General features: G+C 44.7%; 1 protein-coding gene across 1 annotated transcript; it reads right to left on the reverse strand.

Moving 5' to 3' along the window:
* Positions 1 to 1,175: 1,175 nt before the first annotated feature.
* Positions 1,176 to 33,693, reverse strand: edaradd (EDAR-associated death domain). Its single transcript, XM_070890952.1, has 8 exons — positions 33,300 to 33,693; positions 17,594 to 17,649; positions 11,681 to 11,729; positions 7,800 to 7,879; positions 4,664 to 4,705; positions 3,975 to 4,023; positions 3,067 to 3,069; positions 1,176 to 1,567 (listed from the first exon to the last, which is right to left on the reverse strand). Exons 1-8 carry the CDS (start codon positions 33,691 to 33,693, stop codon positions 1,176 to 1,178), a joined length of 1,065 nt encoding a protein of 354 aa, XP_070747053.1.
* Positions 33,694 to 72,089: the final 38,396 nt, after the last annotated feature.

Genomic DNA, 72,089 nt, shown 5'->3' on the forward strand with positions numbered 1-72,089 from the left:
TATTGTCCAGCCCAGCATTCTGTATAGCACAGGCATAGATGTACTCCAGCTTAATCCATTGTATGTGCAAATGAAAACAGAGGTAGCTCTTATTCCTGCTCTTAATCCTATGTGATGCTGTGGTCATAAATAGGTTTCACCCTTGCTAAGCAAGGTGTAAATCCAAATGGTGGTACTCCTTACTCTTACTCTTTTTAGTGGAGGTGAAGCCACCTAAAAGAAAATATGAAAGAATATATATATTCTAAGGCCATATAATCACTCGAGCCTGTCTGGCCATTCAAGAAGATCATGGCTGATCTTCGACCTCAACTCCACTTTCCTGCCCGATCTCCATATCCTTTGATTCCCCTAGAATCCAAAAATCTGTCTAATCTCTGCCTTGAATATACTCAATGATTCAGCACCCACACTCCTTTGAGATAGAGAATTCCAAAGATTCACAACTCTCTGATTGAAGAAATGTCTCCCAACTCAGTCTTAAATGACCAATCCCTGAAGGTTTTACTATGCAAGGTAGGCTTCAGGGGTGAATTATCTCCCCCCAAAAGGCACAGGATTCTCATGGAAAAAGAGCGGTCGATAATACAGCGCGGTGGAATCATTTATGGAGTATTTGGGAAATCTCCCAATATGACTCTCTGGTGGTCTCCTAGGTTATATATAACTTAGTGGTAGTATAAATATACTCTCAAACCTTGAGATTATGGTTAAAAAAAGCTACAAAACGGGGTACTGACGAGAAATGTAACATGAATCCAATAAGACCTAATTTTCTTTCCAAAGTCACATTCTCCCGAACAAAAAAAACATTCTCCCTATCAAATATTTTGTGTATGGATTGTCCTGTTGTTTCAACTTAACATGAGCTACACGTACAATGAAGTACCAGGAAACCGTCTGAGCCATAGAGAGACAGACACACACACAATCCTTTCAATCTTTCTAGTGCTCGCTTAATTCTTTCCATCACTCTGTATATATATTTCCTCCAAAACTTTAGCATGGAGCAGTAAAATGCAAGGGTCAAAACTTCAGAGCTTCCAGGAACCCTGTCCATCTATAGCACGCATTTGACATTAGTTGACAGAAAAAAAACTGAACTGTCCACAGTAAGTGAAATGATTCCAACTGGAAATTGTACTATTAATTCCGAATTTCTTTTAAGCTTTATTTTATTTTGTATGCCACTGTTTAGGCCACTCTTCCTCCACCCACATCTCCAGCACTTTCAGTACATCCACCCTCTTGTAAAACTTGCATAGGTCAATCAATTGTGCTACAGTTCGATCACTGTTCCTCAGCAAGAACTCTAAGGTGGGACTTTGCTGTTTCTGCTCTAAAAAGCACAGTTCATCATAGGTCATGCCCCATTTGCTGGCAAAGTTCCTCCAGTTTTTGATGGTTGGGTGGTATGGATCCAGCTTTAACCTCAGTGTGTACAGCAAATCTTCATCATTCATCAAGTCAGCGATAAAAGGAGGAGGAGAGATGCCCGTTGAAGACAACGATGAATTTTTGTATGTAGTTTCTGAACAATCTGTGCACGATTTACTGTCTTTCATATCTGCAAGCAAGAAGTGGGGATTAGCTTGGCATTTGCCTATTTCTGAAGTGAGATCCTGTCTGTTTTCCTCTTTATATTACTGTATTCAAGTTAATAGCAGCCCCAATGCCAGCAGCAGCCCTGTAAAGTAAATGCTCTGGAAGCACTCAGACCCATCGAAATAAATGTTTTCCACCAGTACCTCTAGAGATAGTCTTTATATTGATCACTAGATGCACTACAGAAGGAACAAAAATCAATGCATTTCTGCTCCTGATCAGTGTGTACATGTTGTCCTCAGATGAGAACAAAATCAAGGGATTGGTTGTAATGTTCCTCAAATTTGAATAACTAACAGGCACTCACTGTCTAGGTTCACACATGAAGAATAGTCACTTGGGGCACCTGCCTAACCTATGGGTGTGGGGTGGGAGGGAGGTATTTTGAAGCTTGCCATAGCATCAGCAACCCCAGTGTTCTGGTGCGGTGTTTCTAAAACTTCCTGGTGCCCTCTGCTGGTTTTAGTAAAACAATCAATCAATCACTCACTTAGCGATTGCATTCCGGTAATCAGCCTTTCAATGCAGACATTTTTCCTCATCCCTTCTACAACCATAGCAATGTTTGACACCAGGGTCTCACAGGTATCCCTGCCGTGCAGTGATGGCAAGGATGTAAATAAGGGAAATAATACGTATTTCCTCGTTTACAATGGATTATAATATGCCTGCAAATTCATAGCCGGGCATTTTATAGGCCTACTCCCAAAAGTGCTTGAGTTAGCAACAGGGCTAGAAAGAGGCCCTGCAGAATCTGGATTTTGCTCTAATTTCCACCTCCTTGCCCCCCTGCCTCAAACCCACTCTCCCCAGCCCCCTGAATTTCAGGCCAATAGTTCAAATGTTTCAATAATATTTAAAATTGTTATTCAGATTATATTCTTTGTAAAAACTCACCAAGAAAATCTATCCACTATGGGTGCCGGGCTGTTGGCCCGGTTGAGGGCGTCCCAGTGGTAGCCGCCAAAGGGACAGCAGAGCTCGCTGCGACTCTCCCCTTTAACTGAAATGGAGAGGTGTTCTGCCGCGTCACCGCTGCATGGATCATCCGCATTGCGCTGACATTGCCGGCGGGGTGCTGGGCTCCGGAGCACGGCACTGTACTCAGCAACACTTTACCGCTCCGGGAGTGCCCCTCCACGGACGTGGATCGCCTCCGATAGTGCTCCGCCTCGATTGAGGGGCAAAAGGGCCGAATTCCGCGCCGGATGCAGAACTTCCAGGCCAGGCGATAAATGTCCTGGCCCTGGAAGGTTACCGCCTCCAAATGGGACACGGGGCAATTTTGCCACCCTGAAATTTTCTTAAAACACCGACATCAAAAATGATAATTAGGCAATCACCATTCCACTCAATTTAGACTGAACACTCTGCTATTTCTGCTGAGGACACAGCTAGCAGCTGTGAGAAAAGCAAAGGAGGAAATTAATTACATTGAAATTAAAATAAATAAAATTCAACCTTCTCGATTATCAACCACCTTTTAGTAACTGGTTTAAGAATGAAACTGACAAGTGATTTACAGGTTTCTTGGTCTGTGAACACATGTGGCGGATTGGACAGGGAGGGGAGGAACAATAGCAACCAAATTAATCTGTAGAGTATAGGATCGATTTTTCCTAACCCCCACGCAACCCCCCAAACCCAAAGTGTGTCACACGTGCTCAGGCCCAGGAGCGTCAATATTTACTGTCCTTGACTATTACCATGGTTGGGGGCACCCCTGATGCAGCCTGCCTCTCTAGCTAGTGGTAGATGGAGGAAGTTACTACACAGCTGCATGCCTTTGAGTTCCTCGGTGCTAGCCTCAGGGCCTTCTGGGGAACAGCAGGTCCCCACGCCCATGGATCTGGATTTAATGAAGAAATATTTAAAATCCCACCTGGAAGCCTCGCTTCGTAATATTGCTGGGCTCTGAGATCCTCTGGTCTGAGGGGGATCTCAGTGCAGGTCCAATGCCAGCATTCTGGGGTGCTCCTGCATCTGGGCACCTCACAGCTGCAAGTCCGAGACAGTGGAGCGGCAGATTTATGATGCCCCCTCCCCACTGTTTTTTATGCCATCGCTGGGTCTCCACCCCAGAAATACCCAGAAATCATGAGGCAATATAAAAGAGGCAGAGACTTTGCATTTGGCTCTGTTCCATTTCTCCTGACCTTTGGATCCGGGGAATGGTTAGGAAAATCAGCACCCTGAATTAGCGCAAGAGAATACCCCAAATAAAAGATTAAGATGAAACTACAGCTTAAATAACCACAAAAGCTTTCTGGTTTGTCAAATTACATTTGATAAGGCTGACCTTTATTTCAGCCCAAGTAACAACGACATTTGTAGTTATGATAAGTAACCATAGAAATGGCTCATTTTACCTTCTGATAAACATTCTCCTTCAGTGTGCTGACTGTCATTCTCTTCAGGCTGCATGGCAATTACAATAAATTTCAGTGAGGTTAGTATTACAGTAAGAACACACAAACTTGGCTTGAAGTTTAGGGAAGAATACTTTTGAACAAAAATACAAAGCTGGGAGTTTTTAACAGAAGTCTTATTATCAACAGGCTTGCAACAAGATCAGAGTAACTGCATTTTTCTGACTTCAAGGATGTATAGCACTCAAGTCATTGCAAACAAACTTGAGTTGCAACTGTCACCCGTGATTAAATCACACCTTAAAAATGCAAGGCACCCTTCTCCATTAGCTCATTGGACTACTAGGGGAGACCTTCAAGGCAGCTCAGGTAAATAAAATGCATACAAGCAATTGCAGTTTAATGCAATGATTCCTTATGACTTGCTCTTTATGCCGACATCAACCTATTCCATAGGTGGTCTGCATTGAAATGGAGGAATTTCATGAATCTTCACTTCAGCCACAAGAAGTTATGATCTTTTCCTCTGTTGGCTTTCAAACATTGCCCTGTGCTAACAACTGATCTTATGTAATGTGTCACAAGACAGAAGTTCTGATTTACTTTCTGATTAAATGCTGTTCATCAAATCAATAAGCTCTAAAATGTACATCTGTCTGTATCATGATTCTATTAATTTTTTTCTTTACCTGGTCATGCTGTAGATGGTCCTGACATGTGTGGGTGGAAAACTAAAGGAAAATTTGAAATAATATCATAGAATGATACATGACAGAAACAGACCACCTGCGCCAGTGTCTTTCTCAGTGTGAGCCACCTAGTTTAATCCCGCTTTGTTAGAAATCAGGGGTGTCCAAAATGTATATGGTCATGCGAACAAAACTGACACAAATAATGCTGTGTTTATATGATTGTGTTAGAGCTGGAGACAAGAACTCTCCTCAGGCTAGTATGTTTTGGTTTCCTGCGAATGGTATGACATTCTGTACTATATACATCTTCTTGTTGCAGCGCGATTACATGTTTTTAAGTTAAGACATGAACCTTGTTTATGTTTCTTATGTGTAATGCTATGGTAGGAATTGAAGTTAGCTTAACAGAACTGCTTGCGAAGATAAGTAAAAGTTAATTCGAATGGAAGGAATTTGGGGAGGTTAAGGTAAACACAATCATAGAATGGAGCAGTTTGCTAGGTCGTAAAGGAGATAGCAGCCAGGTTGAAGTGAGACAGCTTTGTTTGGCCCTCATGATTGAGAAGGTACAGGGCTAGGCCTTGTACTAATTGTACCTGAGAGAGAGAATAGGAACCAGGGAGATAAGACACAAATTTTAAAGGAAGAACCTTCAGAAAGTAAAAACAGGAAAAGACATGTGAACAAGATCATGAGACATCTTTAGGGATGGCGTTGTTTCAAGAATTGAGACAAAGAACCTGACACCCCATTGGGTACTGAGTTTTAGGGGAACCTCTATAGACCAAAAGGTCTTGTCAATGTCCCATTTCAGGCCCACCCCTAAAAAGAGAATAAATATAACCTCCTGAAGGCTTGTCCCCACAGACTGTGGAGGGGAGAGCTGTACAGAAGTTGGGCTGGTCGAACAATCTTTTGAGAGTGATCCCATGCTGACCGAAAGAGGCCGTAAGCCAGAGAACTGCTCACGTGCGCCAGCCATTTGTCTGATCAGATAGGTACCAGCTACTTGTCACGGTCATCTGTTTTTGCTGTATAACTAGTGTTTTATATTCCATCTTAAACTCTGATTAAACACAACATATCCATCATATTGTTTTACAGCCGATGCTGATTATTTAAAGTGACCAGAGATAGCCATACATTTATTATTTCTAACAGCCTTCCTGCTCCCTCCCCATACTCATTACTATTCATCTTTTTCAAGCAATTGTATAAAATAATTCATGGACTCTGCTTCAACAATAGATTGTGGCAGAAAATTCCACATTCTAACCGCCCTCTGTATTAAGATACTTTTTTCTAGCCTCCTCTCTAATTCTTTTTGTTATTGGGCCATAACCTGCAGCCCCTATGATGCATATGAGGTGCGCATGCACTCATAGGGGCCGCACAAGTTCTGGGTTTAGGTATGCGAAGTGCATGCGTCTAAACACGGAACTTGCGATCTGTCAAGAATCCCCTGGCACACATCCGGGGGAAAAGGGCCTCCGCGGGCGGAGAGTTGGGCTATTTGCCCAACTTCTGCCCAGCGAATGCCCATGAAAATCTTATGCCTGGTAAGGCCTGCTTTTACCAATGTAACAGTTTTAAAGAATGGAAAAATAAATATTTTCAATAATTTATACATTTAATAACCCGTGAAATAAGATACGTTTATTTGTAGCACCTTTAAAATATGTAAAGTAATTAAAAAAAAAAAATTAAATTTGTTTTAAATATTTAATTAAATGTCATTTTGATGTTTTTAAATTTATTTGACGTGTACATGTATTTTTTTTATGTGATCTCCATTCATACTTATGGGAGTTCCACACATACAAAATCCTCATAAGTATGAATGGGGATCCCCTTCTTTCACTGGTTGTTCTGGCCCACGTGATCCCAGGGGCGCTTGCGAACTGCCTGTGCCCCTGGGATATATGGGCCTCTACGCAGGCCTATGCATAGAGGCCCAGGAGCGCAAGTGTCCAAATCTCCGGGACTATCAGGTAAGTGCATAGATTTTTTGCTGGTCGGAGGTATCCGCCCGCGGGAAGCCTCCAACTGCAAATTCAGGGTCATTATTTTAAAGCTGTGCTCTCTTGTCTTACCAACCAATAACCAGACTTGATTGGCCAAGTGGTGTGTTTCTGTGCTGTAACATTCTATTCATGTTTTCAAAACCATTCACAATCCTGAAGTCCTCTATCAGGTTATCCCTTAGTTCTAGTGGAAAAGTCTCTCTTAACTGTAACTCCTCACCCATGGCAACATCCTACAGAATGTAGATTATTTTCTTGCTTTTATATCCTTCCTGATCTGTTGGTGTCATGCTAGGCCAGCAGAACCCAGATGCACTCATAATGCCCTAAATGCTTGAGAGTTTTTTGTGCAATATCTGAAGTTCAGCTTGGCCCCAGGCCTGCAGTGGATGGTCTGCACTGAAAATAAATGGAAAATATGCCCAAAAAAAGGTGTTTTTAAATAAACGGCAGGTGGTACTGAAGAATTTTGAACATGGAGAAAAAGAATCAGAAAAGAAAATCGGAGAAACTGACAGGAATACCCATTTGGGGCAGCTGCATTTTGGGTGTGACTGTCATGTACATCACAACAGCAGGAAGGCCTCATGCCAATGCTCCAGCTTCAGGCAGGTACAAATTGCAAAGTGCCTCAAACAGGACATTTCCTTTATTCAATCCTCTTAAAGATCAGGTTCCATATCCTTATTTAAATTATTTCTCATCCAAGAGAGGGGACAGGATTCCCAAATCCCACTCAATCAAGAAATTAGGAGACTCACAAAAGCAACTCAAGGTGTTTACCATTCAATTTTACCTTCTCTCTTGCTATGTCACAGCACACCAAAGTGCGGAAAGAGCCTCTCTCGAGTGCTGAATAACCTATTTTAACATTCTCATCAGAAAGCTGTCATTATTTTAAAACCATCCCATTCTTAATACCTCACTTTAGAGGCTGAAAGGGGGTGGTATGGTCATGAGACCCTAGGGGAGATTACGGGAAGAGGGAGAGAAATTAAAACATCTTTTCAACATGCTTGCTAAACTAAGGACAGAATACTTTGAAACTTAATCTCTGTAAAAGCTCATAACCAAGGAAGGGAATAAAGGAGAGATAAACTTGTCCCTACCCGTCTTGTCGTTTGAGGCTTTACAGTTAAAGGTTCCAGGTTAACAGTTGCCGTATCCTGTACTGGGAGATCTGAAGCACCTGTCAGCAATATTAATTGCGCTTTAGTAGATACTGATAGATGACAGTGCTCAATAACTGAAAGAACTTCAGCAGAAAGCACCCCCCACTTCAGTTATACTACACAGTGAATGAACAATTCCTCAGAAGTGATAATGTTCTCCAGATTAAAATACAGAAGCATCAAAATCACACCACAAAGTGATAAATGATGTTTGTGAGCTACATTTTTGCATTGGGTCAATGCAGGCAGTACAGTGGCATAGCACTTTTCAGGCTCTAATGCACTGGACTACAGTGTGGCGGCGTGCAGGTTAATACGTGCAGTTCTGCTCAGTGAGAGATCCTGATCCCGGCAGTAGCATCATTGAGAGAGGATGAATGAGGTCAAGTATCTCCTCAAAGATAGGAAGTGAAATCAGAAGGTCAGCATTCTTTGACAGCTCTCACATGTCCCTTGTCCAAAGGCTCTATGTTCGTGTTAGTGGATATCGGGGAGAAAATCTACAGCCAGTCTTCTCAATTCGGGAAGGTGCACAGCTGGATGAAGGGGTGGGGTGATGGGGGGGGGGGGGGGGCGGGATGGGGGAGACCTAAAGGAAAGCAACAGGGCAGAAAATTAAAATAGTTCATTATGAGAACGATCCAGGGAATGGAACATTTCTACTTTTTGCACCCTGCTTCAGCATCAGCTACTCCAGATCAGCTTCTGCAAGGGCTAAACAATCCCAGCAATGTGCTTCTACCCTGTTAGAGGATCACTGTCACCCCACCCCCCACCCCCTCCACCCCCCCACCTACAATGCCAGCATGACATTTCTATTTCTTACATTAGCCACCATTCTGGCCTCTCTTTCTGAAAAGCTCAACACCATCCAGAACAAAGCAGCCCATGTGATCTGCAGCCCATTCATCACTTCAAATATCCACTTTCTCCACCAATGGTGCATCGTGGGTTCAGTGTGTCCTACCTATAGGATACACTGTAGCGACTCACCAAGGCTTCTTCGACAACACTTCCCAAACCCGTGACCTTTACCATCTAGAAAGACAAGGATAGCAAGTGCATTGGATAACCATCACCTCCAGGTTCCCTTCCAAGTCACATGCCATCCAGGCTTGGACAAGTATCGCGGTTTCTTCATCGTCATTGGGGCAAAATCCTGGAACTCGATACCCAACTGTATTATGGGAGTACCTTCACCACATGGACTGCAACTGTTCAAGAAGGTGGCTGACCACCACCTTCTCAAAGGCAATTCAGGATTGGCAATAAAGAAATGCTGGCCTTGCCAGTGACACCCACATCCCGAGAATGAATTTTAAAAAAAGAGCCATACCGATCGAAACTGTCACAATCACATTTCTCATGGGTCCCTTACAGCCAGCAAAGTGCATAAACATTCATGCCATTATCCTGGTCTGAGGTTCCAATCTTGGTCTCAGAGGTAAAAGGTTATGTATTTATACTTGGGGTCACCAGACACCAGGGGGCGCCACTGTCGGAGGTCATCGGGCTGCGTGCGCAGTCACTGGTATATAAGCGCGAGTACCATGTCACACGGGTTACTTTGGGCGCAAATAAAGTTGGATCAGGTTTACACCTGAGGCAGTTTACAGTAACAAGTCTTTTGAGTCATTACATTCATTACATACTAGAACCCGAATAACAAAATAACCTGTCATGGGTCCTGTGCTAGAACAAATGCCAGCCGTGGCTCAGGTGGTAGCACTCTCGCCTGAGTCAGAAGGTTGTCCGTTCAAGGCCCACTCCAGAGACTCGAGTACAAAAATCTAGGCTGACAGTCGCCTTGGATGTGACGTTAAACTGAGGTCCCATTTGCTCTCTCACATGTGCTCGATGTAAAAGAACCCATGGCACGATTTCAAAGAAGAGCAGGGGAGTTATCCATGGTGTCCTGGCCAATGTTTATCCCTCAATCAACATAACTAAAACAAATTATCTGGCCATTATCACTTTGCTGTTTGTGGGAGCTTGCTGTGTACAAATTGGCTGCCACGTTTCCTACATTACAACAGTGACTACACTTCAAAAGCACTTCATTGGCTATAAAGCGCTTTGGGACTTTCTTTCAAATGAGTCCTCTGGAACTTCTTTCGTTAAGCTCAAGGTATAGCTTTTACCTCCAACACCAAGGTGTTAATTTATTTAACAAAACAAAGCACAACAATGCATGCACTTCTAAGTCTGTGGGAAAAGTGTCCAGGCTGGCTCTTTTTTTTTTTTTAAATGAAATTAAAATCACGTTAAATTCTATTGATGCTCTAGCATGCTGTACATTTAGATCCTTTCCCTCAGTTCCTCACCTCTGCCCCATGTTATCAGGAGGAAGCAGGGAACAGAGATTGCAGATCTACTCACAGGAAGGGAGGGGAAAAAAAACTTTAGAAGAAGTCACCCTGGGCCATTCTTGTACTTTTATTATTAGTTGGCCCAATCATGAAAAAAGCTCACTCCATCAACTGCGCCATAATAATAGAAAGCCTGGAAACACTGAAGTTGCGATCTGCGCACTATTACTAATAAGCTCATTACTGCATTTGTATGAAATTCCTTTGTCCCCTATCTTAACAAAGGCACTGACCCATTTATTTTGAATATGAGATTGCCAATTTATGTTAAATAGGTTAATGCCCTTATTAAAACAACAACACCTTGTATTTATATAGCGTCTTTAACGTACTGAAACGTCCCAAGGCACTTCACAGGAGTATTATGAGATAAAAGATTTGACACCGAGCAGTATAAGGGGAAATTAGGGCAGGTGACCGAAAGCTTGGTCAAAGACGTAGGTTTTAAGGAGTGTCTTGAAGGAGGAAAAAGAGGTAGAGAGGTGGAGAGGTTTAGTCAGGGAGTTTCAGAGCTTGGGGCCTTGGCAACAGAAGACATGGCCATCAATGGTTGAGCGATTATAATCAGGGATGCTCAAGAGGGCAGAATTAGAGGAGCGCAGACATCTTGTGGTGAAGCGGGGGGGGGAGGGGGTTGTTGTGCGGCTGGAGAAGATTCCAGAGATAGGGAGGGGTGAGGCCATGGAGGTATTTGAAAACAAGGATGAGAATTTTGAAATCAAGGCGTTGCTTAACCGGGAGCCAATGTAGGTCAGCGAGCACACGGGTGATGGGTGAGCGGGACTAGGTGCGAGTTAGGACATAACCAGCTGAGTTTTGGATCACCTCGAGTTTACGTAGGGTAGAATGTGGGAGGCCAGCGAGGAGTGCATTGGAATAGTCAAGTCTCGAGGTAACAAAGGCATGGATGAGGGCTTCAGCAGCAGATGAGCTGAGGCAAGGGCGGAGACGGGCAATGTTACCGAGATGGAAATAGGTGGTCTTAGTTATGCTGCTTTGTGGTTTAAAGCTCTTTTCAGGGTAAAATATGGCACCAACGTTACGAACAGTCTGGTTCAGCCTCAGACGGAAGTTGGGGAGAGGGGTGGAGTCAGTGGCTAGAGAATGGAGTTTGTGGCAGGGATCGAAAACAATGGTTTCGGTCTTCCCAATATTCAATTGGGAAACAGTAGTTAACGGAATCTCATACCAACACATTAATGCGTTTATTACTCAAGATTAATGGTGTAAAAGTGCGTAATCTGCTTCATCCTTGGTACCCAATTTTCTACTGGCATCAAGTCCAACATGGCTGCTGATGCAAAATAACAGTATTGCACATGTTGACCATCATACAAAAAATGGCAGCTTTCATTCCAAGTAAAAACTCAATGCATGGTGCATTGCCGTTGTCTCAATTTTAAGTGAAAATTCTGTCCAGTATGTGCCTGAGGACAAAAAGATTGATACCTTTAGTGGAAACACTGTGATCTGTAGCTTGAATAGGGTATTTGTCAATCTGTGGAAACAGAAAGATAAAAGTATTCATTCACACATATAGACACATTTACAGTAATACTGAAAGTCTTATGTACAAAAATCTGGGAGGAAAAAGAAACAGTTGGGATTGTCAGATTTTATATGCAGCAGAAGCAATAAAAATTATGCAACGGTGGTTAAGTGTGCCACCATAAAAATGATAGCTGTACTCTTGCCATCACACTGCATTAAACAGTGTTGAAGTGGCAAGGCATAGAAACATACAAACATATAAATAGGTGCAGGAGTAGGCCCTTCTAACCTGCACCGCCATTCAATGAGTTCATGGCTGAACATGCAACTTCAGTACCCCATTCCTGCTTTCTCACCATACCCCTTGATTCCCCCTAGTAGTAAGGACTACATCTAACTCCTTTTTGAATATATTTAGTGAATTGGCCTCAACAACTTTCTGTGGTAGAGAATTCCACAGGTTCACCACTTTCTGGGTGAAGAAGTTTCTCCTCATCTCGATCCTAAATGGCTTACCCCTTATCCTTAGACTGTGACCCCTGGTTCTGGACTTCCCCAACATTGGGAACATTCTTCCTGCATCTAATCTGTCTAAACCCATCAGAATTTTAAACGTTTCTATGAGGTCCCCTCTCATTCTTCTGAACTCCAGTGAATACAAGCCCAGTTGATCCAGTCTTTCTTGATAGGTCAGTCCCGCCATCCCGGGAATCAGTCTGGTGAACCTTCGCTGCACTCCCTCAATAGCAAGAATGTCCTTCCTCAGGTTAGGAGACCAAAACTGTACACAATACTCCAGGTGTGGCCTCACCAAGGCCCTGTACAACTGTAGCAACACCTCCCTGCCCCTGTACTCAAATCCCCTCGCTATGAAGGCCAACATGCCATTTGCTTTCTTAACCGCCTGCTGTACCTGCATGCCAACCTTCAATGACTGATGTACCATGACACCCAGGTCTCGTTGCACCTCCCCTTTTCCTAATCTGTCACCATTCAATTAATAGTCTGTCTCTCTGTTTTTACCACCAAAGTGGATAACCTCACATTTATCCACATTATACTTCATCTGCCATGCATTTGCCCACTCACCTAACCTATCCAAGTCGCTCTGCAGCCTCATAGCATCCTCCTCGCAGCTCACACTGCCACCCGCAAATTTGGAGATACTACATTTAATCCCCTCATCTAAATCATTAATGTACAGTGTAACCAGCTGGGGCCCCAGCACAGAACCTTGCGGTACCCCACTAGTCACCGCCTGCCATTCTGAAAAGTACCCATTTACTCCTACTCTTTGCTTCCTGTCTGCCAACCAGTTCTCAATCCATGTCAGCACACTACCCCCAATCCCATGTGCTTTAACTTTGCACATTAATCTCTTGTGTGGGACCTTGTCGAAAGCCTTCTGAAAGTCCACATCAACTGGTTCTCCCTTGTCCACTCTACTGGAAACATCCTCAAAAAATTCCAGAAGATTTGTCAAGCATGATTTCCCTTTCACAAATCCATGCTGACTTGGACCTATCATGTCACCTCTTTCCAAATGCGCTGCTATGACATCCTTAATAATTGATTCCATCATCTTACCCACTACCGATGTCAGGCTGACCGGTCTATAATTCCCTGTTATCTCTCTCCCTCCTTTTTTAAAAAGTGGGGTTACATTGGCTACCCTCCACTCGATAGGAACTGATCCAGAGTCAATGGAACGTTGGAAAATGACTGTCAATGCATCCGCTATTTCCAAGACCACCTCCTTAAGTACTCTGGGATGCAGTCCATCAGGCCTTGGGGATTTATCGGCCTTCAATCCCATCAATTTCCCCAACACAATTTCCCGACTAATAAGGATTTCCCTCAGTTCCTCCTCCTTACTAGACACTCTGACCCCTTTTATATCCGGAAGGTTGTTTGTGTCCTCCTTAATGAATACCGAACCAAAGTACTTGTTCAATTGGTCTGCCATTTCTTTGTTCCCCGTTATGACTTCCCCTGATTCTGACTGCAGGGGACCTACGTTTGTCTTTACTAACCTTTTTCTCTTTACATATCTATCGAAACTTTTGCAATCTGTCTTAATGTTCCCTGCAAGCTTCTTCTCGTACTCCATTTTCCCTGCCCTAATCAAACCCTTTGACCTCCTCTGCTGAGTTCTAAATTTCTCCCAGTCCCCGGGTTCGCTGCTATTTCTGGCCAATTTGTATGCCACTTCCTTGGCTTTAATACTATCCCTGATTTCCCTTGATAGCCACGGTTGAGTTTAGGATACAGGGCAAAATTTCCTACGTTGAGGACAGTGGTGGCAGTGGATATGAGCAAAATGTAAATTTTCCCAATTTCATCTTCTCCCCAGCAGCAGTGTGATAAATCATTAGATGCTGCTGATAGATTGTTTTTTTATTTTGAGGGAGGAGAACTATGATTTAAAGTTAACTGAATTCTGACTCTATGCAATTTGCCATGTATATTTACCACACGATTGTATTCTATATGGAGAAAAAAGTTAGCAGCGATAGGTTTTAGCATTTCAATTTCAAAAGTACTCGCTTCTTGCATTGCCCATATTTGGAAAACTACAATCCTCTACTGCAACATGAGCTTGATACAGTGGTCCAAACAACAAGTCTGCAGTACCTGTATAGCCTTTTAAGAATATAGCCAATCTGGAAATTGCCTCAATATAGGGAGTAAGGAGTACTGATCTTAAATTGTTTGTGTAGTAATGAAGAACTTGCATTTATATAGCGTCTTTCACATCCTCAAGTTGTCCCAAAACATTCCACAATCAATAGATTACTTTTACATAAGAACATAAGAAATAGGAGCAGGAGTAGGCTATACAGCCCCTCAAGCCCGCTCTACCATTTAATACGATCATGGCTGATCCAATCATGGACTCAGGTCCACTTCCCTACCTGCTGCCCATAACCCCTTATTCACTTATCGGTTAAGAAACTGTCTATCTCTGTCTTAAATTTATTCAATGACCCAGCTTTCACAGCTCTGAGGCAGCAAATTCCACAGATTTACAATCCTCAGAGAAGAAATTCCTCCTCATCTCAGAATAAGGTGCCACCCACTTAAAACTAAGATTATGCCCCCTAGTTCTAGTTTCCCCTATCAGTGGAAACATCCTCTCTGCATCCACCTTGTCAAGCCCCCTCATAATCTTATACATTTCGATAAGATCACCTCTCATTCTTCTGAATTCTAATGAGTAGAGACCCAACCTACTCAACCTTTCCTCATAAGTCAACCCCCTCATCTCCAGAATCAATCTAGTGAACCTTCTCTGAACTGCCTCCAAAGCAAGTATATCCTTTCGTAAATATGGAAGCCAAAACTGTACGCAGTATTCCAGGTGTGGCCTCGCCAATACCCTGAAGAAACTGCAGTAAGACTTCCTTGCTTTTATACTCTATCCCCTTTGCAATAAAGGCCAAGATTCCATTGGCTTTCCTGATCACTTGCTGTACCTGCATACTAACCTTTTGTGTTTCATGCACCAAGACCCCCCAGGTCCCGCTGTACTGCAGCACTTCGCAATTTTTCTCCATTTAAATAATAACTCGCTCTTCAATTTTTTCTGCCAAAGTGCATAGCCTCACACTTTCCAACATTATACTCCATCTGCCAAATTTTTGCCCACTCACTTAGCCAGTCTATGTCCTTTTTCAGATTTTTTGTGTGCTCCTCACACATTACTTTTCCTCCCATCTTTGTATTGTCAGCAAACTTAGCTAGGTTACACTCAGTCCCTTCTTCCAAGTCGTTAATATAGATTGTAAATAGTTGGGGTCCCAGCACTGATTCCTGCGACACCCCACTAGTTACTGATTGCCAACCCGAGAATGAACCATTTATCCCGACTCTCTGTTTTCTGTTAGTTAGCCAATCCCCCTCAAAGCCGCCCTGACATCCCCATTGACACCTGGGAGTCCTTGGCCATAGACCGCCCTAAGTGGAGGAATTGCATTTGGGAGAGCGCTGAGCTCCTCGAGTATCATTGCCGAGAGCACGCAGAAATCAAGCGCAGGCAGCGGAAGGAGCATGCGGCAAACCAGGCTCCCTGCCCACCCTTTCCCTCAACGACTATCTGTCCCACCTGTGACAGAGACTGTGGTTCTCATATTGAACTGTACAGCCACCTATGAACTCATGCTAAGAGTGGAAAAAAGTCTTCCTCGATTCCACGGGACTGCCTATGATGATGATGATGGATGAACTTTTATCTTGTGCAGTAACCTTTTTTGTGGCACTTTGTCAAATGCCTTCTGGAAGTCCAAATACACCACATCCACTGGTTACCCTTTATCCACTCTGTTTGTTACATCCTCAAAGAATTCCAGCAAATTTGTCAAACATGACTTCCCCTTCATAAATCCATGTTGGCTCTGCCTGACTGAATTATGCTTTTCCAAATGTCCTGCTACTGCTTCTTTAATAATGGACTCCAACATTTTCCCAACCATAGAGGTTAGACTAACTGGTCTATAGTTTCCTGTTTTTTGTCTGCCTCCTTTTTTAAATAAGGACTTTATATTTGCCGTTTTCCAATCTGCTGGGACCGTCCCAGAATCCAGGGAATTTTGGTAAATTACAACCAATGCATCCACAATCCCTGCCGCTACTTCTCTCAAGACCCTAGGATGCAAGCCATCAGGTCCAGGGGATTTATCTGCCTTTAGTCCCATTCCTTAGTGATTATGATTGTGTTCAGTTCCTCCCCCATCCTATAGCCCCTTGACTATCCACTGTTGGGATATCTTTAGTGTCCTCTACCTTAAAGACTGATAATAAATATTTGTTCAGAGTTTCTGTCATTTTCATGTTCCCCATTACTAATTCCCCAGTCTCATCCTCTAAGGGACCAACATTTATTTTAGCCACTCTTTTCCTTTTTATATACCTCTTACTATCTGTTTTTATATTTTGTGCTAGTTTACTTTCATAGTCTATCTTCCCTTTCTTAATCATTTTTTTAGTCATTCTTTGCTGGCTTTTAAAAGCTTCCCAATCTTCTATGCTCCCACTATTTTTGACCACTTTGCATGCCCTTGTTTTTAAATTGGATACCATCCTATATTTCTTTAGTTAACCATGGATGGCTATATTTTCTTTTACACCCTTTCCTCCTCACTGGAATATATTTTTCTTGAGAGTTATGAAATATCTCCTTAAATGTACAAAATGTAAATTTTGAAGTGCAGTCACTGTTGTTTTGTAGCAAATGTGGCAGCCAAATTGCACACAGCAAAGTCGCATCCAACTCAGGTTCAACCCCTCCAATCACACTCCTTCATTCCTGTATTAATCTGTGTCGCTGTGAGACAGAAACTTGCCATACATGTCCCCAATGGGACTGGAGGAGATAAATTGTGGGCGATAGTAACATGGCTATTAATGCACAACTCCTCAGAGTCAGCTGAAAGTACTTTTGGCAAAAGCTAGGCCCAGTGATACCTGCATGAGGAAAAAGTAGGAGGGATTCCAAACTTTGTGAAATGGAAAAAAAATGTGTTTGTTATCACCTCATGGTTTGTAATACATCAAGCATTCAAGATGTATTTTAATAAACAGAATGTTGCATCATTGATGTTAGCTAATGAGCATTTTCACTGGTGCAAAAAGGTCATTGTTCATACTATTGCTTCACACTTGTAAAAGCACTTCTGAAAGAAGTTATCACTGCCACAATATCTTAGATGCAAATTTTATTCATATCAAAGTGGCATGTCATGTTTACAAAAATTAAGAAAGCTGAGGATTCAACAGCAGAGCAAGTAGATGAAATAAGCAGAACCATCATGGTTCATACATTATAGTCATGCAAGTCTTTGAAAAGGTTTACAAGGTGCATGTTAGCCATACCGTTTCTGAAGGAACACTAGGATCTGTATCCTCAACTGGGACTCTGGCAACTTCTTCTGTTAAAGACAAAAACAAAACAAATGGTACATAAAAAAAAAAGAATAATTTTCACAATTTTACACGAAAATGGGATACCATTACTGTAAAACGTGTAATGAAAAAAGCACATACTTCTTCACTGCAATGCATTGGAATTGAGCTTGAGTGCGTTACTAATCTCAGCCACACAGTCACAGGAGGGGGTGAGCGGAGCCAAGGATCTGCAACACAACTAGGCAAGGAAGGTCCAAGAGAAATGGTCCCCTCAAATTGTCTTGCACAAATTCCACTGACTACTGTTACAGGAACTTTGGTGGAGGTATGAAAGCAGGCCATCCAGCTGACCAGGGGCTGGCCCAGATGAAGGAAGAACTGGAAAAGGATAGAAATTAAAAATAAACAAAACTAAATTTTCATGGGGAAATGTGAAGTCATCCACTTTGGATCCAAGAAAGATAGATCAGAGTATTTTCTAAATGGTGAGAAGCTAGGAGCTATGGAGGAGGAGAGATATTTAGGGGTCCAACTACAGAAATTAGTAAAAGCGAGTGGACAATGGAATGTTGGTCTTTATCTTAAGGGGGCTGGAATACAAAGGAATGGAAGTTATGTTACAGCTGTACAGTGCTTTGGTTAGATCCCCATCTGGAGTACTGCATTCAGTTCTGGGCTCCTCACCTCAGGAAGGGTATAGTGGCCTTGGAAGATGGCAGATTAGATTCACCAGAATGATATTAGAGCTAAAAAGGTTAAATTATGATGTCAGGTTGCATTCCCTTGAGTTTAGATTAAGGATTGATCAAATTGAGATGTTTAAGATGATTAAAGGAGTTGACAGGGTACATACGAACAATGACAGACAGGTAAAGACCATCTGGTCCATCGAGCCTGTCCCAGAGATAGAGATAAACTATTTTCTCTGGTGGAGAGTCCACAGCAAGGGAGCATAACCCAAATTTAGAGCTAGGCCATTCAGGGGTGATGTCAGGAAGCACAACATAAGAACATAAGAAATAGGAGCAGGAGTAGGCCATTTGGCCCCTTGAGCCTGCTCCGCCATTCAATAAGATCATGGCTGATCTGACCATGGACTCAGCTCCACTTCCCTGCCTGCTCCCCATAACCCTTTACTCCCTTATCGCTCAAAAATCTATCTCTCTCCGCCTTAAATATATTCAATGACCCAGCCTCCACAGCTCTCTGGGGCAGAGAATTCCATAGATTCACAACCCTCAGAGAAAAAATTTCTCCTCATCTCAGTTTTAAATGGGAAGCCTCTTATTCTAAGACTTTGTCCCCTAGTTTTAGTTTCCCCTATGAGTGGAAATATCCTCTCTGCATCCACCTTGTCGAACCCCCTCATTATCTTATGTTTCAATAAGATCACCTCTCATTCTTCTCAACTCCCAACCTACTCAATCTATCTTCATAAGTCAACCCCCTCATCTCTGGAATCAATCGAGTGAACCTTCTCTGAATAGCATCCAATGCAAGTATATCCTTCCTTAAATACGGAGACTAAAACTGTCGCAGTACTCCAAGTGTGGCCTCACCAATACCTTGTACAGTTGCAGTAGGTCGTTCCTGCTTTTATACTCTAACCCCCTTGCAATTAAGGTCAACATTCCATTTGCCTTCCTAATTACTTGCTGTACCTGCATACTAACTTTTTGTGTTTCAGGCACAAGGATTCCAGGTATCTGTACTGCAGCACTTCGCAATTTTTCTCCATTTAACTTATAATTTGCTTTTCTATTATTTCTGCCAAAGTGGATAACTTCACATTTTCCTACATTATACTCCATCTGCCAAATCCTTGCCTACTCACCCAGTCCGTCCATATCCGCTTGCATATTTTTTCACACAAAGGGTAGTGGAAATCTGGAACTCTCTCTCCCCCAATAAGCTGCTGAGGCTAGGTCAATTGTGTCATGTATGCTACATGGCTACTGTTGGTACTATCGCAAGGTGTGCCACCAGAGGGCACAGCATTGGCAGACTCGTAGGTTACCTGTACAGATGTGCCTGGCCTCGTATAAAAGGCAGGCCACCAGGTGTGATCCTCACTCTGGAGTTAACTAATAAAGGATTAAGGTCACTAAAGTTCAAGCACAACACACTGCCTCGTGGAGTCATTACTAGAGCATGTAAGGACACTACAATTGGCAACAAGATTATGAACTTTCACGCAAAAATGGCTACCCTTGGTACGTTGCAGCAGTTCGCTGATGGTGATGATTGGGATGCCTTTGTGGAGAGGCTAGAACATTTCTTCACAGCAAACGACCTGGCAGGAGACGACCCGGCCACACTGGCTGATGAGCACCGAGCTATCTTGCTAATCAGTTGTGTGTCCACCATCTATGGTCTCGTCAGGGACTTGCTGGCACCAGCGAAGACAACGACCAAGTTGTACAGGAGCTCTTAATCCTGATCCAGGAGCAACTCAAGCCCAAGGAGAGCATCCTCACAGCCAGACACCGGTTCTACACCCACCGACGGCCCGAAGGCCAGGAAATCGCGAAGTACGCTGCAGACCTCAGGAGGCAGGAGGCGCTGTGTGAGTTCGGCGACCACCTCAACGAAGCGCTGCGGGACATTTTTGTCATTGGAATTGGCCATGAGGGCCTTCTTCACAAGCTACTGTCGGCAGTTGTTCATGACCTCGACCTGCGGCTCTAGGCAGATGACTCACCCTCAGGACTCAAACCCGGCAGGTACTGTGCACAGAGTGGCGCCGTTTAGAGGCTGGACTGTAGAGCGCGAACCCTCTCGGGGAAGAGAGAACAGGCCCCGAGTCCCTTAACTCAGAGTCTGCCGAGAGGGGCTAATCGAGTAATCGAGTAGCATCATGCTGGCGTTGCAGAGGGAATCACAGGGCTTACCAGTGCCGTTTTAAAGACCATGTATGCAAAGGCTGCAGCACAAATGGCCACCTCCAGCGAATGTGTAAGAGAAATATGACTCACTGTGTCGATGAAGAGTCTGCAGATGGCCAGGAATCCGGCACGGATTATGAATCGGTAGGCAGAGAGGCAGCCCAATCCCGCGGGGAGGTACATAGCATGTTTACCTGCACCACCAAGTGTTCCCCGCTGATGATGGAAGTTGAGATAGAGGGAGTTCCAGTCTTCGTGGAAGTGGACACGGGGGTGAGCCAGTCAGTGATGAATCAAGGAGCTTTTGAGAGGCTATGGGACAATCAGGCTGAACGACCTGAGTTGGTCCCGGTTCAGGCAAAGCTGCGCACCTACACCGATGAAATTATCCCAATCGTTGGTAGTGTGAATGTAAAGGTACTCCATGATGGGACGGTGCATAAGTTACCTCTGTGGATTGTTGCAGGTGATGGACCAACGCTGCTCGGCAGAAGGTGGATGGAGAAGATCCACTGGAAGTGGGAAGACTTCACCCCTCCAGCGATCGACGTCCCCCGCGCTCAGAGGCAAAGCAAGCCCTCACCTGAGGGTGGACCTGGCACCGGAGAGCAGATCAGTTTGGCACCCAAGGCACAGATCGCTCAGCACGACTGTGTGAAGATGATCCAGCTGAGACGACCCAAACGCTCCTTCCGGACTCCAGTGGCAGGACTCCGGAGGAAGAAAATTGGATCCAGAGGTGACTTCCCAGCTTCGAAGGCAGAACCCAGAGAGGAGAGGATCACCGCAGTCGACATCGTGGATGGAGGAAAGATGGCGCCCAAACCACAAGGTGAGGCGCTGAAGAAAAAGATGGCCGCGGCCAGACCACGAGGTGCAGCGCTGATGGAGCAACACGTGGCACCAAATGGAGAAGCGGATTGGGGCAAAGAAAGCAAGGCTCTCTTAAAGGAGGCTTGCAACCCACTACAATTAAAAGGGACAGTTCCACACACTCAAGCAATGTAATAGTAACTGTAAGTCAGAGACAAAACGTGTAATTGATCATGTAAAATGTGTAACTGATAATCTGAATTGTGTACATGCAACCAGCGAGGAAAAGTCACGCGATTATGTAAAACGTGTAAATGATGATCTGAACTGTGCACATGCAACCAGCGAGGAAAGGTCGCACGATCACGATCGGACCCACAGAGTGTCCATCATAAGTAAGGAAAAGTTGTGCGATGCAGAATTTCAACTGCACGCAGCCAATGCTGCGGGCAGACACCCATCGGGAGCACACAGGTGAAGCAAGCTGCCCAATGCTGTAGTCTGTGTCCCGGGGACCAGAGTCATGCACCATGGAGTGTGGCCACAAGCAGCCAACACACACGAGCTGCAAAGCAAGCGGCCTCAGCAGCGCAACGGCACCGGTATCGATACCATGCCCCTGGTCAGCTCCACCTCTCAGGCAGCTGATGGCACCAACTGCCACGAGCCTGAAGGAGCAGACTGTACTAAGGCGCAGTCCCCAGACCCCATCGCCACCAAAGCCATACCCGTAGATGTAGGGTCACCCGCCACTGTTCCCCAAACGGAAACAGGCACCAGCCAGGATCCCAAACCAAACGACGCTCAGGCCAGCGAGTCAGCAGTCCCCTGTGCACTGCTCGACAACAGCTCCTCAGGGAGCAGTAGCTACCCGGGGCGCAAAGAATGGACAGGGAGGTCACAGGCATCTGTGAACCGTCCCGATGCTTGGGACCACGGCAATGGCCCAGAGAGCAGGCTACGCGAGCCAACCGGGTTCCCACTGCCAGCACCGGGCACTGAGCCGCCATCAGACTGCAGGGACACAACCCAGCAGCTCCGGAACTAGCTTGTCCTCACGCACTGGTCACTGCATCGATAAGGCATCTAACGTACTTGTTGCAGCACGGAACCACAAAACAAAGTGCAAAACCCACTTTCCTGAACTTGAATGTACATGAATGCCAGGAGCCCCGGCCATAATCGATGTGCGGGGGCGGGGGGAGAATGGAGTGGTCAGGGACACACACACACAAACAGCAACCACCAGCACGCTACTGCACCAATTACTCACCCAAGGTTGAAGTGAACTGCCAAGGATCAACCAGACAGAGCCCACATAGAGCTAAGCCCAGAGCACAGTCAATGCAGAGGCGATTTGCACTGAAGGCTCAGGGGAGAGTGATGTCATGTATCCTACATGGCTACTGTTGATACTATTACAAGATGTGCCAGCAGAGGGCACAGCATTGGGAGACTCGTAGGTTACCTGTACAGGTGTGCCTGGCCTAGTATAAAAGGTAGGCCACCAGGTGTGATCCTCACTCTGGAGTTAACAATTAAAGGACTAAGGTCACTACAGTTCAAGTACAACACATTACCTCGTGGAGTCATTACTAGAGCATTTAAGGACACTACAAATTGAAAATTTCAAAATTGAGATTGACAGATTTTTGCTATTCAAAGGTTACAGAACCGAGGAGGGTAGAAGGAGTTAAGACACAGATCAGCCATGATCTAAATGAATGGTGGAACTGGCGTGAGGAGCTGAATGACCTACTTCTGTTCCTATGTTCCTTACCTAAACTTTACATTCACATGGCAAATTGCTTTGACCTCGGAGTGGGAAAGAGAAATCAATTCAGTTCCCAATCTTCAAAGCTACTTATGTCAAGCTTAAGCTTTGTGACTTGGCAAAATTCCAAGTTAATAACTTTTAAAGATGATCAGAGGTCAGAAACGAAACTGCTTCAGAACCCCATAAACACATTTTTTAAATTAAAAAAAAATTGTTCCTGGGAAGTGGTCGTCTGTAAGCAACAGTGTAAACATCGACACAGACTTCAGGATTTTGGATTTTAAGTTTTGGACATTGCTTTTCCATATTTCATTTATTACAGAAGAGCTGATGGCATGACTGCACAGACCCAGGCATGTTCCACAGGAATACAGATCAGGTGGACGGGGATAGTCTGGGATGGGTCAATGGCTGAAAGCAGGAACCTCATCGCAGGTAGATGGCTGATGGAAGACCCTTTTGTCATGTAATGGGAACCCATCAGTGAGAGATCAGGTAAACTGGTCAGTGCTCAAGCCATCATCCTGGAATGAGATAGCCCCGGAGCACGGGAATCTCAGGACAAAGGAAGCTATTGGCCACCCAGACTCGTTGGAGCCTTTATCCCCAGGAAGAGCCAGGAAACAAAGGCACAGGCCGGAGATGTGATTCATGCTCTTTAGTTGGACTGCCTCAGGCAAAGGACTGGTTTTTGGCGCTAGGATTCAGCAAGCATTTTTCAGTTATAAGAGAAGGAGTATGCTGCCATTTCTCTCTCTCTCCTCTTCTATGCTTGCTTGCTTCATTCAACGCATTCAAGGACCGAACACTCCATCTGTGACGGAGAGAAGAAACCATCATCTACGAGCAAAGAGAGCCTCACTATTTCGACTGGGAAACTGACCTTGAGACTAGGGCTTGGAAACCACAAATTGGTACGGAACCAGAAGATACGCCTCATCGGGAGAAGCAACGAGTAAGTCAAAGGGGTAACTGGTGAGCATTATCCCAGCCCACACATCCTTTAGATCACCACATAGTGTGAAGGGGTGTCGTGTGTCCCAACCAAGCCTTAAGGGTTTAGTGGGGAGGTTCTGCGCAGATCATAGGCGTACGCATAGACTGTTGGACAGATTTGGTGGTGCACTACTGATCCAAGCATGGATGTTTTTATCATGAGTACTTCGCGATAGGGGCCTGTTCAGATGGGCCAGTGTTGTGTGTTGTACTGTGTTTGTTTTACGCCACCAGGGTGTGTTTTACTGGAAGCAGGTGTGTGCTTTAACTTGAATAAAAGCATTGTAATGGTTGAGACCGAAAGATCTGTCTATAACTGAGTATTCTGTTCATTACTATAATTCCCGGATCTAGAACTATTGTAAGAGGGGTGATTCGAAACCACCAGGGGCCAAACCACTTACACATCGCTGGCAAGGCCAGCATTTATTGCTCATCCCTAATTGCCCTTGAGAAGGTGGTGGTGAGCTGCCTTCTTGAACCGTTGCAGTCCTTATGGTGAAGGTACTCCCACACTGCTATTAGGGAGGGTGTTCCAGGATTTTGACCCAGCGACGATGAAGGAACGGCGATATATTTCCAAGTGAGGATGGTGTGTGACTTGGAGGGGAACTTGGAGGTGGTGGTGTTCCCATGCACCTGCTGCCCTTGTCCTTCTAGGTGGTATAGGTCGTGGGTTTGGGAGGTGCTGTTGAAGATGCCTTGGTGAGTTGCTGTAGTGCATCTTGTAGATGGTACACACTGCAGCCACGGTACGTCAGTGATGAAAGGAATGAATGTTTAAGATGGCGGCTCGGCTGCCAATCAAGCAAGCTGCTTTGTCCTGGATGGTATCGAGCTTCTTGAGTGTTGTTGGAGCTGCACTCATCCAGGCAAGTGAAGAGTATTCCATCACACTCCTGACTTGTGCCTTGTAGATGGTGGAAAGACTTTGGGGAGTCAGGAGGTGAGACCCTGCCACAGAATACCCAGCTTCTGGCCTGCTCTTGTTACCACAGTGTTTATGCGGCTAGTCCAGTTAAGTTTCTGGTCAATGGTGACCCCCAGAATGTTGATGGTGGGGGATTCGGCGATGGTGATGCTGTTGAATGTCATGGGGCTGTGGTTAGACTGTCGCTTGTTGGAGATAGTCATTGCCGGCACTTGTGTGGCATGAATGCTACATGCCACTAATCATCCCAAGCCTGAATGTCATCATGGTCTTGCTGCATACAGGCATGGACTGCTCCATCATCTGAGGAGTTGCGAATGGCACTGAACCGTCATCAGCGAACATCCCCACTTCTGACGTTATGATGGAGGAAAGGTCATTGATGAAGCAGCTGAAGATGGTTGGGCCTAGGACACTGCCCTGAGGAACTCCTGCAGTGATGTCCTGGGGCTTTGATGACTGATCTCCAACCAACACAGCTATCTTCCTTTGTGCTAGGTATGACTCCAGCCAGTGGAGAGTTTTCCCCCTGATTCCCATTGACTTCAGTTTTACTAGGGCTCCTTGATGACACACTCGGCCAAATGCTGTCTTGATGTCAAGGGCAGTCACTCTCACCTCACCTCTGGAATTCAGTTCTTTTGTCCATGTTTGGACTAAGGTTGTAATGAGGTCTGGGGCCGAGTGGTCCTGGTGGAACCCAAACTGGGCATCGGTGAGCAGGTTATTGGTGAGTAAGTGCCGCTTGATAGCACTGTTGATGATACCTTCCATCACTTTTGCTGATAATTGAGAGTAGACTGATGGGGTGATAATTGGCCGGATTGGATTTGTCCTGCTTTTTGTAGACAGGACATACTTGGGCAGTTTTCTACATTGTCGGATAGATGCCAGTGTTGTAGCAGTACTGCAACAGCTTGGCTAAAGGCTTGGCTAGTTCTGGAGCTAGCTCTATAGTCATAGACTATATAGTCATCCATGTTCAAGTATAGGAGTGTCTACAGTTCTACAGTTCAGGGATATTGGATACAGGGAAGGTGATGCCCATGCATGCCTCTCTTCAGAGTTTATTTTCCTGCCTTGTTCTGGCCTTTGTGCACATACATCAGAGAGCAGTTCAGGAGACAGGCCTGGGAGTTCCATGCCATGAAGAAATTGCAAGTAGGGGAGTGGACCAGGGAAGCTGGTAGTGAGCTTGTCCTGTGAATCAGTGTGCCACTTTGCATCACAACACAAGCCCATTGACATTACGTGGTGTAAATGTGCGGCCTGCCATATTGGTAAAGGCAGAAAAAAAGGAGTCCAGAGCCCAAGCCTGAAATAGGCATTCAGTCCCTTTGACGAGCCACAATTTACATCAAGTGTGCTAAAGATTTTGGCATTTGAAAACCACAAAGCTATTACTCTATACATTTGTTCTCCTCCTATGGGTTTATGCAAATCTTTATAATATGTTGCATATTCTCACTCTTTCACTGTTTGGCTTGACTACTGTCACCATACTGCTAACTCATGGCTTTCTTCTTAGATTTTATTACATCATGTTTCCTCATTGTACCTAGCTCAACATAAATTTTATTATGAAGTGTGGTTTGAGTTTTCTTCGATGAATGTATGATTGCCATTAATCATATGGTTTGCTTTCCTGCTATTCATCCTGAGTCTTTAAATAAATCAGCATACTTCTTAGTTAGTTTTGTACATTTATCATTTGGAAAACTGCATTCATTCATTTGATAAATCCTAACTATTGGCATACCTAACATTGAAGGATTTGGCTCTACTTGCTGTTCCAGAATTTGAAATTCTAGACTTGGGTATTTGTCTTTATATTTACACACCATGGTATATTTTTCTCTCAACTTGATGTTTTAGCCAGAGTACATCACCAACTTTGTATTAGACTTGGTTTGTTTGGTGCTTAGCTTCTTGTAAACTGACTATGACATGACATTACATTGAACTCCCATGTCTAGCTTAAAATTAACATTTTGGTCATTCATCCAAAGGTCAACTGTCCATTCAACATCATCTCTTGTCTGAATCACATCTATAAACGCTGTCTGATGAAGATGGGTTTGCTTTGACTTTGCAATAGAAAGAGGAGTAAGCATATAAGCATGAAGGAGAGATTCTGAGGCATTCTCAAAATGGAAGTGTTTTCCCCACATTCTTATATCCAGACATTTTGTAGCTCTAGCATCTTTTTCCTGCAGCTAGCGAGTGTTCTTCAACTGGAAGTAGAACTTTAGCCACACCAAATACTCCTTCTGCCTTCAAGGAAGCAGCATCCATTTAAGATCAGCTACCTTGCAGATTTCCCGCTTACTGTGCCAGATTTTCCACACACAAGGATTGTACTAAAATGAGGAAGAGGGATTAGCCTCAAACATTAGAGGGATCGGCACTTCCTGCTTCCACCACAGGATCATTCCCATCAGGTGTGGCCTTTGCCAAACCAGGGTTTAAGGCTTTTTCCACTAGTTTAAAGAAAAGTTGCATAAATCCCCTTTTAGGTGGAACTTAGTCAATGTCCGTGTAACAAATGCAAATATCTTTTCGCTCCTCGACCTGAAGGTCTGTGTGTTGCTCCATTTTTACATAATGTTTTTGCAGTTCATCATATTCAAGAGAAGGGTGATTAATTCTTGCCTCAGGGCGCTACTGATGGTTTGACGTTTACATTTCTCTGAAAATAGAAGGTTGATAAAATGTGTGGAACTGTTCCACAGAATTATTTGACAAATCTTCATGATTGATGTAGTGCTATGCTGTCTGTTAGAGTTAAGATTTAAACCTTCAGGGCAAGTCATTTGAGAACGCAGTGAATACTGTGCTTACAACATTACAAAAAGTGCACGCACCAGTCACAATGTTACATGGGATTCAGCATCTGAATCCATTCTGTACAAGTGTTTCAATTATCAGAAAGTTTTGGCTTCTTGAGATGTGCGGCTGTCAGCCATCTCTGAACCAATAAGCAGTTTAAATAAAAGTAAAAAACATAAAGGCTGGAAGTAGGAACAGGACATGCTGCAAATATATATAGGGTCGGTCAGTGTCCAACAGGTCAGTGACCAAAACTAAAGATATTTTAGATGGGATGCAACAGAACTGTTTCTTCAGAACAGCCTTCATACTCCTCTTGGATCCCTCCTTTTGGCTCTGGCCTTTCTTCATCTTTTCAATAAGAGCTCCAGCCATAATAGTGATCAACCAATAATTCAGTCACTTTTACAGGATGCATACTTGTGCTCATATTTTGCACACACGTGTCTGAATCCCCTCTAATATTGTGTCTGTTAGGTGTTATTTTTGTAATGATACAATTGTCTTATGCATTGTAAACTATCTTCCTCTGAACTTCTAGCTCTCTGTTGTCTTAATTTTGATCTGGACATGGTCAGAAAACTTGCTAACACTGGTGTGTCAGAACAGTCCTCTAACTGGGAATCAACTCCTCGTATCTTCTACTGTGGGGTTATAGTGAAGAACAACAAACCACCATCTCCCAGAAAGCCACTGATTTGGATTATGTATCTGGATCATTCCCCCAACCCTTCACTACCCATTTCTACCTTATAGAATCATAGAATGATATAGCACAGAAGGAGGCCATTCTGCTGGTTCTTTGGTAATTAATCAATTAATCACACTTCCCTGCTTTTTCACCATAGCCCTGCTATTTTTTTCAGGGGAACAGCCTCTCAGCATCTACCCTGTCAATCCCCCTCAAAATTTTACGGGGCCAAAATTCTCCTGTTAGCACCTCAAAGGGTGTGTTAACGGGGCGCGACGTTATTTTCGCCGGGGGTGGAGGGGGTGGCGGAAATTGCACGGGAGTTAGCAGAGGTGCAAAAATGGTAGCGGCACACCCCCATGGGTAGCGCCCTGAGCCGCTGCACCTTCGGTGATGACATCATCGGCGTGTGTAGCGACCCCTTTTTGCCCCGCAGCGGCCCCTTTCCACCCCGCGGGGGAAATAGTCCAGCGCCCCATGTCAGGCCGGTCACCCATCATGGGGTGAACCTTAAAGGGGAGGTGCACTGTGCCATGACCTTTATTTCCCACCCCCTTCTGGTCGGGCCATTCACCACTCCTTTTGCGGCGTCCCACCTCTCCTTGGTTGCCACCCCCAAATGCGGCGAAACCGAATTTCACACCCTATATCTTTCAATGAAATCACCTCTCATTCTTCTACACTCCAGGGAGTATATACCCAATCTACTCAACCTCTCCTGATAGGACAACCCTCTCATCCCAGAAATCAATCTAGTGAACATTTGTTGCGCTGCCTCTAAGGCATGTACAGTATAGCCTGTTAAGGCTAAGTGAGTGGGCAAAAATTTGGCAGATGGAGTATAATGTTGAAAAGTGTGAGGTTATGCACTTTGGCAGAAAAAAAACAAAGAGCAAGTTATTATTTAAATGGAGAAACTTTGCAAAGTGCTGCAGTACAGCAGGACCTGGGGGTTAGTATGCAGGTACAGCAAGTGATCAGGAAGGCCAATGGAATCTTGGCCTTTATTGCAAAGGGGATGGAGTATAAAAGCAGGGAAGTCTTGCTACAGTTATACAGGGTATTGGTGAGGCCACACCTACAATACTGCGTACGGTTTTTGTTATATATACAAGCACTCTAGTAATGATTCCACGAGGTAAGGTATTGAACTGTTGTGACCTTAGTCCATTTATTGTAGGTCCCTGAGTGAGGACACAGTGAGGTGAGCTCCCTTTTATACTTGGTTACCTGCAGTGTGCAGGTGACCCTTAAGTCTCCACCAGTAGCACCCTCTGGTGGTACAGGTATAGTGTATACAGTGTGAAGATACATTCAGTAGTCTAATGTTACAGTACATACATTATACATACACAACATCACTCCCCCCCACTAAGTCTGGTGCCACTGGCTTTTGCACTGTGTGCTCTGGCCCTCGACTTGAGTGCCCAAAGCCCTTGCATTTTGACTGTGCTTGGGAATGGCTCTCTCCCTGTAGACCCCCAAGTCCTTATTGCCACGACATTGGGAAATGGTCAGCAGTGGACAGTTGAAGGTTGTAGTGAGGGTTTCGTGGGTTCTGGGTGTGATCCATCTGTGTCCACGGCTACATACATCCATGATCACCCCACCATAGATAGACCATGTGTGTGGCTCGACATCTGCATTTGCGTACATGTACAGAGAAACATAGAAACATAGAAAATAGGTGCAGTAGGTCATTCGGCCCCTCGAGCCTGCACCACCATTCAATAAGATCATGGCTGATCATTCACCTCAGTACCCCTTTCCTGCTTTCTCTCCATACCCCTTGATCACTTTAGCCGTAAAGGCCATATCCAACTCCCTCTTGAATATATCCAATGAACTGGCATCAACAACTCTCTGCGGGAGGGAATTCCACAGGTTAACAACTCTCTGAGTGAAGAAGTTTCTCCTCATCTCAGTCCTAAATGGCTTACGCCTTATCCTTCGACTGTGTCCCCTGGTTCTGGACTTACCCAACATCGGGAACATTCTTCTTGCATCTAACCTGTCCATCCCGTCAGAATTTTATATGTTTCTATGAGATCCGCTCTCATTCTTCTAAACTCCAGTGAATAAAGGCCCAGTCGATCCAGTCTCTCCTCATATGTCAGTCCAGCCATTCTGGGAATCAGTCAGGTGAACCTTCGCTGCACTCCCTCAATAGCAAGAATGCCCTTCCTCAGATTAGGAGACCAAAATTGAACACAATATTCCAGGTGAGGCTTCACCAAGGCCCTGTACAACTGCAGTAAGACTTCCCTGCTCTTATACTCAAAACCCCTAGCTATGAAGGCCAACATACCATTTGCCTTCTTCACCGCCTGCTGTACCTACATGCCAACTTTTAATGACTGATGTACCATGACACTCAGGTCTCGTTGCACCTCCTCTTTTTCTAATCTGCTGCCATTCAGATAATATTCTGCCTTCGTGTTTTTGCCCCCAAAGTGGATAACCTCACATTTATCCACATTATACTGCATCTGCCATGCATTTACCCATTCACCTACCCTGTCCAAGTCACCCTGCAGCCTCTTAGCGTCCTCCTCACAGCTCACACCGCCACCCAGTTTAGTGTCATCTGCAAACTTGAAGATATTACACTCAATTCCTTCATCCAAATCATTAATGTATATTGTAAAGAGCTGGGGTCCCAGCACTGAGCCCTGCGGCACCCCGCTAGTCACTGCCTGCCATTCTGAAAAGGACCCGTTTATCCCGACTCTCTGCTTCCTGTCTGCCAACCAGTTCTCTATCCACGTCAGTACATTACCCCCAATACCATGTGCTTTAATTTTGCACACCAATCTCTTGTGTGGGACCTTGTCAAAAGCCTTTTGACAATACAAATACACTACATCCACTCTACTAGTTACATCCTCAAAAAATTCCAGAAGATTTGTCAAGCATGATTTCCCTTTCATAAATCCATGTTGACTTGGACCGATCCTGTCACTGCTTTCCAAATGCGCTGTAATTTCATCTTTGATAATTGATTCCAACATTTTTCCCACTACTGATGTCAGGCTAACCGGTCTATAGTTACCCATTTTTGCTCTCCTTCCTTTTTAAAAAAGTGGTGTTATATTAGCTACCCTCCAGTCCATAGGAACTGATCCAGAGTCGATAGACTGTTGGAAAATGACCACCAATGCATCCAGTATTTCTATGGCCACTTCCGTAAGTACTCTGGGATGTAGACTATCAGGCCCTGGGGATTTATCGGCCTTCAATCCCATCAATTTCCCTAACACAATTTCCTGCCTAATAAGGATATCCTTCAGTTCCTCCTTCTCACTAGACCCCTGGTCCCCTAGTACTTCCAGAAGGTTATTTGTGTCTTCCTTCGTGAAGACAGAACCAAAATATTTGTTCAACTGGTCTGCCATTTCTTAGTTCCCCATTATAAATTCACCTGAATCTGACTGCAAGGGACCTACGTTTGTCTTCACTAATCTTTTTCTCTTCACATATCTGTAGAAGCTTTTGCAGTCAGTTTTTATGTTCCCAGCAAGCTTCCTCTCATACTCTATTTCCCCCCTCTTAATTACACCCTTTGTCCTCCTCTGCTGAATTCTAAATTTCTCCCAGTCCTCAGGTTTGCTGCTTTTTCTGGCCAATTTATAATAAGGAGTAGGATTGGTTATATCACTGTTTTTGGGTTTAGCAGTAGTGGAACAAGTACATATTATAGGTAAGGTACGTACTTGTATTATAGTCTTGCCCCTCGGGTTGAGTGCAGGTGGGTGAGGACACTTGTTCCGGTCAACCAGACTGTGGCCCCTGCCAGCTGGATTGCTCACCTGGCTGTGTCTCAGGGCCTTTGCCGTTGTTTAGTGGTGGGCAGAGCCACAGGAATGTGTGGCCTCCCTGTCCTCATTTGAGGGCTTCAGGCTCTCCCTGCTGCCCTTCAGTGGTGGTGGGAGTCTGGTCATCCCAGGTCCCATTGGGAGGGCTGGAGGGTGCTGGTCTCTTGCTCCCGGTGCTGGCCCTGGTGGCTAGGGCCGATCTGGGGCAGGGTGCCAGTGGTGGTGCTTGTGCTGTCCATTGATCGCTGGCCCTGCAGTGGGTATGCTCCCACTGAGTGTGTGGCCACACTCCCTGGGGCATCACATTGGTCCCGGAGGCGCAGGCTATATGATCGGGTAGCCCGCTGGAGCTCGGTGCTTCCCACGGGAGGTTGCCCTTGGCTTTGTCGGCATGCATGTAAAACCCAGCATCACATCTCATTTCATCATTAGCATTCATGATACATTGGCTCCGACTGAAATCAGCCGACTCGACATTGTCGTTACAAATTCGCATTTGTCAATTACACCACTTTCCTGTGTACTACCAGCATCTCTGTGCAAGGTTACATTTAGATACCTGCATTTTTGTTAATTACATCTTTTTCATTAGTATAACTAGCATCGCTGTTCAACAGTATATTTATATACTTGCATTGTTGATTACATCTTTTACATTAGTGTCACCGGCATCGCTGTTCAAAGAGTGGAATTGTCCCTTTAATTGTGCTGGGTTGGCGGTCTCTTTTAAAAGGGCTTTGCAATCTTTACCCCAATCCGGTTCACTGCTCGGCATCATGTGTTGCTCCCTCAACGCTGCCCCTCGTGGTCTGGTCGCGGCCATCTTGATTTCAGGTGCTTCACCTCGTGGTGCGGGCGCCATCTTCTTTCTCTCCACGAGGTTGGCTGCGGTGATCCTTTTCTCCCCAGGTTCTGCCACTGAAGCTGGGAATTTACCTTCTGCGCTGATCTTCTTCCTTCGGAATCTTGCCACTTGAGTCTGGAAGGTGAGGTCTGGTCGCTTGAGTTGGATCGTCTCGCCGTTGAGTTGTGCGATCTGTGTCGTTGCCACGCAGTCGAGTTGGGCGGTAGGATTTTCAGGTGCTGTGATGGATCCAAATTTGGGGCTGCACAGGACGTTGATCACCAGGGCCTGGAGGCTTTCCCAGCTCCAACAGATTTGGATTTGTTTCATCCATCTTCTTCCCAGCTGCATTGGACCATCACCAGCAACGATCCACAAAAATAGCTTGTGCAGCGCACCGCCATGGGACACCTGGACATCCACGCTGCCAACGACTGAGATGGTGTTTTTTGTGTAAGTGAGCAGCTTCACCTGGATTGGGAGCATTTTAGGTCATTCGGCAGGATTGTCCCAGAGTTTCTCGATGGTCATCTGATTCATCAGCGATTGGCTCGCCCCTGTGTCGATCTCCATTGAGACTGGAATACCATTGATTTCTACTTCCATTTTCCATGGGGAACTCTCGGTGGAGCAAGTATACACTCCGTACACCTCTTCCAGGGACTGAGCTGCTTCATAGACCTTTTCTTCGTCTTCATCAGTGCTGGAGCCCGGATGATCAGCCAACTCTTCAGCAACTCAGTGAGTAAAATTTCTTCTACACATTTGCTGGTGATGACCTTTAGTGTTACAGCCTTTGCAAGTATAGTCTCTGTATCGGCACTGGTGGGCCCTGTGATTTCCTCCACAGCGGCAGAACGGGGCTAGCCGGTTGGCCCCATGTGGCGGACTCAGGGTTGCGGGACTCGGGGTAGCAGCCTTGCCTCTGAAAGGCGCCATTCGGTTCACTGTACTTGTCGGGTTAGAGTCCTGGGGGTGAGTCATCATCCTCTTGGAATCGCAGACCGAAATCATGAAGGCCTGGCTCACTTTAATTGCCTTCTGCAGGGTGACTGCAGAGAGCAGCTTGTGGAGGAGGCCCTTGTGGCCGATTCTAATAACAAAGATGTCCCTCAGTGCTGCGGTGAGGTGGTCACCAAAATCACATGGTGCAGCCAATCGTCTCAGGTCTGCAGCATATTTTTCTTGGCCTTCGGGCCGCCGGTGGGTGTAGAATCGGTGTCTGGCTGTGAGGATGCTCTCTTTAGGTTTGAGTTGTTCCTGTATTATTGTTACGAGCTCCGCATACATTTTGGTTGTTGTCTTCGCTGGGGCTAGCAGGTCCTCAGGCCATGGACAGTGGGCCCACAACTGCTGAGCAGGATAGCTCTGTACTTATCAGCCAGCAAGGTCGGTGTCTCTCCCGCCAGGTCGTTCGCGATGAAAAAGTGTTCGAGCCTTTCCACAAAGGCATCCCAATCTTCCCCATCAGCAAATTGTTGAAAGTTGCTTAAGTTAGCCATGTTGCGCGTGGAAATTCGTAATCTTATCGCCAGTTGTTATATATGCAAGAACTCTAGTAATGACTCCATGAGGTAAGGTATTGTACCTGAACTGTTGTGACCTTAGTCCATTTATTGTAGTGAGTGAGGAGACAGTGAGGTGAGCTCCCTTTTATACTTGGTTACCTGCAGTGCGCAGGTGACCCTTAGATCTCCACCAGTAGCACCCTCTGGTGGTACAGGTATAGGTATAGTGTATACAGTGTGAAGGTACATTCAGTGGTCTAATGTTACAGTACATACATTATACAGGCACAACAGTTTTGGTTTCCATATTTAAGAAAGGATATACTTGCTTTGGAGGCAGTTCAGAGAAGGTTCACTAAGTTGACTTATGAGGAAAGGTTGAGTAAGTTGGGCCTCTACTCGTTGGAATTTAGGTGATCTAATCAAAATGTATAAAATTATGAGGGGGGCTTGACAAGGTGGATGCAGAGAGAATGTTTCCACTGATAAGGGAGACTAGAACTAGGGGGCATAATCTTAGGATAAGGGGCCGCCCATTTAAAACTCTGATGAAGAGGAATTTCTTCTCTCAGAGGGTTGTAAATCTGTGGAATTCGCTGCCTCAGAGAGCTGTGGAAGCTGGGTCATTGAATAAATTTAAGACAGAGATAGACAGTTTCTTAACCGATAAGGGAATAAGGGGTTATGGAGAGCGGGCAGGGAAGTGGACTTGACTCCATGATTGGATCAGCCATGATCGTATTAAATGGCGGAGCAGGCTCAAGGGGCCATATGGTCTACTCCTGCTCCTATTTCTTATGTTCTTATCCTTCCTCAGATAAGGAAACCAAACTGCACAGTTGTCTTACCAAAAGCCCTATACAACTGAAGCAAGACGTCCTTACTCTAGTACACCAAACCCCTTGCAATAAAGGCCAACATGCCATTTGCCTTTCTAATTGCTTGTTGTACCTGTTCAAGGACACATAAATCTCTCTGAACACCAACATTTAATAGGAGGAGCTGTGGGGGATGATGAGGAAGTAGCTTTCTCTTTCTGGGGTGAGTGAGGAGGGGAGGGGGAAGGAGGGACAGAAATGACTGGCCTTGGCTGAGGAGCCCATGACCCAGATCTCAGGGGCCCAATTTTCAACAAAATTGTTATTTGCGAGCATAAATCCCACGTGAAGGCAGTACAGACAGTCTCCTCTTGTGTTGCTGAAATTATCAAAATAATTTGGTTACAATTATGTGCAGTTTCTCTAACACAAATTCAGTTTGTTTATCTTAGGAGTAGCTGAATCCTATATCCCATAATGTGCGATTATTTCAGCTGGAGTAGTGGTAGAGTAAGTACTTTTGGTTTAGGAAGTAAAATCATCCAGGCTTTCCACTCCTGTCCACGTGTGGATGCCCCACTGCCACTGAAATCCATGTATGCTTTTGTCACCTCTGGACTCAATTTCTCGAATGTCCTGTAAAGTCATCTATATTCAATTAGACACTCAGTGCCAGAGTTCACAGATCAGTAATGGCCACTGAGGTACGGTAGGGTGCCCAGTGTCTGAGGAACTGTCCCTAAAAATGAGTCAGCAAATTGAGGATAAAGGAGATGGGAGGCAAGGTGAGGCCAGGACAAAGTTGTTATTATGGATAGAGAGCCTGATCACATTTCATATTATAGGAAAGCCATTATGTAAAACTTCTATGCATGTCATTTCCTTTACATTTACTGCAAGTAGACAGTCTGGCTAATACATGACAGACAGAATAACTCAGAGTCTAACTTTAGTCTAATAGATGAACTTGCTGAGGTGTATAAAATTATGAGGGGCCTAGATAGAGTAGATAGGAAGGATCTATTCCCCTTGGCAGAGGGGTCACAAACCAGGGGGCATAGATTTAAAGTATTTGGTAGGAGGTTTAGAGGGGATTTGAGGGGAATTTTTTTTACCCAGAGGGTGGTGGGGGTCTGGAACTCACTGCCTGAAAGGGTGGTAGAGGCAGAAACCCTCACCATATTTAAAAACAACTTGGAAATGCACTAGAAGTGCCGTAATCTACAAAGCTACGGACCAAGAGCTGGAAAGTGGGATTAGGCTGGATAGCTCTTTGTTGGCCGGCGTGGACACGATGGGCCAAAATGGCCTCCTTCCATGCTGTAAATGTCTGTGATTCTATGAGTCAGAAAGGTGTCAATATATTAATATTTTAAATGTAATCTTGTCTACAGGCTTGCTTTATTCAGGAAAAGAGTCAATTGTTTCTAACTGGCTTTTACAAAGGTGACAAATAGATTTATATCAAACACCTGTTAATTGGACAAAAGCAAAATATTGCAGATGGTGGAAATCTGAAATAAACACAGAAAATGCTGGAAACACTCAGTAGTACTATCAGGCAGCATCTGTGGAGAGAGAAACAGAGTTAACGTTTCAGCTTGATAAGCTTTTGTCAGATTAATCCTATTAATTGTAAGCAGCTGACAATCCAGGGGTTAGTCCTAGCAGCTACTGACATTTTGGTGTAAATGAAAATTGAGGACATTGCGGGCCATTGTATGTAGCCATTTAAGAAGATGGCACTGCACATACAATAAGGTGCATTGGATTCTTCACATGCCAGATTTAGATATGATTTTTGATTAGATGATGGCACCAAAATGGGCCTAACCTATGGCATAGACTCCTTGTTGCATGTACTGGATATATGATTTAACTTTGCGATTTCCTGTTTATGAGGAAGGTGGACTAAAAGCCCTCTAGTGGACAGCACGATTATGAACCAATAAACTGGTTTATTTTTCATGAAATATATGAATAAACAATATAGTTTTCCAAGAAGATATCTATTTCCTACTGTTCCTTCTATCGTAAAATAATAAAAATACACAACTCTGCCACTACTCTAGGCCATATGCTCTTATAAACTAACCGTTCCTAAGCTAGGTGATAATGACTTTAAGGTACCCCTGTATAAGCAAAATGGACTTACTCTGGCATTCTGGAGCTTGTTGCATGTTTCTAAACATCTCAGACTCTCACTGCCATTGACTCTCAGAAGAAGAGTGAAACAAAGACTTTTCTCTGATCCCTTCCACAATTGTGTGTGTTAAGGATGGATTTGCCAAGTTACCACATTGAATGAAAAGCTGCCCCCTTGGTATGAAAGCTTGCAGCATTGTCTTTGTCTGTCCAGTTGAACCCCTTGCAAGGCATATTGACTTATATCATAATGACAAGAAATAAACAGGACCAGACATTAGCTCATTGTCACAAAGCTAATGTAACACAAGAACATTTTAAAAAACGAATGTTTATGATTGCAATACTGTGATATTTCATACCAAGAACCATCTTAATCAACACTAAATGGCTTGTATATCTTTGGGAGTTAATCCTATATGAACCTATTATCATCCTATCTTAGCATTAGACATACCTACATACATAACACTAAACTTTTCTACATTAAACATTATTTTCCAAACACATGCCCATTTCCCCAACACATTGAGATCTTCTTGCAATAGTTTAGCATCCTCTAAAACCTCTAAAATCCTAACACTTGCACATACATTTGTATTATCTGAAAACTTGGAGATCATTTCCCCCCACCCCCCAACACCTACATCTATGTCATTAATAAAGTAAAGAGCAAAGATCTCTGAAGGATCTACTAACTTAGCACAGATCGAGAATAAGAGTACTTATGTGCAGCATTAAGAAAATATAGGTCAAAGCTCCCTCTATTCTTCCCAAACAATGAGCCTTGACCTCACCCTCAGGTTAGCATGCAGTCCTCCACTGGAGAGTTTTTTCACATTTTGGTGGTGTCTGTTATAATGGGCCTTGGTTGGCATATTCTTCAGCCTCCTGGGTCCGACTCTCTGGAATTCCATCTCTAAACGCTGCCATCCCTTTCCCTCCTTTAAAAATCTGCTCACAATCTTTCTTTGACAGAGATTTTGATCACCCCTTGCCCCTCTATCTCTCTTTTCCTGACTCTCATTTTATGCGCGCCATTTGACATTTTCTACATTGAAAGCATTATGTGAATCCAACTTGTTGTTTCCTCGCAATGCATAAGAAATAGGAGCAGGAGTAGGCCATTTGGCCCTTCGAGCCTGCTCCGCCATTCAATAAGATCATGGCTGATAAAATTAATTTCTTAACAGTCATTTCCTATCTATTTCATAGTTTGCAGTCTTAAACAAAACATAAATACCTTTTAGAAAAGAGTTCATATCTATCGAGATGCTTTAAAATGGAAACCAAACAAGTGCTAAGGGCTTGGCTAGCCAACTGCCACAAAACAGATTAAGTTTAGTTCATATTATGAATCTAGTGGATGAAGGAGTAAGGGAGGGAAAATTGTACCAACCTGTAATTCACATGCAGAATGTACATATGTCAGTGCAATATAGCTTTGGCTGTATATACCTCACACATTTGTACTTATTGCCTCTTCTTCTCCTCCTCCTTTACATGTCTTGCCATCTCCCCTACAAGTACGTAAACTAGGGCTATCAAGAAAGTAAGGATTAATCTCAAGGCACAAATCTGAGGATAAGCAGAGGCTATGACTGTGACATGTGGATAATAACAATACCTTGCCAGTCCATAGCACACTTCCCCTTTTCACCCAGAGGTAGCTTAAATAAACCAATACTTAGGTACAAGAAGCTCAGTGATATTAGCTCACCCTTGTGGGCAACATCTAGGAAAGGGCTGGGGGGGGATTTCTATACACTCTATCCATTCGTTGGGTGAGATTTTAAATTGTTCCTGTGGGTCAGGTGGACATTAAAGATTTCATGGTACTATGCAAAGAGTAGAGAGTTGACCAGTGCCCTGAGCAAAAATCCTCCCTCAACTGCCAAAAACAAGTTAACTGGTCAGTTATCTCATTGTTATTTATGGTACTTTGATGTGTGCAAAATGGTTGCTGTACTTGCCTGAAATTCATTGTATGTGAAGTGCTTTGGGATATGCTGAGTGATGCAATAATTTGGTATATAAATACAAGTTCTTCCTTCGTTTTGTATGTAGGTCTTATCCGAGTTCTGTGGGAAGATATATTGGGAAATTCAGGACGGAGTTTCTTTGTTGCTTATTCTATTATTTGTTGTCAGAGAGAAGAGGATGGTGGTTCATTCCTTATGGGCATGAAGAACAGTATGGCCAACTTCTCCAACTGAATTATGCTCAAAGGACAAATCTAAGCAGCTTGGATATTAATGAGGTTTAAGAAACAAAACAGGAGTCATAAAGCTGCTGGGATCCAACGAAATGGATAATTGGGACTTTGAATGATAGAAATAAGGCTACCTGTTTCAGAATCAAGTTGAAATCCATATGATGCTCAAGCATCCGATCTGGATTCTGATGAATGCTTCTAGCACAAGAACTATTGTTGCCTCTAACTTTAATCTGTTGGAGGACATTTGGTCAACAACATTTACTTTGGAATGGCTGCTGCTGTAAATGATGGCTATTTCTAAATTTACACTTTCTTGGATTTCAATGTAACTTTGACATCTGCATTCTGTCCAATAGTAGTGCTGTGTTCACACTTTCTCTCTTTTCTTTTCATTAATTCTCCTAAAATAGTTCAGTGCCCATTTCTGTCATCCTCTTTGAAGCCCCTGGGATGATTTTTATGCTAAGGCATTAGATAATTTTTTTTTTTTGTTATTGCTGTAGTTGTTAGGAAGATTACAAGAGATTGCAAGACATTAGTGCTGTTAAGTCACTTCCATTGTACTGATGCATTTTTTTCTTACCAATCTTATTCTTTTCCCTCCTGTAGGTATTAAGTCCTTGCTGGGGTATGGGTTCTATGATGAGTTACCCTTCAGTACCTAGCCCAAGTATCCATTAGTAATGTCTAAGCCTTGTCAGTGGATCATTTCTGAAGGCCAAACATCCAATATCTACATGAATGCTTTTCTACATCCTGCCTTCAACCAACACCCAGCTGAATGTTTTCCCAACAGATGAGTGTGCCCACTGCTCATGAAACTGTACACCAAGAATCAACACTTTCAGGAAAGTAGCAGGGAAGAAAATTGCCCCAAAAATTGTAGCGCAAGGTTAGTTAATTCTACAGTATCTGTGCAATCAGCACTTGTGGGGTTGGGGTAGGGAGGAAAGCTGGAGATGAGAAAGGAATAACTAATTACACAATCTCAGATCATGAAACGTATTCCTCACCATTAATTAAAATGTATTGCATAAATGTGGTTTATAAAGGGAAAAGAAAAAGATACTTATGCCTTTATTCATGTCCTAACTGCACTCTGTGGATTAACATGCTACAGTTGAAAGCTTTCTCATTACAGGTTTCCACATGTCAAGATCTTTGAAGTGAGAAACTCTAAATGTGAAGAAATGTATTTGCCTGACTTTTTGAATTATCTGTCGATGGCAAACAACTGGTTAACTCTTTGAGTACTGAATTACCTTTGCAATATCAAAGTGTAAAACATACTTTTCTGAGCCATAAGCCTACAGAAAACTATGTTCAGTAGATTTAAGAAACCAAGATATAAATGATATGATAATGTTCAAAAAATATCTACTAGACTTTTATCCATAGTAACAGTAGATTAGCTCAAGTTGTGATTTTGGAAAGGTCTTAAAGCAAGCTATATGTGTGTCCCGGGATTCTTCAGGCAAGGCAGCGGTAGATAGTTGAATCATCTTTAAAGACCATCCAAAACTGTCATTTTCATTATTTACAAAAAATAGTGGGTAACATAGGAGGCTGGGCATGAAAAATGCTTTGTGTGTGTTTTAAATTAATATTTACACTCAAGGGGAGAGATGCCGTAACTGGGAAATGGAACTCTTGTTAGTTCTAGGCATTCAATGTTAGAATCAACCATTCTTAGACCAGATCATCATCATAGGCGGTCCCTCGAATGAGGATGACTTGCTTCCACACGAGTTCACAGATGTTTCAATGATATTTCAGTCCTGAACTCCAATTGAAGGGGTGGAAGATGTCTATGCAAGGGTTTTTTTTAAATGTGTGATGACTGTTGCACATCAGCCACCACACGGGCTTGACAGAGCTAGGCCTTTATCCAATGGCAAGGGTTAACCAGGACAACTGGAGATATAACATAACCAGCAGTAGACTAAAGCCCCAATAATGCCTCAGCTTCAAATTTCCTGCTACAATTACTGTCAAATGTAGGAAAGTTTTGTGCTGTGGGTTAATTTGCATTAGAAATAGTCTCAGAATAAGGGGTCGGCTATTTAGGACTGAGATGAGGAGAAATTTCTTCACTCAGAGGGTGGTGAATCTTTGGAATTCTCTACCCCAGAGGGCTGTGGAGGCTCAGTCGTTAAGTATATTCAAGACAGGGGTCAATAGATTTGTGGATATTAAGGGAATCAAGGGCTATGGGGAAAGTGTAGGAAAGTGAGGTCGAAGATCAGCCATGTTCTTATCGAATGGTGGAGCAGGCTCGAGGGGCTGAATGGCCTACTCTGCTCCTGTTTCTTATGTTTCTTATCTCACAATACTCCTATGAAGCGCCTTGGGACAATTCACTATGTTAAAGGTGCTACATAAATACAAGTTGTTTTTGTTGCTCTTATGTTAGGACTACCCAATCATACTTCACAAAGAATGCTTGTAGCTCGCTGAGAAGACTTTTATCCCATTATTTTGTGGTGGTTTCAAATTCAGATCCTAGAAGTGAAAATACAGTTTCTTATCCCAGCATCACTCATTTCCCCGTAGTTTTCAGTTAAGATGTTGAAATAGCTTACTGGATAGCATCAGATTGTCCAGGTTAAAATAGAAGCTTATATATCTATATAGTGCTTTTCACATAACAAAATGCCCAAGGTATTTTACAGAAAGACTGCTGGACACCAAGCAGGAAGTGAGGAGAATTCATGATTGAAGTGGTAAAGAGAGAGATGGAGGTAAAATTGTCACCAAAATCTCATTAAAGTCATATGATATGCAGGAGGAGCTACAGGAACAGATTGATGCACTACTGTTGACAGCAACAGTCTTTTCAATTCAGTATAGCTGAGGGAGTGTGGACAACCAAGAAAAAAACCTGACAAAATGAATATTTCAGGAAACTGAAGGAAAAGATCACAAAAAGCAAGGCTAAACACAAACAGCGTGAGTAGAGACATCCTGACATCTGAGAATTTTTTTTAAACCAGCATGCAGAAATGTAGAAATCTGACCTTAAATCAAGAAAAAAAAGGAAAAAGAGGGATGAAATCTAAACACAACAAGAGAACTATACCGCAGAGGATAAAAGAAAAGCAGCCAAAATTAGAGCCGTATCACAATATTATGGCAGTTCAGATCACGAAAAATAATTAGGTAGTTTTGAGTACACTTTTGGGGAGTGGAGTGATTAAGATTATTATTTTTAAAATTCCAACAGTGTTAGATGGATTCTTCTTCGTATTTTCAACATTTAATTTAAATGGCAATTGCTCCTAGTTCTTTATGAAATGTATTTATGGAGAGAACAATTAGCTGTCAGATTCTCCTTTATTGCAAGCCCCACAGACAAATTCCTGTAGGAGCAAGTCAAATGTTTCAACAAGATTCACTCAAAACCCAAACTGCCTTGATCAGCAAAATTGACTTTTGCGAACTGAGCCAAAAAAGTTCATGGTGGGTGATAACTCTTTAGCCATTTTATTTCATAGCACAAGTATAGAGCACATTTCAGTCATTCTGTACATAAATATCCATGTTTGTGAGGTTGAACAGCTCCTGACCGACTTCTTCGCTGATCCAAATCCTAGCCTCAATTATTTTCAATGGGGCTGCTTCAAGCTGCTCCTCATTGCTGATATCACTCTGTGGCCTAGCAACGCGGAAGACACCCGACTTGTTAACAGATATTTTATAGTATTTAAAAGAATTATATTTGATGATCTGCGATAATGTCAATTTTTTTTTTTAATTGTCCTTTTCTCTCTTCCTGTAACTGTCTTTGGCCCCAATTTTAACTGTTACCACCTGGGGAAAACAAGGCGGGGGGGGGGGGGCGACAGTTAAAATAACAGAGACACTTACCCCCACCGATCCCGCCTCCTTTCCATCAGGTGCCCATAATAACCTGCAGGAAGGAATCGGGGTCATGTTTCAAATATGCAAATCAGGTACAATGATGTCATTAGGTCCCAATCTGCAATATCAGCCTGAGGCCTGCGGGGTGTGTGTGGCAGCATCCAACAAAAGCTGCCAGGAGCAGGATCCTGGGCCAGAAGGTTTTCTTGTGGCCCAGGAGCAGCAGGAGTGCTCCACTGGGCTTCACAAGGAGGCCTTGGGACTCCCTTATGCCAGGTTACCTCCCCCCACAATCGAGACCCCAATCTCGTAGTCCCCACTCTTCCCCCTCCCCACCCCACCCTGATCGCAGCCCTGACCTTTCAGCCTCCCCTCCTACCTCCCGATCGCAGCTCTGAGTTCTCCCCTCTCACTAACTTCTGTCCCCATAGGTCCCCAGCTGCGGCCTTCTGCCACTTGCTTGTGCTCCCGCGCACAGCCAGGCTGTCAATTTAACTGACTGCCAGGCGGCAGACTGCAGCATGTTATTTAAATGAGGCCCTGTCGTTAGGATTGCTCAGGCCTCCCTGTCCCCAGCCTTGCCGGATTTTCGATGTGCTATCGCGCTCCCCTGCAAACTCCCCACCTCCCTATTCATATCGGGGCCATTATTCATAAGCATAGGGTCAGTCACATGTAATCTAGGCCAGACAGGGAAGGCAGGTTCCTTGCTTTGAACCAGTTTGGTTTTTTCAGCAATCCTGGAGTTTTCATGATCATTACCATTTTTTGACTTCTATTTTACAACTTGACATAGTAGAATTTGAAATCATTGCCAATCCAGTACCATAACCACTAAGCTACTGTACCCTGTCTCTCATCACATCAAATTGTAGATGAGCTAAAACGTTCTACAACTGTAAGACCAAAGTCAGCCTATTTGGTTCTTACTCGCCTGATTCCTTTATCCTTCCTGGCAGCTGTTTGACCCTTAGCTAAGCTTCAAACCTCACATTTGCTCCATAATCAAGGCTACCTATTTCCACCTCTGCAATATCGTCCAGCTCTTTTCCCACCACTGCTGAAACCCTGACCCACACCTTCAGACTTAATTTCTCCCATCCTCTCCTCATCAGCCTCGAGATCCTTCCTACACAATCTCCAACTTATCCAGATATCTGCCAAGCACTCAACCATCTCTTCTTTCCTTGCTGACCTTCAGTGACTCCCCATCCCCTAATACATTGATTTTAAAATTCCATCCTTGTCTACTAGTCTCCCCACCCATGGCATCCCTCCAGCCTACCTCTTTAAGGTCATCCAAGCCCACAACCTAGTTCATACTCTCCACACTTCATATCTGGACTACAGTATGTCCCCCTTTCCCCCTGCTCCACCATTGATGGCACAGCTTTAAGCCATCAATACCCTGCACTCTTGAACTCTTTTCCTAAACTGCTCCATCTTATATCATCTCTCCTTACCTTCAAAAGCATCCTCAAACCTACCTTTTTAACCTTGCCTTTAGTCACCTCTCATAAATCTTTTCCCTATTCCTGCTTGGTGTCCGATTTTCCCCCTCTCTTGTGAAACACCTTAGGATGCACCACTGTGTTAAAGCTGCAATATAAATGGAGCTTGTTCTTTCCTAGTTCAATTAAAGTATTCAAAAGAAAATTTAATTCCTGGTTCAGCAAAGTGGGTCTGTGGAGTGAAGAAAAATATTAAAAAATGGGTCATGAAGCAGGACCTGGATGAGCTCTATTACCTGTGACTTCGGTCGTAACTTGTATATTATCTAGTTGAGCACAATATGACTTAAAGCAACGCCTACTCTAAGCCACTGGGATCATTGTATTTCAACCTCAATGCAATTTTAAGATGTTTCTAAAGTATGAACAGGACTATAGATACAAATAAAAACAGTAAGGGATTAAGGATGATATCACCACAGGAGTCTGTTTTTAAGAACATTAAATGAACCAACATTCTTAGGCATTGATTCTCAATGCACAAATTGATCTCAGACTGAGATACATCCCAATAAAGCACATTCCAAGAGCTGTTCAGTTAGGCGCAGGTGGAATCTGGTTTACCCAAGGTTTTATTTCTATAAGAAATTAATAGTTGCCTAGGACTAGGTACATAATTAGTTATACATGACTGGAAGGCAATTATTCTAAATAGGTTAATCAAGTAGAATCTGTGTTCAGTTTCTAAGGGACAAGTCAGTGATTTGAAAGTTGTATTTGACACCTGTTGGAAAGTGCATATCTTTCGACCTAACCTCAACATCTTTTGAGGGAAGAGAGTTCCAGATTTCCACTACCCTTCATGTGAAGAAACACTTCCCAACATCTCTCCTGAGAGGCATAGCTCTAATTTTAAGGTTACATGCCAGGCACAGAAAGGAAGGAAGGGAAATAAATTGGAGCACTAGATTTCAAGACAGGCTACCCTTATATACTTCCCAGTGGCCAGCTACACAGTAACATTGTTTAGAGACTTGGGTGCCCAGCACATCTTCTCAGTGAGGATACATGTGTACCATACATGCATCTTATATTTTAATAATTTATCCAACAGTTTGCTGAGTTATTTTCTGACTTAGGGAGGGAAAAAAGAAAATAGCTTACCAATAAAAATAGCTATTGGATAACTTACTGAAACATAAATTATTTTCCCTGTTGACACTGAATGTGGTGAAATATAGCCCATGATCTTTTGGCCCAAATTAAGCTGGGAATCACACCCCAATATAGGAAAGAGGTGCCAACCTCAGTCCTCCAGCTTTTAAATGAACATCGTAAATTAATTCTGGAGATAGAAACATAGGCCCCGAAATTCACGGTCCCAGAAACGACCGTTACTGCCCGTTTGTGGCGGCCATTCCAGTTTAGGCTCAATTGGCCGCCCATAGATTCGGCCCGGGAGGTTTTGCAGCATCGTGGGCCATGCGTGGCAGTGTGGGGCTTGCGGCAGCAGAGGCGCGGTAAAAGTGCGCACTGCTGCCGCTCCGCCCCCGGACCCATTTTTAGCGTGAAAAAGCAGGCTCTTCAGTTGACGGTGCCCCTGCCAGCTTTTAGGGCCGGTGCAGAGTGGTAGAGATCTCAGAGCCGTGGGAGCGGAGAGAGACAAGAAGGTAAGATCCAAACCAGAGGATGGGTCGGAACCGCCCGAGTCCTTGAAGTAATAGCAGCTGAGTTGGTCTTGCAGAGAAGTTCGGTAGATCATCCGGGGGGGGGGGGGGAAATCAGCGAGCTCCGGACGGGGTGAGATCCCAGAGCCAGCTCCGTATTGCTCAGCCTCTTCAATGGGCCGGAGGAATTCAGCACAGAATCTGCACTCGGGGAGGGGGTAGGGAGCAAAAGAGAAAGGGATAGGTGAGGAAAGGGAATGAGAAACAGAATGAGAAAATTTGATTGGGGGAGAGAGAAGGGGGGGGGGAGGGGAACGGGGGAGAGAGAAATAGAGATCCCGAGATTCACAGAGAGAAAGCTGAAATCTCAATCCAGGGGCTCAGATTAGAAACATCGCCCCAGCTCAGCATTCCAAGCGGTAATAAATGGGAATCTGTTCCACCTCCACCAGATCCAAGGTCGTCCCATCCTCTGTCATCGAACTACAGTACGCAGACGACCCTTGCGTCAATACCTTCACCAATGCGTATGAAAGCATGGGTCTTACACTAAACATCAGTAAGACAAAGGTCCTCCACCAACCCGACCCCACCAGAGTATTGCACCCTGGTTATCGAAATCCACGGTGAGGCCTTGAACAATGTGGACCATTTTCCATACCTCGGGAGCCTTCTGTCGGCAAGGGTAGACATATATGATGTCCAACACCACCTTCATTGTGCCAGTGCAGCCTTCCGTTGCCTGAGGAAGAGTGTTTTTGAAGACCAGGACCTTAAATCTGGCACCAAGCTTATGGTCTACAGGGCAGCAATTATACTTGCCCTCCTATCTGGCTCAGAGACGTGGACTATTTCCAGCAGACCCCTCAAAGCACTGGAGAAGTACCACTAACGCTGCCTCCGCAAAATCCTGCAAATCCATTGGGAGGACAGACTCACCAACGTCGGTGTTCCCGCTCAGACCAACATCCCCAGTATTGAAGCATTGACCAAGATCGATCAGCTCTGCTGAGCGGGCCACATCTTTCGCATGCCTGACACGAGACTCCCAAAACAAGCGCTCATCTCGGAGCCTCGACATGACAAGCAAGCCGCAGGAGGGCAGAAGAACCACTTCAAGGACACCCTCAAAGCCTCCTTGATAAAGTGCAACATCCCCCCTGACACCTGGGAATCCCTGGCCCAAGACTGCCCAAAGTGGAGGAAGAGCATCTGGGAGGGCGCTGAGCACCTCGAGTCTCGTCGCTGAGAGCATGCAGAAACCAAGCACAGACAGCGGAAGGAGCGTGCGGCAAACCAGGCTCCCCACCCACCCTTTCCTTCAACCACCTGTGACAGAGACTGTAGGTCCCGCATTGGACTGTTCAACCACCTGATGCTTCCACTCTAAAAGTGAATTAAGTCATCTTCGACTTTGAGGGACTGCCTATGATCTCATGCGTGCCTAACCTGCGACTTCGCCTCGGTGACTCCCCTGTGGCTGCCTCATGGGTCTCGGAAGGCTGCTGTGTTCCCTGTGTGGAAGCTGCAGATGTCTTGCTAGGACGCCATCGAGCAACTTTGGGCCTGGAAGGGCCGGCTGGAGACTGGTCAACACCCTCCTGGGAGGGTTCAGTCTGACTTAGCTCGGGCGAGGCCATGCGTGGAGGCACACAGGAGTGACCGGTCTGGGGCCAGGAATGCTGCGAGCCGGAGGGAGCGCATCATTCGTATCCTGGCCCGAGGAGCCTTAATAACTTAGCAGAGGTGGCACAATACCACCACCACCAATCTGAGAGAGCTCAGGTTGGAGCTGTGGTGCCACACCAGAAGGTCCCCCGTGGCTCATGGTGGATCCAGCCGTGAAAGCAATACTGAGGTCTTGGGGGGCATCCAGTTGAGACTGCATGCGAGCAGCCACAGTCTGAAAGCCACTAGATATGCTAGCACTTAGACGCTGCATCGATTCTTGCAGAGCCACAGCCATCCTCTCCAAACCAGCACGGACACGCTCGTTCCCTTGCACCTGTGCTGCAATGGCAGCTGCCACATCACTCTCAGGGTGCATTTCCCATGGTTTGAAGAGCCAGGTGAACCCTCACAAATCTCCAAGGATCATTGGAGCCCAGTTTGAAAACCTTTGGTCCAAATGCGTCAGTACTGCACACACTGAACAGAATGGAGGCAATGTGATGAAGATCACAATGTCATAAAGATGACGGGGAAATGGGAGCTGATGGTATATGGCATCATAAAATATGTTTGGATGAAGAAGACCCTTCAATCCCTTTGATCTCATCCTTACAGGATAAAAATGCATTGTCTTCCCATTACTCTAGCTGTTATTTAAATGAGTCCATTGCTCCTGCATCAGTCACTATTCCTAGTTATTGAAAATAAATACTTTACATAAATTTTCCTCTCATAACTGAACCTGTGCCTTCTCGAGCTGCTCAAAAGGTAATTGAAAATCTTGTTTCAGGTTTATTTTTTCTAAATAGACAAATTTTTTGAGGCTGAAGAGCCCTAGCTGATAACGTAATTCCTCGTAACTTTTCCCTCTAACACTAGGGATCAGCTGCCCTCACATGACACTACTTACATTTCTACCTCATAGCATTTTCTATTCCAGTGCAGATTACCAGGATACTAAATATTCAGAATGTAGGACACTTTACTGACAGTCTGAGGAAATAATAGGGGTAGAGTTTCTGCTCTGGGTGAAAGCGGCGGCTGTTTTCAAAAGTGTTTTTTTTTCTCTCCCTCAAGCTTCTGCTCAAACTCATTTGCATATCATAAAACACTTAATTTGCCATGAACCAGCACAATCAGGCAGTGTTTTAAAATGTAATTATGTTTAAAACATTTTGGTATAAAAATATTTTGAGATATATTTAAGAGTGGTTACTTGATGCAGTTTGATTAATACCACTGTAAATGGGTTTATCACAAATAAATAAGGATTTTTAATCACAGTGTCAACTCACCATCTGAGAAGCCCGATCTTAAATTACTGAAAGTGACTTAAAAAAAAATATACAGAACCATTTCCTAATTATATTAGGATACAGCAATCCATTTCTTAGTAAATTAAAAAAATTATATATTCAAAAGCTTTTAAGAGCTATTATTGTCTTTGTGCCCAAAAGAACCAGCTTAATTTTGGAGCCTCCTCAAAGGCCCGCAAATGAGCACAATTAGCAGAGACTCCCAATAATGATTAATTCATCCTGGGGGCATGGTCAATTTAGTGGGGGGGGGTGGTCTGCTTGGAGCGCGATGTTGTTTAAAACTAGTGAACAAGATTGCAGAAACTCAAGATGCACTGAACGTAATTTGCGCTTAAAATTCCACAATCTTCTGAACTGGTTACGCTGATTTCGGGTGAATGGCGCTGACAAAACCAGTACAACTGAGCGTAAACTCCAGGCCATAATCTTATTTACCCTGATAGGACAGAACAAAGCAGTTTCAGCTTATAGCAAATATATCCCCCATTCCCACCAAAAACCCACAATGAGCATTAGATAAATTTATCACAAATTCCACTTTCAAATGACAAAGTTCTGAGTGGGTTGTGGTCTGACAAATTGGTTACATGTAACACATTACAATGCTGGACGAGACACAGATTTGCACAGACATGACTTGCCATAACTTGGAAAAATGTAAGTTCCATTTTCTACACCTAAAAAGTAATTATTGCATTGAGTTCCATAAATAGGAAATATCAAACACAAAGATAATCTGTTTTATTTCACAAATAGGTATTTGATCTAAGCTAAATACAATATGGGGAGATAGGAGAATACAAGCTGTTCAGAAACTGGTATTTTCTGATGAGATGTGACACTCGAGATATTAAATTAGTCAACGGGTGAAAATGTTTCTTTTTTCATTTTCCCTAACTATTCTGAATTTTCCCTAGCTTGTTTCGCTCATGCATCTGTCTTCCGACCTGTTCTTTTCATATTCGTATCCCTTTATCTTTCTCAGTTGCCCTCATTCCCTATTGCCCAGCATTCCACAATTTTTGTGAACCCTTAATCACACTGACTGCCAGATCACAGTGAAAACCTTCTCACCTCTGCACAACATATGCTATTGTGCTACAAATGCTTTAAAATGACATTATATAAAAACTGGGCAGTTTCAATCTAGCTCCAAGTGGGAGTGAATCTACGGCACTAATCTGCCAAAAAATTGACAGTGATTCACAATTACACAATGGAAAAATGTGCACAGGTATAGAATAGACTACTCTTCTAACATTGGGTTGAAAGCGCAGAATTGGAGAAAGAGTTGAGCAAGTGCTAAATGGAGTATAAATGAGGCAGTGTTGCGATCTAATTGAGGTGCTCAGCATGTCCCAATGGCAAGGAACACTGCCTTGCAAGATGTTTTTAATTCACTGCCCCTGAAGGTAAAGCACGCTGCTGCTGCTTGCTGTTAGGCCTACGCTTTTATTTCCGTAGCAGGCAAGCTGAGCTCTCAGTCCACACATATAAGCCAACAATGTGACTTCCAGATTGCTGGACACAAAAATCCTTCCCCAACACTGTGGAAAGACTGCAGGCAGAATGCCAAAGAGGAATGCGACTTTATAGTAAATGTGCACGTGCGTATCCTGATCATTTGTAGTTGTACTTGTGTTGCCAAATCCATTCACAGCATAAAAAACTGGATCATGTTGCCAGAATAACAACACAAATTGATATTGCCATTTATCTGGTCTGTGCTACTTTCCGTTGACACTGGATGAGAAAAAAAGGAACGTGTTCCATTCCCAAGCATAAATAGTCCGCTGGAAACACCAAAATACTGTATAAACCATCTTACAAAAAACTAATTACAGGGTAGTGAGTTATAGAAAAGAAGCTACTCATTACTCTATCAACACATGTCTATGTTGTCTGTGAGTTATGCAGCTCTGCAACCATTTGTCATCGGTAATTCATTATTTCAAATGTACATGTATCTCAACAATCTTTACCAAACAAGAAATCACTGTACACATATGAAAGAAACCTCTTAGTAAATTCAAATGAACTTAGTTAACACATGTATTTAGTTTTCAAACAAATTCTATGGTTCTATGAAATAAAGCTTCTTATACCTAACGCTTCCTGAGATATGCTCTCTCCTTTCCTCCTTCAGCCACTGTACTGAGCGACTCTTTAGCCGTCAATTTGCTCAACCACTCACTCACCTCCACCTCTGATGCCTTTGTCCCCAGTAAAACTTACACTGTTTCCCAAACCAATTGTTCCTTGTGCCTTCCATATTTGCTTCCTCAAGTCTGAAGGGAGCAGACTTGGGTGAATCTGGTGCACAACTGGTTTAGCCAAATATGGTTGGATCACAAAAGTATATACCAGGCCTCACTCTCCTCTGCCAAAAATGTCCATTCCTGTAAAAGATAACCAGTGTACTCTGTTAACCCTGCTCCACTTGTAAATTGCTTTATCTGCTGAAGGAAGAAATAAAGGTATTGAAGCCCTCAGCATCAACTATTTTTGGCACTACTCAAGTAAAAAGAAAACATCCATCCTTTTACCAACATTTCTGGCTACCATTGCCAACTGTAATGTCTGTAAGCTTGTAATGTTTGTAGCTCCACACTATGGATGTGGACGTATTGTGTACTGCAATTGCACAGTTAATAATTAAACAGAATCAGGCAGATTTCCGGAGGCTTCCGAGAGAGCTGCCTGCCATGTAGGAAGCTGTGTGTGCTTGTGCTCTGTGAAGATATCACAGTTGGTAATTGAGATGGGATTTTTTGGATGATTCAAAGCTTAAATTTTGTTGGTGAAGGATTCAGCCAGTCGACAAAGTCTTTGGAAGTTTCTGACTTTGGAAAAAAGCTACAAAATCTGAGGTAAAATACAGCACACATTGTGAACAGCTAGAGATTAAAATGGCAGGTGTAATCAGACATTTGGGGGAATATAGACATGACCGGGAACGTTTTAAAGCGTATGTGGATTGGCTAGAAATGTATTTCACTGCAAATAATATAATCAAAGTTCCAGATAGTGCAGTCCAGAACCGGGTTCTGTTGGAACGTAAGAAAGTGATCTTCTTATCGGTGGCGGGTCCGGCATTGTACGAGACCCTTGTAAATCTGCTTGTGCCTGACGAGCCAAAGGACACAACGCTTAAAGAGATTTTAACGAAGCTGGAGCAGCACTATAACCCCAAACCGTTAGGAATTGCTGAAAGCTATCATTTCGGGATTCGGAATCGAAAGGCCGATGAAAGTATCAGTGATTACATCGTTGCATTAAAAAAGCTATCGATGCACTGTAATTTTGGAAACTTTCAAAACCGAGCATTACGGGATCGTTTTGTTTGTGGGGTGAAAAATGATGCGATCAGAAGAAAGTTATTGACGACGGATGATTTGACTTTTGAGATTGCTTGTCAGACAGCGAGGTCGATGGGCATAGCCGAACAATATTCCCGAGAATTAAATAATAATTACGGTCGTCAGTCAACCGAGGTAAATCACCTGCAGGTTCAAAGTAAAAGATGGTGGGGGCCCAAAGTCTCAGAAACTGGAAATTCTAACAGAGTGTCGAAGTTGTGCTATAGGTGCCTGGGACAACACATTGCTCAAAGTTGTCCATACGTGAAGGCAGTGTGTTTCTTCTGCAGAAAGACTGGGCATCTTGCGAAGGCATGCCGACTGAAGGGTAAACCAGTTTTTAAAGCTATGAGTCCAGCGTTCAAAGCTATGAGTAGAAATCCCAAGAGATTACATAGCATTGAAGAACAACAATAGGACGAGGAGATGTTAGAGTTACACGTCATCAGGAGCACGAGGTTAACGGACAGCGATTCGGAAAGCATCAAAATCCACATAGATGTTGCGGGATTCAAGATACCAATGGAAATTGACACGGGTGCATCCATGAGTGTAGTACCGGAGTCGCTGTACCTCGACAAATTGCGTGATTTCCAACTGGAGAAATCCAAGATAGAGCTGCGAGGCTACTCGGGAGAGAAAATTCCTGTGGTAGGTCGTATCACCGTACCGGTAAAATATAAAGATCAATTTCAGAACTTGCATCTAATAATAGTGAAAGGAGACAAGCCTGCTTTACTAGGAAGAAATTGGTTGAGCTCACTGAAGCTGGATTGGAGTAAGATTTTCTGTGTGCAAGCGAGATTTTCATCAACAGATCCGGTTATCAAGAAGTATTCGAAGGTGTTCTGCGAAACGGTCTGGTCCGATCCAAGGCTTCAAGGAAAGTGTCAGGGTACAGAAGGACGCTGGATCGGTTTACTACAAGCCACGTTCCGTACCATATGCACTCAAAGAGAATCATGATAGAGGTAGAGTAAAAGAGAGAAGTGTGAAATTAAACCAGAAGGTGAGAGTGAAGAACCATCACCATAAATAGTTAAAGTGGTTACCAGGAAGAGTGGTGAAGATATGTGGTCCTCGCACATATTTGGTAAAGATGTTTGGTAATGGACAGGATAGGTTTGTTCATATTGATATTTTACCTACAGACATGGAAGGAGTTGAAGGTGGGAATGATTCAATTATTTCTGATAGTTTTGATACACCAGTAGCAAATCCTAAATCCAATGTACTGGAAACAAATCCAGGAGAGAATCAGAATGAAAGTCTGAGTTCGAGTCAGGAAAACAAAGAGCCTGAAGTTAGTGAGTTCAAATGAAAATCAAAGAAATTCCGTGGAGGAAAACGTTCCTCAGGATGAGCCACGAATGAGTTTAGATTCAACACCATGTTTGGAAGGTTCTGTTTGAGAGTGAAGGTATCCTCTTCGAAACAGAAAACAAGTAGTAAAGTTAAATTTGTAAATATCGGAAAAAAGTTTATACCCTGTGTTATGTATAAACATAAAAGTTATGTATGATGTTTGTCATAATTACACTTCTCCCTCCTTAATGAAGAAGTTATGTCTGTAAGCTTGTAATGTTTGTAGCTCCACACTATGGATGTGGACATATTGTGTACTGCAATTGCACAGTTAATAATTAAACAGAACCAGGCAGATTTCCGGAGGCTTCCGAGAGAGCTGCCTGCCATGTAGGAAGCTGTGTGTGCTGTGCTCTGTGAATATATCACACCAACCATTTCCTTAACCCCCTCTCCCCTTCCCTTTCCACCCTTATGCCTAACAACTCATGGAGTTCTTCGTCACTAAGGCTGAGACCATCTGTTCAGCTGCCTCTCCACCCCCCCGCCTTCACCTTGCCCACCAAGCCAAACCTCCCCCCAAGCACCCCTCCCACCCTAGTCCTGAACCCCTAACTTTCCTTGGTTTCTCGCCCATTTCTCACCACGCCCTCTCCAGGTTCATCACATCCATAAGACACAGCTCCTGCTCCTTTGATCCATTTCCACTAAAATGCTGACCATCCAACTTCTCATCCTCTTCTCTATGCTAGCTGTAAATGTAATAGTTGCCTCTCCTTAGGCACTTTCCCCTCCTATTCAAAACTACTGTCATCTTCCCCCTTTCTCAAAAGACAGAGAAAAGGAAATGGAATTACTAAAATGTGTTCAGAACATTACTTAAGCAGTCAAGCAAAGGAATATATTAGAGGAATTAGCTCAGCTAAAGGAGGACAATCTGCAAGGGTAGAGACATTGCTAGATCTAGTTGAGTAACAAAATAAATCAGTTTGACACTCCTTAAAACCTACCTCTTTGACCAAGCTTTTGATCATCTGCCGTAATTTCTCCTTATCGGGCTCGGTGCCAAATTAATTTTTTTTGCCTTATAACACTCCTTGGGACGTTTTAATACGTTAAAGACGCTTATATAAATACAATTTGTTGTTAAATGTGGGTGAGTGCCCCGGGAGTAGTAACCATAATATTATAATGTTTAAGACCAGATTGAAGGGGAAACATTGTTAATCTAAAAACAAGGGCATCAGATTGGAATAGGTAAGATCTCAGAAAGATAAGGAGTGAGCTAGCTGGGGCTGGTGGAAAGAAAAATTGTCAGACAGGACTGTAGATCAATAATGCGATATTTGTTAAGTAATATATATAATTAAAAAAGGAGACTATTTCAATTTCATGAGTGGTTAATTTCAATAAAGTGGTTAAAAACAAACAGAAATTGAAAAAGAGAGCATATGGGTCCTATAGCTATGATTAAAAATGATAGAAAATAAGAGAATGAAAAAATAAGAAAAGTTGATGGCGAGAATCTGAAAAAATAAAAACACAAAAGAATTCTACAAATACATTAGTAAAAGGACAAGTGTAGAATGTGAGATGACCCTCTGAGAGGAGAAGATATTGAATTAGTAGAGGATAAATGGAAAATTTGTGGAGATATTTAATAAGAAATTGCTTCAATTTTATAGAAGAGAAGGATACTGTGTAAGAGATAAATCCTAAACTGGTTAAAAATGAGATGAGAGATATAATATAAAAAAGGAATGTATTAGAGGAATTAGCTCAGCCAAAGATAATGGATTGCGGGGACCTGGCGGGATACACCAAGGATCCTAAGGGAAATGGGGGAAGGAGCAAGAAATTATTTCAGAGTTTTATTGCGAGTGGATGTGTGCCAGAAGACTGATGAGTGGCCAATGTAATACAGTGCAGTATCAAGAATCCGGAACCCTCGGGACCAAGGCTGTTCCAGATTCCGGACTTTCGATCGTCTTCCTGAGCCCAGGTTCGGGTATTTCCAGATTTCGGAATGTAGAAAGAGGGCTGGGGTGTGTGTGGGGGAGGGAGTTCCTGCCGAGGTGTTCAGGCGGGCCCCGTCGCGGAGGGGCTGTTCGGGCAGGCCCCGTCGCGGAGGGGCTGTTCGGGCGGGCCGGTGAGGAGGCCCCAAGGTAAGGGTAGCGGTGGCGAGAGTGGTGAGGTGAGGCCCGAGGTTGTGCAGCGGTGGGACCCCGAGGTCGGCAGTGTCAGCGGGTCCGGATTCCGGAACATTCCTGATTCAGGAACTCCGGATTTTCTACGTTGCACCTGTACTCATTTTTAAAAAGGGAGACAGGGCTGACCCAAGTAATTACAGGCCAGTTAGTTTAACATCTACGGTTAGGGAAAATTTGGGGATTTCTACTTAAAGATGAAATTACTAAATATCTGGATGAAGAGAAAATTGCCATTAATTTCTGCAGAGATTTTCCAAATCGTCGACGGTAACTTTGACAGAAGATCTGTGGAAACCCTGGAGAAACACTGTTTACACCAAAGTTCCTGTTGGTGTTCTGCTAAAGTTACAGTGGACAACTGGGAGAATCCCCTTGGAAATTCAACTTCAACCCCAATAACTAGTAGCTGCCAACATAGAGTTCAGAACAGAAAATGTTCCCATTACAAATATATTTCAAGCTGCAAGTAATATCAGATCTTGGTGTTCCAATTTAGGATTTATTCACCAGTAAGGCAACAGCAAAAACAATGGTCCTTTCCAAACTTACAGGCCCACAAAATTCAAGCTTGACAATAAAGGCAAATAGAACTGAGCTGCCTGGGCTTTGTGCACCAGATTGCTAGCACTTGCGGACATGGCTCATGGGCCATAATTTGTACACCTTGTTCTAGAACTTCCAGCATTATAAATTACAGGAAGTAACTTCAACATATATTCGTTTATTTTTAATAACTGCAAAGAACAGACTATTATGTCCTACATGGCTACTGTTGGTACTATCACAGGTGTGTCACCAGAGGGCACAGCAGTGGGAGACTTGTAGGTTACCTGTACAGGTGTCTGGCCTAGTATAAAAGGCAGGCCATCAGGTGTGATCCTCACTCTGGAGTTAACAAATAAAGGACTAAGGTCACTACAGTTCAAGTACAACACATTACCTCGTGGAGTCATTACTAGAGCATCTAAGGACACAACAATTGGCGATGAGATTACGAACTTTCACACGAAAATGGCTAACCTTGGTACATTGCAGCAGTTCGCCGATGGTGATGATTGGGAAGCCTTTGTGGAGAGGCTCGACCATTTCTTCACAGCAAACGACCTGGCAGGAGACGACCCGGCCACACTGGCTGATAAGTGCCGAGCTATCCTGCTAACCAGTTGTGGGCTCACCGTCTTTGGCCTCGCCAGGGACTTGCTGGCACCAGCGAAGACAACGACCAAGACGTACAAGGAGCTTGTAACCCTGATCCATGAGCAACTGAAGCCTAAGGAGAGCATCCTCACAGCCAGATACCGGTTCTATACCCACTGACGGCCCGAAGGCCAGGAAATCGCGAAATACGCCGCAGACCTCAGGAGGCTGGCGGCACCGTGCGAGTTCGGGGACCACCTCAACGAAGTGTTGCGGGGCATTTTTGTCATTGGAATTGGCCATGAGGGCCTTCTTCATAAGCTACTGTAGGCGGATACCACAGTCACACTGCAGAAGGCCATCTCTGTGAGCCAGGCATTTGAGATCTCGACCTGCGGCTCTAGGCAGATGACTCAGCCTCAGGACTCAAACCCGGCAGGTACTGTACACAGAGTGGCACAGTTTAGAGGCTGGACTGTAGAGCGTGAACCCTCTTAGGGAAGAGAGAACAGGCCCAGGAGTCCCTTAACTCAGAGTCCGCCGAGGGGGGGCTACTCGAGTAGCTCTGTACTGGCATTGTGGAGGGAATCACAGGGCTCACCAGTGCCGCTTTAAAGACTATGTATGCAAAGGTTGCAGCACAAAGGGCCACCTCCAGCGAATGTGTAGGAGACATATGACTCACTGTGTCGATGAAGAGTCTGCAGATGGCCATGAATCCAGCGCGGATTATGAAACGATAGGCAGCGAGGCAGCCCAGCCCCACGATGAGGTACATAGCATGTTTACCTGCATCACCGAGTGTTCCCCGCTGAAGATGGAAGTTGAAATAGATGGCGTTCCAGTCTTCATGGAAGTGGACACGGGGGCGAGCCAGTTAGTGATGAAGCAAGAAGCCTTTGAGAGGCTATGGGACAATCAAGCTGAACGACCCAAGTTGGTCGCAGTTCAGGCAATGCTGCGTACCTACACCGATGAAATTATCCCAGTCGTTGGTAGCGGAATCTAAAGGTATTCCATGATGGCGCGGTGCACAAGTTACCTCTGTGGATTGTTGCAGGTGATGGATCAACGCTGCTCGGCAGAAGGTGAATGAAGAAGATCCATTGGAAGTGGGAAGACTTCACCCCTCCAGCGATCGACATCCCCCGCGCTCAGAGGCAAAGCAAGCCCTCACCTGAGGGTGGATACAGCACCAGAGAGCAGACCAGCACAGCACCCGAGACATAGACCGCTCAGCACGACTGCGTGGAGATGATCCAGCTGAGACGACCCGAACGCACCTTCCAGGCTCCAGTGGCAGGACTCCAGAGGAAGAAAATTGGATCCAAAGGCGACCTCTCAGCATCGGTGGCAGAACCCGGGGAGAAGAGGATCACCGCAGTTGACATCGTGGATGGAGGAAAGATGGCGCCCAAACCACGAGGTGAGGCGCTGAAGAAAAAGATGGCCATGGCCAGACCACAAGGTGCAGCGCTGATGGAGCAACACGTGGCACCAAACGGAGGGGCGGATTGGGGTAAAGAAAGCAAGGCTCTCTTTAAAGGAGGCTTGCAACCCACTACAATTAAAGGGACAGTTCCACACACTAAAGCAATGTAATAGTAACTGTAAGTCAGAGACAATGTGTAATTGATCATTTAAAATGTGTAAATGATAATCAGAGTTGTGTACATGCAATGAGCAAGGAAAAATCGCGTGATTATGTAAAGTGTGTAATTGATGATTTGAATTGCGCACATGCAACCGGCGAGGAAAAGTCACGCAATCGCGATCGGACCCCCAGAGTGTCCATCATAAGTAATGAAAAGTTGTGCGATGTAGGATTTCAACTGCACACAGCCAATGCAGCGGGCAGACATCCATCGTGAGCACAAAGATCCAGCGAGCTACCCAATGCTGTAGCCTGCATCCCGGGGACCAGAGTCATGCACCATGGAGTGTGGCCACAAGCAGTCAACACACACGAGCTGCAGAGCAAGTGACCTCAGCAGCGCAACGGCACTGGTATCGATACCCTGCCCCTGACCGGCTCCACCTCCCAGGCAGCTGATAGCACCAACTGCCACAGGTCTGAAAGAGCAGACTGTGCTAAGGCGGATTCCCCAGACCCCATCGCCACCAAGGCCATACCCATAAACGAAGGGTCACTCGCCACAGTTCCCCCAAAGGGGACCGGGACCAGCCAGGATCCCAAACCAAACAACGCTCAGGCCAGCGAGTCAGCAGTCCCCTGCTAGGGGACAGCTCCTCAGGGAGCAGCAACGACCCAGGGTGCAAAGAAAGGACAGGGAGGTCACAGACATCTGTGAACCTGCCCGACACTAGGAACCACGGCAACAGCCCCAAGAGCAGGCAACTCGAGTCAACCGGGTTCCCACTGCCAGCACTGGGCACTGCGCCACCACCAGACTACAGGGACACAATCCAGCAGCTCCGGAACTAGTTTGTCCTTGGGCACCGGTCATTGAATCACAACGGAACCACAAATGTAATGCAAACCTGTTTTCCTGAACTTGAATGTATATGAACGCAGTGAGCCTCCGGCATAATCTATATGTGGGGGGGGGAATGGGGTCGTCAGGGACACACACAAACAGCAACCGCCAGCACTCTACTGCACCAACCACTCACCCAAGATTGAAACGACTTGCCAAGGGTCAACCAGATAGAGCCACAATCAATGCAGAGGCGATTTGCACTAAAGGCTCAGAGGCGAGTGATGTCATGTATCCTACATGGCCACTGTTGGTCTATCACAAGGTGTGCCACCAGAGGGCACAGCAGTGGGAGACTTGTAGGTTATCTGTACAGGTGTGCCGAGCCTAGTATAAAAGGCAGGCTACCAGGTGTGATCCTCACTCTGGAGTTAACTAATAAAGGACTAAGGTCACTACAGTTCAAGTACAGCACATTGCCTCGTGGAGTCATTACTAGAGCATCTTAGGACACAACACAGACAATCTGCTTGCTTCACCCTATCTAAATTACAAATTTCTTTAATTCACAATAGCTCTTTTTTTTGGGTGAATTAGGATGGCATTCCAGTAAATGCACTCCATTAGCAAATTAATCAAGCATTTTAATAGACAGCAGTGTGACAGCCAAACCAAGAACAGAAAACACTGAAAACACAGCATATGTCGCGACAACACAAGTTCAAGTTTCAGTATTGAGCCCTTCCTCAGAAAATGGACATAGCTGGTTGCTGATCAATTCAACAAATTGGCAGTCGGAGTTTCAACTCTCTATTTTCACTCAACTCCAGTTGCAGAGAAACACATTGCTATTTGAAACAGAATCTGGTCCGGGGATGTGAGCCAAAATTTTAACCCCCCTCGTCCAGCAAGAATGGTGCATGGGAGGGGTTAAAATTCTAGCTCCCAGCTCCAACAGGCCACGCTCTTGGTTGCCGTAATTTTTATGATGGTGACTCATGCCATCGACAAGGCTTCCAATAAAGACAGGTGCGGGCCTACTTAATATTCAAAAGTCACACCCAATGACATCATCACCACAACATAGTCTTTATTTCAAGTTGGGGGGGTGTTGCATGGTCTGCAGCCCGACCACAGAAGCACAGCAGGAGGTGCCGACTGGTTAAGGTAAGTCTTTAAAAATTGCTTTTCTCAGAACTCCTTGTGGGCAGGAGAGGCCCTGCAAATGGTACCTAGGCCTACCTAGGCCTCCTTCAATCACCATGGAACTATGCAACCGCCCCCACCCCCCCACATCGCGACTAGCCTCTGCTTCCACTAACTGTTGGGAACCATTCCCCTGAGTGACCAGTTGCGGCTTGCTGGCGCCAAATTTCATCTCCTACCCACCGGACAGATAGTAAATCTGGCCGGGTGTCGGGCGGTACTTTAGGAACTACTATTTTAAAGAACCCCAGCCGTTAGGATCTGCAGGGTCCCCACATCCCTGGATTCTCCAGGTGCGCGCCCACTTTGGGTCACACGCACACCGTTCCTGACCCCTTTATAAAATCATGGCCGTCGTTACTAATGAGTTAAAAAATTCCCTCCCCACTGATTTTACTCGAGTGTCTTTTGTGACGGCCTTTATTCTCTAATCAGCAGATGGAAGTGAGCCAGACTGCTTAAAGATTGAGTCAAGTCAAGGCTGAGCTAAAGATTGCTACAGCTCTCTATGCCAAATTTCAGTTGAGCCAATAAAAGACATCAAGATAAAAGTACAGATATTTCAGAAACAAACACTGAGGAGAGAAATGTGGTTGAATATTGTAGTAAAGAACCATGATAAAATCCATGGGCATGGTCACTAAAATTATTCAAAAAAGAACATAAGAACATAAGAATTAGGAACAGGAGTAGGCCATCTAGCCCCTCCAGCCTGCTCCGCCATTCAAAAAGATCATGGCTGATCTGGCCGTGGACTCAGCTCCACTTACCCGCCCGCTCCCCATAACCCTTAATTCCCTTATTGGTTAAAAATTTATCTATCTGTGATTTGAATACATTCAATGAGCTAGCCTCAACTGCTTCCCTGGGCAGAGAATTCCACAGATTCACAACCCTCTGGGAGAAGAAATTCCTTCTCAACTCGGTTTTAAATTGGCTCCCCCGTATTTTGAGGCTGTGCCCCCTAGTTCTAGTCTCCCCAACCAGTGGAAACAACCTCTCTGCCTCTATCTTGTCTATCCCTTTCATTATTTTAAATGTTTCTATAAGATCACCCCTCATCCTTCTGAACTCCATTGAGTAAAGACCCAGTCTACTCAATCTATCATCATAAGGTAACCCCCTCATCTCCGGAATCGGCCTAGTGAATCGTCTCTGTACCCACTCCAAAGCTAGTATATCCTTCCTTAAGTAAGGTGACCAAAACTGCACGCAGTACTCCAGGTGCGGCCTCACCAATACCCTGTACAGTTGCAGCAGGACCTCCCTGCTTTTGTACTCCATCCCTCTCGCAATGAAGGCCAACATTCCATTCGCCTTCCTGATTACCTGCTGCACCTGCAAACAAGGGCCTTGTAAATGTCTGGAGTGTCACCCAGGTTGGGTGGCACCGTTTAATGTTTTTTTGTTTTGCAGATGAACTCCAAAAAGAGTTTCATGCACAAGGACACTCTCAACTTTGCCATCCTCGCCTGCCGTCCGGACACGCCATGGCGTACCATCCTGCCGTCCGGAGGAGGCGGGGGTCCCCGATGGAGGGCACTCTACGCAGGGGTCCTCCCACTATTCATCGGGGACTTGGCCTGGAGAGTGGTGCACGGAGCAGTGCCGTGCAATAAATTTTTAAGCCGGTTCACGGACTCCCAGGCCGCCTGCAATTTCTGCGGTCTGGAGGAGTCCGTGTTCCATGTTTTTATTGAATGCACGAGGTTGCAGCCCCTGTTCCATTATATGAAGGGGCTGCTCCTGAAATTCTGGCTGCACTTCAGTCCCACTCTCCTGATCTTTGGGCACCCTGTGCGGAGGGGAGCAGGTAGGTCCGAAGGCCTCCTCGTAGGACTGCTCCTGGGCACGGCCAAGGGTGCCATCAGCCGGTCCAGGCAGCGTGCGGTCGAGGGGGTCGTTCAACCTGACTGCCTGCCTCTCTTCCGCTCTTACATCCGGTCCAGGGTGTCCTTGGAGATGGAGCACACAGTGTCCACCTGTACGCTCGCGGCCCTCCGCGAGAGGTGGGCACCGGAGGGACTGGAGTGCATCATCACGCCCGGCAACCAAATTTTAATTTGATTTTACGTTTTAAAGTTTAATTTGTTTTAATTGCCGGTGCTTTTAGTGTCCCCCTTCCCTTTTATAGGGGGCACTGGGGAAAATTGTGATTTTAGTGCCCAAAAAAAAAAACCAATAAAAGAAAAACACACAAAAAAAAAGGGGGGGGGGGGAAAAAAAAGGGCCTTGTAAATGTCTGGAGTGTCACCCAGGTTGGGTGGCACCGTTTAATGTTTTTTTGTTTTGCAGATGAACTCCAAAAAGAGTTTCATGCACAAGGATACTCTCAACTTTGCCATCCTCGCCTGCCGTCCGGACACGCCATGGCGTACCATCCTGCCGTCCGGAGGAGGCGGGGGTCCCCGATGGAGGGCACTCTACGCAGGGGTCCTCCCACTATTCATCGGGGACTTGGCCTGGAGGGTGGTGCACGGAGCAGTGCCGTGCAATAAATTTTTAAGCCGGTTCACGGACTGCCAGGCCGTATGTAATTTCTGCGGTCTGGAGGAGTCCGTGTTCCATGTTTTTATTGAATGCACGAGGTTGCAGCCCCTGTTCCATTATATGAAGGGGCTGCTCCTGAAATTCTGGCTGCACTTCAGTCCCACTCTCCTGATCTTTGGGCACCCTGTGTGGAGGGGAGCGGGTAGGTCCGAAGGCCTCCTCGTAGGACTGCTCCTGGGCACGGCCAAGGGTGCCATCAGCCGGTCCAGGCAGCGGGCGGTCGAGGGGGTCGTTCAACCTGACTGCCTGCCTCTCTTCCGCTCTTACATCCGGTCCAGGGTGTCCTTGGAGATGGAGCACGCGGTGTCCACCGGTACGCTCGCGGCCTTCCGCGAGAGGTGGGCACCGGAGGGACTGGAGTGCATCATCACGCCCGGCAACCAAATTTTAATTTGATTTTACGTTTTAAAGTTTAATTTGTTTTAATTGCCGGTGCTTTTAGTGTCCCCCTTCCCTTTTATAGGGGGCACTGGGGAAAATTGTGATTTTAGTGCCCAAAAAAAAAAACCAAAAAAAGAAAAACACACAAAAAAAAAGGGGGGGGGGGGGGGAAAAAAAGGGCCTTGTAAATGTCTGGAGTGTCACCCAGGTTGGGTGGCACCGTTTAATGTTTTTTTGTTTTGCAGATGAACTCCAAAAAGAGTTTCATGCACAAGGATACTCTCAACTTTGCCATCCTCGCCTGCCGTCCGGACACGCCATGGCGTACCATCCTGCCGTCCGGAGGAGGCGGGGGTCCCCGATGGAGGGCACTCTACGCAGGGGTCCTCCCACTATTCATCGGGGACTTGGCCTGGAGGGTGGTGCACGGAGCAGTGCCGTGCAATAAATTTTTAAGCCGGTTCACGGACTGCCAGGCCGTATGTAATTTCTGCGGTCTGGAGGAGTCCGTGTTCCATGTTTTTATTGAATGCACGAGGTTGCAGCCCCTGTTCCATTATATGAAGGGGCTGCTCCTGAAATTCTGGCTGCACTTCAGTCCCACTCTCCTGATCTTTGGGCACCCTGTGTGGAGGGGAGCGGGTAGGTCCGAAGGCCTCCTCGTAGGACTGCTCCTGGGCACGGCCAAGGGTGCCATCAGCCGGTCCAGGCAGCGGGCGGTCGAGGGGGTCGTTCAACCTGACTGCCTGCCTCTCTTCCGCTCTTACATCCGGTCCAGGGTGTCCTTGGAGATGGAGCACGCGGTGTCCACCGGTACGCTCGCGGCCTTCCGCGAGAGGTGGGCACCGGAGGGACTGGAGTGCATCATCACGCCCGGCAACCAAATTTTAATTTGATTTTACGTTTTAAAGTTTAATTTGTTTTAATTGCCGGTGCTTTTAGTGTCCCCCTCCCCTTTTATAGGGGGCACTTGGAAAAATGTGATTTTAGCGCCCAAAAAAAAAACAAAAAAAGAAAGAAAAAAAAAGGAAAAAAAAGGGGCCTTGAAAATGTCTGCTGTGTCACCCAGGCGGGTGGCACAGTTTAATGTTTATGTTTTTTTTTCAGGTAAACTCAAAAGAGTTTCATGCACAAGGACATCCGGTCCAGGGTGTCCTTGGAGATGGAGCACGCGGTGTCCACCGGTACGCTCGCGGCCTTCCGCGAGAGAGGGACTGGAGTGCATCATCACGCCCGGCAACCAAATTTTAATTTGATTTTACGTTTTAAAGTTTAATTTGTTTTAATTGCCGGTGCTTTTAGTGTCCCCCTCCCCTTTTATAGGGGGCACTTAGAGAAAAATTCAATTCTGTGCCCAAAAAAAAAGCATTGTAAATGTTGGTGTTTCCCCCAGATCGGGGGGCACAGTTTAATGTTTTTCCGTTAACTCCCTAAAAGAGTTTCATGCACAAGGACCCCCAGGTCCCTCTGCACCGCAGCATGTTGTAATTTCTCCCCATTCAAATAATATTCCCTTTTACTGTTTTTTTTTTCCAAGGTGGATGACCTCACATTTTCCGACATTGTATTCCATCTGCCAAACCTTAGCCCATTTGCTTAACCTATCTAAATCTCTTTGCAGCCTCTCTGTGTCCTCTACACAGCCCGCTTCCCCACTAATCTTTGTGTCATCTGCAAATTTTGGTACACTACACTCTGTCCCCTCCTCCAGGTCATCTATGTATATTGTAAACAGTTGTGGTCCCAGCACCGATCCCTGTGGCACACCACTAACCACCGATTTCCAACCTGAAAAGGACCCATTTATCCCAACTCTCTGCTTTCTGTTAGCCAGCCAATTCTCTATCCATGCTAATACATTTCTGCTGACTCCGCGTACCTTTATCTTCTGCAGTAACCTTTTGTGTGGCACCTTATCGAATGCCTTTTGGAAATCTAAATACACCACATCCATCGGTACATCTCTATCCACCATGCTCGCTATATCTTCAAAGAATTCCAGTAAACTAGTAAAAAAGGGAGCAATAAACATTTGGTGTGGACTTCTATACTCAGCTGATGAATATTGATAATATCCTGTTGAGATGACAATGCCTGCTCAGCTTTCACGTGCTATAGTTAGTAGTGGTTTCAAGGAAGATCACTTTCTTACTTCTGGCATAGAAGGAGGTAAGGGTGTAGTAGCTAATCACTGCATAAACACCTCCTGTAGTATCCAACCTCGGAAGGCCTTTGCAGCTGTGAGAAACAATTTCTCCAAGTGGTCGTCCTGATGTGCTACAGCTTGCATTTCCCTTTCCTCGGTGCCACTGACTCATCGTCATCCATGTTGTACTGTAGGCCTTTCTGGAGTGCAAAATTGTGTAGGGCGCAGCATAAGAAGATAGGAGCAGGAGTAAGCCATTCAGCCCCTAAAGCCTGTTAATACAATTAGACAATGGCTGATCTGTATCTAAACTCCATTTACCCGCCTTGGTTCCATGCAATCATGCATGCAATCAGGATCCTTGCTACCCTTTGGGGCATGTGCTGCAGGATTCTGCCAGATCTGTCCAGCCAGTGAAATCTGCTCTTTAAGTTTCTTATGGTTCTCCCCATCATAAGTTTTCTTGCTGGGTTGACCTAGTTGGATCTGTCCTGGGGTCTCAGTGGAGTCATGAGCCAAGGCTTTGTCTTCCAAGATCCATTCATTTACATGGTCATCCTCATGGAAAAGGTCAGGGAGTGCTGTGTTGAAAAATAAATGCATCATTGCAATTAACTGCATGCTGGGCATTGACATACAAGATCTTCTGGTTGGCACCGCAATCTATATATTGAGCGAATGGAACCCCTTTATGTTCATGTATGTCAAAGGCTGTTCTCTGGCATCTTCAGTGTCACGTGTGTGCCATTTATGGCATCCTGCATCCTGGGGAATCCAGATAGTTGGTAGAGCTCACTGGCTCTTTCCCTCTGCTCCATGGACAAGATGGCAAATTTGATAAACTCTGCTGCTCTGTTGAATAAAATGTCTGTTATCTGTTGCATAGCTGCCATGACTGCACCCTGGCTGATACACGGATTATAGCAGCTTGGAAGGATTCTGAGCCAAGAAAATTCAGAACAAAGATAACTATGTCTTCTATTTATATAGCACCTTTAACATAGTAAAACATTCCATGGCAGTGGTCATTTTCATAGCCACAGTCGGAACAGCTCTGGCAGTGGAGCAGGGCTGCTGATCATCACGTAGAAGGTTGCACATTTGAACGATAAGTGGGTGAAGGGTCATGGGGAGCGGGCAGGGAAGTGGAGCTGAGCCCAAGATCAGATCAGCCATGATCTTATTAAATGGCAGAGCAGGCTCAAGGGGCCAAATGGCCTACTCCTGCTCCTAATATGTTCTAATAGCAGCTTTAGAGAATCACACCCTTCTAACACAAAGCTTCTCTGGCGGAGCTGTGAAGCTTATAAACATGCTGTGGAGAATAACCTGGACGGGGGGGGGGGGGGGGTAAGATCTCTTCAGCTATGCTGCCATATTCTCTTGAGACATTCTAAATCTGGGGGTGGGGTCCAAAAATGTAGGGGCAGGATAAGACTGTAACACTATTGGGCGGAGGGGGTGGAGAGCAAGGTAAAGTGAAAGTCTCAGTGAACACTCCCTCAAAATATAGTTTGAAAGAAAGTTCTGTGAAGCCTGAAATCCACAAGCAAAGTTTGGGAACTCTACAATGCTCTCAAACTCCTCGCTTCCACCTGAAGTGTGTGACTGGTGGAACAGCCGCACCTGCTTTATATTGGTGCAATAGTTTAAAAGCAGGAAATTCTCATCCACAGCGCCACCAGGTGACTCGGCCAGGCAGATAGTAAAAGCTATCGAATCATAGAATGGTTGGTTACAGCACAGAAGGAGGCATTTGGCCCGTCGAGCACATGCTGGAAAAGAGTTACTAAAAAGAGTAAGGAAACGTGCATTCAGTACCTATGTTGCGGATTGCGCTAAAATGCAATTTATTTTTATCTTAATACGCCGTTATTGTTCTAACAGAATAAATGCTAGCCAGCAAGGACATTCTAGGCAATTTCTGTTGATTACTCTGTGTAATAAATACCCTCAACCGAGAAATCAAGAAATGAATGTGAAGCAAAATAGGTTAAAGTAGCTTAACATTTCTAACGGAGAAATCAACACGAAGTTAAAGAAAACAAGGAAGAATAAAAAGAAATACAACGTTGTAGTTATTTTTTTTAAAACGAACTATTGGATTATAAAAACGTACAGTATCGCCTCAAATACAAATTAATTCTGTAGAGGTCACGAACACCCGACTTAAGTTGTTTAAAGTACTACTGACGTGATGCCCCTTGTACAATTCCCCAGAGTTAAAACTGATCATACCGGATGCTGGATCATTTCTCCAAATTTCATTTAACACGCATACATGAATCAAAATAACCCCCAATAAACGCATTATAAAGCGATGGGACTGCTCCAAATGTCAGACTGACTAAAACTAGAGCATCAAAATATAGCGCTGCTTGGGCGCATTGTCGTTGCCTCTTTGCTGCTCTGAGGAAATAGGACACCAGCAAACAGATGCCAAGAGCTGAGCAGCGCAAATTCACAGTACCTTCAGGCACTCGCCCGTCCTGTAGTGGAAGGGTCGCCATGCGAGCGGACTCGGATTAAGGCCGGCTGGGAGCGTTGCTGTAAGTGGAAAGACGCGAATGTAACAAGGTCGGGGTGGAAGGCAGTACGCACGGGAGCGGGGCTCCACTTCCTGGCGCTTGATGCTGCGGGGTGAGCGCACGGTCTTGGCAGGGAGCGGGAATCTGGTACACGGGCGCTCCCTGCAGGTGTCACTCCGGGGGAGTGGTGGGTGGAGTGAGTCGGGAAAGCCACCAGCTCACGCTGCTGCTCGTACCGACAGGAAACCGCGCAAAGTCATCGTTTTCATGTAAAGGATTTCCATCGCGCGTCCGATTGGGGGGTGGGTTATTGTAATCGTTTCTTTCCTCCCTCCTCTCTCCCTTGAGGTGAAAATCTCTCGAATCGTTTTGGACCAAAAGTTATGTGAAAAACCCAAGCTTGAGTTCCATGGGCTTCATTTGACTGAAAACATTCAGAACGGTTCTGGATGTGTGTGTGAAGTCGTTTTGGCGAAGTACTAGTATGGCAGACTTCTATTTTTTCTTCTCCGTACTTTCCCCCTAAAGTCCAAAATCCTTAGTAGCAATGCAGTATCTTCAAGATGCACTGCAATAACTCGCCAATGCTTCTTCAGCAGCACCTCTCAAACCCGTGACGTCTACCACCTATAAGGACAAGAGCAGCAGGCGCATGGGAACATCATCGCCTGCAAGTTCCTCTCCGAGGTCCACACCATCCCGACTTGGAAATATATCGTCTTTTGTTCATCGTCACTGGGTCAAAATCCTGGAACTCCATCCAGAACAGCACTGTGGGAGTACCTTCACCCCAACGACTGCAGCAGTTCAAGAAGGCAGCTCACCACCAACTTCTCACGGGCAATTAGGGATGGGCTTTGCCAGTGCCACCCATAGCTCATGAATTCATTTTTTTTTAAAGCCAGCAGAGGAACCCAGAGCCTTCTCTACTGACCTGAATTGAATCCCTCAGTGAGAACTCAAAGCCGGCAAACTCTTCCAGAAGTAATTGGCTATTTGTACTGAACTCCATCAATCTCTATGTACCTTACAGTGAAATATTCTGACTGAGAATAGTGTAAAAATGCCTTTAACCTTGTATGTTAATAATTGCATTGTTTAGGTAGTCTTAAAAATAACACATACAAATGTAATAAGTGAAAATATCAATTGCTAAATGCTGTTGCTATGTTTGGCGAGATAATTCTGAGGTATCCTCGGGCAAAAACTTGAAAGGGAGGAAAATATTTTTTTCTTTCAACAACCTTCAGCTTGTAAAATGTAGGGATCTAAATGACACAAATGTAGGAACTGAAGGGAGCAGTTAGGCAGATCATGCAAGTAGATGGAACAGTGACCGATACAATGGGGTAAAAATGTCAGGTGTGAATATAGTCTAGATGGGCAGAAGGTAAAAGGATTTCGAGGACCTTGCACAAAAGTTACTAAATCCTAGCCCACAGGTGTGAAAAGTGATCAAAATGGTTAGGCACATTGGGCTTCATCACAAGAGAGAGAATATAAGAGCAAGAGCATGTTCAGCCATGAACTCATTGAATGGCGGTGCAGGCTAGAAGGGCTGAATGGCCTGCTCCTGCACCTATTTTCTATGTTTCTATTACTGTAGTTTTACACACAAAACTGCTCAGATCTCATTTGGAGTACCATATTTAGTTTTGAGGGCTGTACCTTGGAAAGAATACACTGGCCTTGAAGAAAGTCCAGTAACAATTCACCAAGTTGCTACCTGTAACTGAGGATTTTTAAAAATTTGTTCATGAGATCTGGGTGACACTTGCAAGGCAACATTTATTGTCCATCCCTAGTTGACCTGAAGGGTAGGGGTGGGCCATCTGCTTGAACCACTTTAGTCCAATTGTGATGGTGCTCTGACTGCTGTTTGGATTGATGAGAGACTAGGTAAAGTTAGGTTATATTCCTTTAGAGCTTTAAGGCAATCTAATTACAGTGTTTAACATAATGACTCCCTACCCACCCTTTCCTTCAACGACTGTCTGTCCCACCTGTGACAGAGACTGTAATTCCCATATTGGACTGTACAGTCACCTGAGAACTCATTTTTAGAGTGGAAGCAGATCTTCCTTGTTTTCGAGGAACTGCCTATGATGATAATCCGGAATGTTCAAGAGGGCAGAATTAGAGGAGCGCAGACATCTTGTGATGCCAGGAGGGGGTGGTTTGTTGGGCTGGAGGAGATTACAGAGCTAGGGAGGGGCGAGGCCATGGAGCGATTTGAAAATAAGAATGAGAATTTTGAAATCGAGGCGTTGCTTAACCGGAAGCCAATGTAGGTCCGCGTGAACAGGGGTGATGGGTGAGCGGGACTTGGTGCGAGTTAGGACACAGGCAACTGAGTTTTGGATCACCTCTAGTTTACGTAGGGTAGAATGTGGGAGACCAGCCAAGAGATTGGAATAATAAAATAAAATCTAGAGGTAACAAAGGCATGGGTGAGGGCTTCAGCAGCAGATGAGCTGAGGCAAGGGCGGAGACGGGTGATGTTACAGAGGTGGAAATAGGCGGTCTTAGTTATGCTGCAGATATGTGGTTGAAAGCTCATTTCAAGGTCAAATATGACACCAAGGTTGCGAACAGTCTGCTTCAGCCTCAGACAGAAGTTGGAGAGAGGGATGAAGTCAGTGGCTAAGGAATGGAGTTTGTGGCGGGGACCAAAAAGAATGGCTTCAGTCAATTGGAGAAAATTTCTGCTCATCCAGAACTGGATGTCAGACAAGCAGTCCGACAATTTAGAGACATGAAGGGGTCGAGAGAAGTGGTAGTGAGGTAGAGCTTGGTGTCATCAGCGTACATGTGGAAACTGATGCTGTGTTTCCAGATGATGTCGCCAAGGGGTAACATGTAGATGAGAAATAGGAGGATTACAGAGAGGCTCATGTATGCACTGCCCCAGAAGGCATTGATGCAGATTTAATTGCTTTGTTTAAAAAGGTAATAGATACTTGG

This window comes from Pristiophorus japonicus, chromosome 9 (genome assembly GCF_044704955.1).
Source record: "Pristiophorus japonicus isolate sPriJap1 chromosome 9, sPriJap1.hap1, whole genome shotgun sequence".
Taxonomy (NCBI): Eukaryota; Metazoa; Chordata; class Chondrichthyes; family Pristiophoridae; genus Pristiophorus; species Pristiophorus japonicus.

What these genes read in the sequence shown, in the direction of transcription:
- edaradd (XM_070890952.1), bottom strand. Translation starts at nt 33,693, where the DNA reads ATGCTCCCAATCCAGGTGAAGCTGCTCACTTACACAAAAAACACCATC. An exon ending in GAAGAAGATCAGCGCAGAAG is followed by an intron (nt 17,650 to 33,299) that starts GTAAATTCCCAG and finishes TGTCTTTAACAG; the next exon opens with AAGAAGTTGCCAGAGTCCCA. An exon ending in AGCCTCAAACGACAAGACGG is followed by an intron (nt 4,706 to 7,799) that starts GTAGGGACAAGT and finishes ATTTTCCTTTAG; the next exon opens with TTTTCCACCCACACATGTCA.